Source organism: Candoia aspera, chromosome 12, assembly GCF_035149785.1.
Source record: "Candoia aspera isolate rCanAsp1 chromosome 12, rCanAsp1.hap2, whole genome shotgun sequence".
Classification (NCBI taxonomy): Eukaryota; Metazoa; Chordata; class Lepidosauria; order Squamata; family Boidae; genus Candoia; species Candoia aspera.
In genome coordinates, this window is record NC_086164.1 from 21,585,202 (window position 1) to 21,656,712 (window position 71,511).

Here is a 71,511-nt window from a genome sequence, read left to right on the forward strand (position 1 = left end):
CATTTGAAGTTCTTTTTTAAAGGACAATATGTCTGACCACCTCATTTCCTAAATCAAAGTCCCCCCATGCGGGGGACATGGGCAGTGATAAAGTTTGATAAATAAATAAATAAATAAATTTACGACACTACTTGACTAACCTGAAGAGGCTGTCTTAGTCTTTTCCTCTTTGTGAGTCTTCATTATTTCGAGGCATCTTTAAATGTTGTTGTTGTTTATTCATTCAGTTGCTTCTGACTCTTCGTGACTTCATGGACCAGCCCACGCCAGAGCTTCCTGTTGGTCATCAACACCCCCAGCTCCCCCAGGGATGAGTGTCACCTCTAGAATATCATCCATCCATCTTGCCCTTGGTCGGCCCCTCTTCCTTTTGCCTTCCACTCTCCCTAGCATCAGCATCTTCTCCAGGGTGTCCTGTCTTCTCATTATGTGGCCAAAGTATTTCAGTTTTGCCTTTAATACCATTCCCTCAAGTGAGCAGTCTGGCTCTATTTCCTGGAGGATGGACTGGTTTGATCTTCTTGCAGTCCAAGGCACTCTCAGAATTTTCCTCCAACACCACAGTTCAAAAGCATCGATCTTCCTTCGCTCAGCCTTCCTTATGGTCCAGCTCTCGCAGCCATATGTTACTACGGGGAACACCATTGCTTTAACTATGCAGACCTTTGTTGTCAGTGTGATGTCTCTGCTCTTAACTATTTTATCGAGATTTGTCATTGCTCTTCTTCCAAGGATTAAGCGTCGTCTGATTTCCTGACTGCAGTCAGCATCTGCAGTAATCTTCGCACCTAGGAATACAAAGTCTTTCACTGCTTCTACATTTTCTCCCTCTATTTGCCAGTTATCAATCAAGCTGGTTGCCATAATCTTGGTTTTTTTGAGGTTTAGCTGCAAACCAGCTTTTGCACTTTCTTCTTTCACCTTCATCATAAGGCTCCTCAGTTCCTCTTTGCTTTCAGCCATCAAAGTGGTATCATCTGCATATCTGAGATTGTTAATGTTTCTTCCAGAGATTTTAACTCCAGCCTTGGATTCCTCAAGCCCAGCTTGTCGCATGATGTGTTCTGCGTACAAGTTGAATAGGTAGGGTGAGAGTATACAGCCCTGCCGTACTCCTTTCCCAATCTTAAACCAGTCTGTTGTTCCGTGGTCTGTTCTTACTGTTGCTACTTGGTCGTTATACAGATTCCTCAGCAGGCAGACAAGATGGCTTGATAATCTTTAAATGAATTTTATACAATCCAGGTGACTTGGACTTTCAGTTTTAAAAATGAAAAAAAGTTTAAATATTTGGGAGTAATTTTGTCAGTTAAAAATAGTGAGTTGTTTAAAAACAATTATAATATTTGGAATGAAGTTAAAAAAAGATCTGATAAGATGGGGAAAAATTACATCTGTCTCTTCTGGCGAGGATTTCCGTAATTAATATGAATGTTTTTCCAAGGATTTTATCTGTTTCAAACAGTTCCAATTCTCTTAAAAGATAGATTATTTAAAGAATGGCAAAGGGATATTTCAAAGTTCATTTGGCAAGGGAGAAAACCAAGAATTAAATATAAATTATTACAGGGCACCAAGGAATGAGGAGGACTGGGGATGCCAGATTTAAAATTGTATTATGAAGCATGCTGTTTTATGTGGATGAAAGAATGGTTTACTTTAGAAGATAAAAAATTGTTAGAGCTTGAAGGACATGAGCTAAGATTTGGATGGCATGCTTATTTATGGTATAATAAGATAAATAAGTAATAATCATTATATTATGCTTTATTAAAGATTTGGGAGAAATATAAAGATAGACTGGTGTTCAATATACCTCTCTGGTTATCACAAGACGCATTTATAAGATGTGAAAGTGCTGGAGATTCAAAATGGTTAAAATACAAAGATCTATTAATTTTTGAAGAAGGTGAACCACATGTTAATGCACTGTTATGGGACTTGACTTCCCAAAATCTTTTGTAGCAGGTTCTCTACAGATGAAGGGTGTCAGGAGCACTGAGGTGAGCAGGAGGGGGCCCCTCTCCCGGCAGTAAAACGCAGGCATAGTAGTGAGGAGTTGAGCAGCCATTAAAAGAGACACAGAACACACCAGCCTTGACTTTTGGGGTTTATCTGTCTGGGTTTTCCCACGCTTCTTCAGTTTGTTAGGATTTTCTGTCTAACATAGCAGTAATAAAACACTAGAGATCTATTCCTTGTCTCAGCGTGTGTCCTAACAGTCAGAAATCACACTGACGAGGAGAAGGTCTCTAGTGTTTATTACTGCTACACAAGACATGAGTCCTATCTATGATGTTGCCCTAGTGGCATAGACTGCAGTTAGATGTCAATTCTGAACTCTCATGGGAATGCACTCCAGGATGCGCAATGGGGCAAATACTGATTCTTCTCATTTCTTCCATGGATTTCTTTTAAGACAGAGATAGATTCATGAAAAGACATGGTTTTCCTCATTCTCCCTACCACAAAGAACATGAATCACCAGCTGCTTATAAAATAGGGTCTTTCAATGAGTGGCAAACTTTAGTTCCAAAAGTTGAATTGTGCATTCGCTGCAGCTGGGCTGATAGGACTTGGTACCATGAGTCCTATCTATGATGTTGCCCTAGTGGCATCGACTGCATTTAGGTGTCAATTCTGAACTCTCCTGGGAATGCCCTCCAATTTGGGCAAGGAGGCAAATACCGAATGTTCTCATGTCCTCCATGGATTTCTTTTAAGACAGAGATAGATTCATGAAAAGACATGGTTTTCCTCATTCTCCCTACCACAAAGACATGAATCACCAGCTGCTTTTCAAATAGGGTCTTTGAGCAGCAAACTTTAGCTTCAGTAGTAGAATTCTGCATTCGCTGCAGCTGGGCTGAAGGGAATTGGTAACATGACAGAGATAGAGTCCTGAAACAGGTGGTTTTCCTGATTCCCAAATATGTCAATTCTGACTCTCATGGCTATGCGAAAAGAATGCTGTCGTTAACGTTCCCATTGTTTGTACCTTCGCAATGCACTCCGTTTTGGGCAGTGTGGCAAACAGCGCAAGTTCTCATTTTTCTTTTGATTCATGAGAACACATGACTTTCCTGATTCTCCTCTCCAGAGGGAACACAAATCACCAGCTGCATTGAAAGTATGCTGTTCGACTGAGCGGGAAATCTTGAGTTCGAAAAGTTGAAATCGTCATTCACTGCAGCTGGGCTGATAGCAACTAGCTGGCAGGTACAGATAAACCTCTGGTAACATAACAGTGTCACTTGAGAGTGGATTATCCTCTGCCATCTTTTTATGGGATGAAGGGAAGCAAACTGATGCTTAATTCTGATGAGAGAGAACTGCTACTGGTCAGTTAAAAGGTAGTTCCCAGATTTGCAGGCTGCTTTGAGCATTATTTTGAAGGAAAAGGCCTAATAAATAAACAATTCCCTAGTTTGGATTGACAGTGTAAGAGTACATGATCTAGTTAGAGGGAGTAGTACATGCTTAGATTCTGCTCTCTTAAGTAATATATCGGTTCCTTAGAAGACGAGAAAGCATTCTTTTCTATATTGCTCCGGTGGAGATGAGAAGCAAGAGGAAAGATGGGCAGGAACTAGATAAATATTCAAAACTACTCCACAAAGATCCTGTACTATTGATAGATACACTACAATTTAGTCACAACATACCAACATCCTGGATTTATGAAGTCACAATCATCTGTTATTTTAAAAAAGGAAAGAAAAGGAATAGGCATGTGGTGGAGGCCCTGGACCAGATTGCTCCTATGTGGCATCTCTCTGTGTACCGATCTCAGAGTGCTCCTTGGTTTTCCAAGGTGCTCCAAGAGATGAAACATGAGAAGTGACACCTAGAGTGCTGTTGGAGAAAGCCAAATAGTGAATCTGACTGAACACAAGTAAGAGCCCATATTTGGGCCTACACTGTAGCAATGAAACATCGCTATTTCTCCACCCTTATTATGCTTGCCGATAGCCACCCAGAGGCCCTGTTCAGGGTGACACACTCCCTATGGGGGAGGCCTGGGCGGCAGGATTATCTCCAGGGCCATTCTGAGTAATTTTCATGCTATCTGGCAGACAAAATTGCTCAGATTCGCTCGGGGTTGGACTCCGACTAGGAAAGTCCGAATGAGTTGCCCAGGGAACAGTCTTCTGATGATATCTGGACTTTGAGCCCAAGGAAGTGGACAAAGTCCTTTTGTCTGTCAGTCCAGCCACCTGTTTATTAGATCCTGGCCCCTCCTGGGTTATTAAAGCAGCCCGGGAGGTGACCATGGGATGGGTTCATGCAGTTTCAGTCTCTTTGAGAGGGGGTGGTCCCACCAGTCTTGAAGATGGTGGTATGCCTCATCCTCAAGAGGTCATCACTGGACCCTTCTCTGTTGGAGAATTATTGGCCAGTTTCCAATCTCCCCTTCTGGGGAAGGTTGTGGAAAAGTTGAATGACAGCTACAGAGGATCTTGGAGCAAACTGATTATCTAGACCTGTTTCAGTCTGTCTTCAGGCCAGGGTGCAGCACAGAGACAGCTTTGGTCATGCTTGCTGATGGCCTTTGGCGGAGATGGGTTGGGAGTGGTGCATCCATCCTGGTGCTCCTCGATCTCTCAGTGGCTTTTGATACAGTCAACAACAGTATCCTTCTGGACCAGCTATGGGGGTTAGGAGTGGGAGGCACTATGCTTCAGTGGTTCGCCTCCTTCCTCAGTCAGTCTTGATGGAGGAAAGAGATCACATCGCGGCCCCTCACATGTGGGTGCCTCAGAGCTCGACGGTCTCCCCTCTCTTGTTCAATATCTACGTATCTACTGGTGAGGTCATCTGCCAGTTCAGGTTACGGTATCATCAGTGTACTGATTGATACCCAACTTTACATCTCTGCCCCAAGTGACACAGCTGAAGCTGTCAGTGTATTGACCCAGTGTCTGGGAGCTGTTCGGGACTGGATGGGGCAGAACAGACTTCGGTTCAGTCCTAACAAGACTGAGTGGCTGTGGCTGTTTGGACCCCCTAGGTCGGGGATGTTACCGTCTTTCACCTTGGATGGGCTGCACTTCCCCAGTCAAGACTGGTGTACAACTTGGGGGTCCTTCTGGACTTGCAGCTACTTCTTGAAGAGCAGGTGGCAGCTGTGGCCAGGAGGGCCTTTGCACAGGCTCATCTCATGCACCACTTGCACCCTTTCCTCAATTGAGAGGCCCTTCAGACAGTCACTCATGCCCTGGTCACCTCACAATTGGATTATTGCAATGCACTCTACGTGGGGCTGCCCTTGAAGACCACCCGGAAGCTACAGCTGGTTCAAAATGCAGCAGCACAAGCAGTAATGGGCGCCTCTCGGTGTGCCCATGTGTCACCACTAGTATATGAGCTGCATTGGCTGCCAATTGGCTTCCGGGGGCAGTTCAAGGTGCTGGTTGTCACCTATCAAGCCCTGTGTGGCAGAGGGCCTGGATACCTGAGAGACCGCTTGTCTGTTTCTGCCCACCCAGTATGATCCAACAGAGTGGGTGCACTCCAGTCCCCTCCATTAAACATTGCCATCTTGTGGGACCAGGGGAGCATGCCTTCTGTGTCTCAGCCCGCACCCTCTGGGACAGCATCCCCCCAGAGATAAGGAGAGTGCCCTCTTGCCTGGGGTTCCGGAAAGTCTTGAAAACCTGGGTTTGATCCCAGACCTGGGATTGATATTTATTATTTGTTCAATGGCCCCTGTTCTGTGTTGTTGTTTTTGCTGTCTATTAGATTATATAGATGATTATTTGAGAGCCAGTTTGGTGTAGTGGTTAAGGCACCAGGCTAGAAACCGGGAGACTGTGAGTTCTAGTCCCTTGGGCATGAAGCCAGCTGAGTGACCTGGGGCCAATCACTTTCTCTAAGCCCTAGGAAGGAGGCAATGGCAAACCACTTCTGAAAAACCTTGCCAAGAAAACTGCAGGGACATGTCCAGGCAGTCTCCGAGAATCAGACGTGATTGAAAGGTTAAAAAAAAAAGAAAGTTTATTTTAGCCTGGGCTGTTTGTGTGATTCAATGTTTGTTGCTGTTTTTATTTTTTGCTAGCTTTGTATGCCACCCAGAGCCCACTGGAGTTGGGTGGCCAATGAATTTAAACAAACAAACTAGGAACTTTTCCAGTCTTTTCCAGTCTTTCCTAGGACTTCCTTCAGTGGCTAAAGTATATAAACACAAAATAGGCTTTTCTTACAAAACAAGCTGAAGAGAGATTTAATTTTTTCCTGTAGCTGGAGCAGGAGACTAGCTTTCTTAAAAAGATAGGAATCTGGGCATCACAGCTCGTTTGAGGAGGAGAGCTGCCCCCTTGCCACCCCTCAGCCTTTGAAGGTCCCCTGCACTTTTTTTCCTCTGAAGTAACCAATAGAAGATTTCATTTTTTAAGTTACTCGGTTAGTAATAAAGTGATGGTTTCTGTGCCGTTCTGCTCCAAAATGGCTCTGAGTGGCAGTCTTTTTCAGGTAATCATCACAGCATCAGAACAGCCAATGTAATGTAACTACCAAAAGGTACATTGTGGTCTTAGCCAATATAAAATATATCAAACAAAAAAAGCCATAAGGAATTCATATCAGAGCTTCACGATATACTGTCAACATTACTATGTGTTAAATAGCAGTGCTGTTAAAATATTTCAGTATTACAAATTCATATCTGAAACAGCAATGAAAGCAAACCAGACGTGAGAACTGAGCCTTCAGCAGCTGCCTCCAGGAAAGAAGCAAGAATCAATGCCAAGAGCAATCAGGGCCAGCAACAATCCATGGTTTGAGATAGGAGGAGGAATAAAATGAAAGCTCCAGCAGGCAGCTTCAGTGGGCACTGGGACTCTAGAGCTGGGGGTTAATCTGTGCCAAGATAGATGCTCCGACCTGCACTCTGTATCTGCATTATGAATCCCTGCTGCCTGAATATAACTGCACCAATTCAGTCCTGCACATTGAAACCGCAATTCATGAACACCATGAAAACGAACAGTGAAGCTGCTAATAGCAGTTAAAATAGCTCATCATAAGTTTCTGAGCAGATTCAACAGAAATTCAGCAGAAAGCACTGGTAGAGCCTCTCATCAAAAGATGCAAACTGAAGATCAGATTATCCTTAAATTAGGTTCCCGGTGCAGGCTAATCTAGCAGCTCTGTATATATGTTGCCTGGCAGCTACTTGGAACCAAAGAAGCTTATTTTTTCGTCTGGTCTCTTCCCTTGTACAAAGTGTACTTTGTATAGTACTGCATGTGCATGCACACACACATATACAAAAATGTAAGATATTTTCATGCCTGTCTGGATAAAAACAATTTTCTCAGAAATTCTTCAGGTATGTTGCTTTTAAATCTGCTAGATTCTTAACCCGTTAGGTACAATCTCTATTGCAGTCAATGACCATCACTTAATCACATGATGTTAACACAAATAATTGTTTAAAAAACTGTAGTAATTTCATCTTGCTCAGTCTCTTGTGTTGGGGAAGGGTTAGTTGGGAGATAATTGTCACACTCTCTTCCTGGTTGAGATGCTGTGCCATGCTGGCTCTTCTGATTCTTTTTTCTATCAGGCTCTTCTGTCACAATCTGTTGCAAACCCAGTGGAATGCCAGGATAGTGAATCATGGCAAATGCAGTGCCTGCAAGGAGTGTGGTCCTGGATTTGAACTTTCCAAGGTAATGTGAAGATGTGCCTGTTGCATCTTTTCAGACATTCACGCTCCAGTAGAGTTTGCAGAGGAAACTCTTTGATTCCACTGCAGGAATTTATTATCATAGTCTTCAACTTAAGAACCCATTTTATTTCAAGTTACACCAGTCAGGCATTTTACAAATTAAACTGTTGCTCTGGTTTGTTTTTTTTTGCAAATTGGCATGCATATTAGAATCAAAAGTTTTTCTCTGACATTTTTAGTTTGTGGGATGAGCCACAGGCTCATCTTTGCATGATAGCTCTCTCCAAAAGTACATATATTGTGTTTACTTGAAAGGAAGACTAGATTTTTCCCCAAAATTCTTTAGCTTTAAATGAGGTTTAGATGTTATATTTGGATGGGATGCGGTGGCGCTGCGGGTTAAACCGCTGAGCTGTCGATCGGAAGGTCGGCGGTTCGAAACCGCGCGGCGGGGTGAGCTCCCGTTGCTCGTCCCAGCTCCTGCTCACCAAGCAGTTCGAAAACATGCAAATGTGAGTAGATTAATTGGTACCGCTTCGGCGGGAAGGTAACGGCGTTCCGTGAGTCATGACCCGGAAGTGTCTATGACAACGCTGGCTCCAAGGCTTTGAAACGGAGATGAGCACCGCCCCCTAGAGTCGGATTCGACTGGACTTTACGTCAAGGGAAACCTTTACCTTTACCTAGATGTTATATTTGCTGAGAATACAGTGATAGGGGCAAATGGTTGTGGTGGTGGGTATTTTTAGCCAGAGGAAAAGACAACAGTGAACTGAGGTAGAAAAGAAAAACCTGGGTGTGCCACACAGTTTGGTAATGATGAACAGATTTTGTGAGATTTTTGGAGCTAAGTTACTTTCACCGGAATACGAGGAAAAGGTAGTTCATGGCATTTCATATATGAAAGCTCCTTCATATAAACCAGTTCTCTTTCTGCAGTGGTTTTTCTGTATGTGTAAACAGAACAACAGTCTTGGGTATGTGGCTCTCTTGCAGGAGTGTGGTTATGGGGAAGGGAGAAATGTTCAGTGCGCTCCATGCCCACCCAGGAGGTTTAAGGACAGCTGGGGACATCATGGCTGTAGATCCTGTCTCTCTTGCACACTTATCACCGGTCCCAGAAATCCAACTGCAGTGCAACCTCTGATGCCACCTGTGGAGAGTGCTTCCCTGGGTAAGGCTGTCCAGCTTCACAGGAGCCATAAGGAACCTTTTATCAAAATAAAACCTACAAAATTAAATGCAGAATTTGGTAGCTATTGCGAGTCCATTTGCGGTTGTGGCAGGGTATCAATCTGATCAGTAAGTAAGTTACCCTGTAGAATTGCTTTTAAGAACATCACCAAGAATAGCAGTTTAGTCATCAAGGATCATATGGGGGTGGGGGGGAATCCTTTGAGGTGCAAGTCTGCTCTCTATACCAGCATTTCACTGAAAGATATTACTGAGCAGAAGGTCATAGCAGCAATTCTGAGTCAGCGTCTGCCTCACCAGGTACACCAGAGCAGAAAATCAACTCCCAGGAAGGCTAAAACTACTTTGTTGAGATTGGCTACAATAACAGAATCTTAATTTTTAATTTTTTTTAAATTTTCTATTCCACCTTTATTATTTTTACAAATAACTCAAGGCGGCAAACATATCTAATACTCCTTCCTCCTCGTCTTTTCCCCACAACAACCACCCTGTGAGGTGGGTTGGGCTGAGAGAGAATGACTGGCCCAAGGTCACCCAGCTAGCTTTCATGCCTGAGGCGGGACTAGAACTCACTGTCTCCTGGATTCTAGCCTGGTGCCCTAACCCCTAGACCAAACTGGAATCTTCCCCATCTAGTTGGGCTATACCTCCTCAGCTGTCTTATACTCCAGTGAATCAGGGAGGCATCTGCCTTATTGGCATCCCAATGTTGTTTCATTGCTCTGGATTTAAAAAACGTTTCAGCCTCTTTTCCCTAGGCAACTCTCTTTCATCTCTCTCTTGCATCTCTACAGGTAGTCACTTTTTCAGGACCTTGTTTAGCACCCTAAAAAAAAAAAGAATTGCCTAATTTTCTGCTAAATCGGTTGCTATGAGGTGCCAAGGCTGCTTTCCAGGGGTGGTTCTCAATATAACTTGCATAAAATTTAATGATGGGCACATTCTTCACCACCCACAGAACACTGTGGTATGGCAAACTCTTAAAACTACAGCTGGACAGCTTTGTGGGCAAACCTATTTCCTACCCTTCTCAGCAACCTTCCCCAAATGGAAGGATTTTAAACAGGGTTCAGGACAACTCCCACCATCCCCAATCAACATAAGAAAAGTTTCTTGAAAGTGGTTGTAGTCCTCTGGCTGCTTCGGGTATTGGATGACCAGCAGCTTCAGCTGGGTATGGCTCCTGCCTCTTCACACTCTTTGGACTACCAGTGCTGAATGGGGTACAAGCACGGAGAAGTATGGAGATGGCTTTGAAGAAAATATTGGCAGCCATTAGGAAAATAGGAACTTAGCCTGAGAAAACAGGGAGGGGTGAGAAAGAAACTCACAACTGCCTTGCCTTGACTCTCTTTAGTATAAGAGGGACAGTAAGCAAAAAGCAATCAGGCTTTCAAAATTCCGCTGTTATAGCTTATATCAAGAGGACTAGTGTTTCTTGTGCTGTCTGTTTCCTGACTTGCTTACCTTGAAGAGCTGACAATGGGGGGGGGGGTGTTCTGTGGCAGGCCCTCCATTCACAGCAAGCACAGTGGCTACAGGCTAGCCCCAGCCTTGCATCAACTTACCTCAGAATCCTTTGCCACATGCCAAGCTGAAGAGCCATGAGACCTTCCTGAAATTAAAAATGTTGAAATCTCCATGGTGGCAAAGGCTTTCCTGTGTTTATCATCTCTGCACTTGGGGATGTGGTCATGGATTCTCTTACACCACAGTGTGATTATTATTCATTTAATAAATTTATACACCCCCTGATCTCACTATAAAAGTGACTCCGGGCAGCTTACAAATAAAAGTTATAAAAACCATTATCAAAAAATAGAAGATAAAACAGGGAAATGAAAAGGCAGAGAGAGCGTCTTAAGCCACAAACCACCCCTGGGGCTGCCCATCACTCCTGGATCCCCAAACTAGTTGGCAGAGTCAGGTCTTAACATTTTTCCTGAAGGCCAGAAGAGCGGAGGCCAACCTCACCTCAGGGGGCAAGGATGTTCCACAGGGTGGGGGGAATGGCAGAAAAGGTTCTCCTCCTCAACCCCACCAGTTGGAATTCTTTAGCCAATGGGGTCCGCAGCATGCCCTTCCTGCCAGACCAGGTGGGATGGGTTGATGTAAGTTGGTTCCTCAAGTAACCTGGGTCCATGCCATGAAGTGTTTAAAGGTTATAAGCAATACCTTGAATTGGACCCAGAAGCACACCGGCACCCAATGCAGCTTGCGCAGAAGAGGTGATACATGCACAGCCTTAGAGGCGCTCATAAATGCCCATGCTGCTGCATTCTGCACCAGCTACAGCTTTCAGATACTTTTCAAGGGTAGCCCCATGTAGAGCACATTGCGGTAGTCCATATGGGAAATGACCAGGGCGAGTGACTGAAAGAAGGGCTTTCTGATCAAGGAAAGGGCACAATTGGTGCACAACACAAAGTTGAGCAAAGGCCTCCTAACGACGACTGCCACCAGTTCCTTCAACATGAGTCGTGAGTCCAGGAGGACCCCCAAATTGTGCACTGGGTCTGTCTGGGGCAGTGTGTCATGAGTGCCGTTGAGCTGAAGACATCAGCACAATGGCACAAATGACAATAACGAGGAAACAGAGGAAGGGGCTCAAGATAAGCATAACACGCACAACAAAAACCACAGACCCTAGCTGGAGCAGGCAGCCATCAAAACACAAAAGAGAGAGAAGAAAGGACAAAGGATAGGCGGATCGCGAGGCACACCCAAGCTGTTAGCACAAGCGCAACGGAGATCGCCCAGCTGACAGCAATCACCAGCTGAATGAGGAAACCGATGATGGGCGATCCCGGGGCACCCGCTGGGGCCTCGCAACCCTTCACCTACCGGCAAGACAGCATGCAGGACAAAGGGGGGATGACGTAACCCAGGGTGAGGGGGCGCTGACCGGCGTGGGGTATTTAAACCCCGCACCGGCGCGCTCTCCTCACTCTCAGCTTTTTTTTCGCAACTGTTACTATGTAAGAAATAAACCTGAACCTGCTCTCGCATGAATCAGCGTCAGTGTTTTACTCTGCGGTAGGCAGTGCATGACATAAAGCTGAGAGTCACAAACTCAGCCTCGCCGAGCCCCACCGGACAACGAGCCGCGGGAGGAATAGATGGCGAGAAGACCACGAGCAATGAGGCCGACGCGTCGTGGCCAAAGCGGCCGAACCGCACGGCAAGAAGCGGAGGAGGACCGATCGAGGCCAGAGGCACCGCGGACCCCAGGAGCCACGGACACCCGCCCGGCCCACACCGAGCCTCAGCTCCAACCCCAGAGGGAGATGGCGGCGGAGGCGACCCGGCCACGGGAGGGAGCAACATACCTCCCGAGACCAGCAGAGACCCCCCCGCTCCACATCGCACCCCAGCCACAGGCGTGGAGCAACAGCCCAACTGCAGCAAGCACGGTGGAGGACGGAGAGGCAACCCAGCCGACGCACCCCCAAATGGAGGAAGTGGACCAGCGGACGGGACTGCCTGAACCCCACCAGCGGCTCAACCCGGCGGACACCCCGACAGACCCGACCCCAGCTGCGGCGCGGATTTCGGACGGGGAAACTCAAGCCAGACTCGCGGCCATGGAGGCCCAGCTACAGGACCTCAGGACCATGCTGCAATCGCTGATGTCCCCGGCGCCGCCCAATGACGTTCCTGTGCAGGCCCACACCCCGAGCGGGTCGTCGCTCCCCCATGGGCCGAATGCGAATCAACAAGCGGCCCAAGCGGACGAAGCCAGGAGTCGGGAAGCGAGAGGAGGGGACTCACAGAACGCCCGGGCCCCAAAGGACTTCCCCATTTTCTTCGACGGGAACCCCGCGAAACTGTCGTTCTTCATTACGAACGCCAGGGAGTTCATGGGGCGGCACGGACACTCCTTTAACTCCAAAGCGGACAAGATCGCAGCCGTGGCGATCAAACTACAAGACCGGGCGGCGGACTGGTACATCCAAATGTACGAGTCCAACTCCCCCGCCCTCTCTGACTTCCATGCTTTCATTACTGAGATGAGGCGCTACTTTGAGGACCCACTAGCCAAAGAGAGGGCTAAAAGCGCATTCCAAAGCCTCAAACAGGGTGCACGCACTGTCCCAGACTACGCCCTCGAATTTAAAGCTCTAGCAGGGAAGATCAACGACTGGTCCGAGACCACCCTGCTAGAAATGTTTAAAAGGGGGCTCAACCACGAAGTACTTCAATGGGCCCTCTACCGGGACGATCCGGAGACTCTGCACAGCTGGATCCACCTCGCGGGGAAAGCAGAACACGCGCACCACACCTTCCTAATGGCAACGACAGAAGACAAAACCAACACCTACCCAAAGGTATCCGCGCCACACGTGGGGACGGCCGGTCCCACATACCCAAGGAAGAAATTCACTCGCGGGCCCTGCAGGAGGTGTGGGAAAATGGGGCACAAAACGGCAGATTGCTTCTCCAACCGAACCCCAGCGAGCGCTCCTAAACCCGCACCGAAACCTAACCTTAAACCAACTAACCCGCCGGCACCCCCCCACCGCTGAATGACCGGAGCCACAGCGACACCGGACGAAGGCTGGGATGCTTACTGGGGGGGAGAGGATGCCGTAGACCCAGACCAGCCGGCGGGAAACGCTCCCCGCCTGCCCTGAAATGCGCCGCGAGGCAGGTGGTGGGACAGAGGCGCGGACCACTTCGACAGAGCGGTGAAAACGCCGTAATAATGGCGGCAATCAAGCTCTCTGGGAGCAACGGAGCCACCACGGCCGCGGCACTAGTGGACTCGGGGTGCTCGAAAAACCTGATCCACCCCGACATAGTCGCAAAACTCGCCCTACGCTGCCTCCCCCTCCCCACGCCGCTGGCATTTCACCAGCTGGACGGCTCAACAGCGGGAGGGACACCAGCCACGATGCAGACCGAGCCGGTTACCCTACAAATGGGTACCCACACCGAACGAACATCATTCGTGGTAACCCACATAGGACGGCCCATCGTAGTCTTGGGGATACCATGGCTCGCAACAAACAACCCGCGCATCGACTGGGCGACCCGCACCTTCCGATTCGATGACGGCGAGTACCGGGCGCCAGTTCCAGCGGGCAGGACCAACCCCACGGTAGGACAAGCAGAGGTGGCAACCCAGGACAACACAACCACACCAGAAGACCTACCGGAGCAATACACTGAATTCTCAGAGGTCTTCGGAGAGGCGGAAGCTGATCAACTACCCCCCCACCGCAAGACGGACTGCAGGATTGACCTGCTGCCCGATGTCCCCCTACCTAGGCCGAAGATTTACTCGATGACCCCGAAGGAGATGGCAACCCTCCGGGAGTTCATCGACAAAAACCTAGAGAGGGGATTCATAGAGCCGGCATGCTCACCGGTCGGAGCACCCGTCCTATTTCGAGAGAAAAAGGACAGCACCCTACGGCTCTGCACCGACTACCGGGGCCTCAATGCAGCTTCCCTATCCAATAAATACCCCTTACCCCTCGTAAAAGACATGCTCGCCCACCTGTCCACGGGCAGAGTATTCTCCAAGCTGGACCTGCGCGAGGCGTACTACCGAATCCGAATCAGGGAGGGGGACAAATGGAAAACGGCGTTCAACTGCCCCCTAGGCGCCTTTCAGTACAAAGTGCTGCCATTCGGACTAGCAGGGGCCCCAGGGGTATTCATGCAGCTCATTAATGAGGTTCTGCATGAGCACCTGTTCAAAGGGGTCCTGGTCTACATAGACGACATCCTTATCTACTCCAAAACGCACGAGGAACACGTGACCCTAGTCAGACAAGTCCTCAACAAGCTAAAACAGGCGAAACTCTATGCCAAACCCTCAAAGTGCGAATTCCACAAAGCACGCCTAGACTACCTGGGGTACCGAATCTCCAGGGAAGGCATAGGTATGGACCCCGCAAAAGTCGAGGTGGTGGTGAACTGGGAACACCCCCGTAACAGGCGCCAACTCCAGAGCTTCCTCGGCTTCGCGAATTTTTACAGGTCATTCGCCCGGGGGTTCGCGGAGATAGCCCTCCCCCTAACAGACCTCCTCAAGACTAAAGGGGTGGGGGACACACGACGCGCCAAGAACCCGGGCACAGTACTGAATTGGACTCCCACGTGCCAAACCGCATTCAACAGGCTGAAAGCGCTGTTCACCACGGAGCCAATCCTCGCACACCCGGACCCAGAACGGCCGTTCGTGGTCCAAGCCGACGCCTCAGACTTCTCCCTGGGGGCCATCCTACTCCAAAAAGACCCCACAGGAGTCCTAAAACCATGCGCCTACCTGTCGAAGAAATTCTCTGAGACAGAAAGGCGCTGGCACGTCTGGGAGAAGGAAGCCTTCACGGTGAAATCGGCGTTGGAAACATGGAGGCACCTACTGGAGGGAGCCACCCAACCATTCGAGGTCTGGACTGACCACCGGAACCTCGAGGCCCTCCGAACGCCCAGACGCCTCAGCCCAAAACAGGTCAGATGGGCCCAATTCTTCAGCCGCTTCAACTTTCAGCTGAAGTTTATGCCGGGCAAAAAGAACTTCCTAGCTGACGCCCTCTCCCGACTGCCCCAAGACGAGGAGCCCATCCCAGACATGATCGGGACGGTCCTATCCGCTTCCCAGCTGGGGATGGCGGTGACCACCCGGAGCGGCACTCGGAAGCAGCCCAACCCCACGGCACAACCGACGTGGGGCAACCAGTAACCAGACGGCGCCAACCACAACTGCCAGGGGGAATACGCGCAAACCTCACTGCCGCCCTCAAAACCGACCCTTGGCTCCTAGCAAACCCCGACAAGGTGACGATGGCACAGGACCTGGCATGGGGGGAAGGCAGAATATATGTCCCAGACTCGCAACGCCAGGCGATCTTGCGCAGATCCCACGACGCCAAGCAAGCGGGACACTTCGGGTTCCTGAAGACCCTGCACCTCACACGACGCCAATTCTGGTGGCCCGCGCTGAGATGGGACGTGAAAGCCTATGTAGCCTCCTGCCTGACATGCGCCAGGGCCAAACGGGCACCAGGTAAGCCCCCGGGACTTTTACAAAAGGTGGCGGAGCCCTCCCGCCCATGGGAGGAAATCTCCATGGATTTCATAGTAGATCTCCCACCCAGCCAGAAGAAAACGGCCATTTGGGTGGTGAAAGACTACTTTTCGAAACAAGCCCACTTCATCCCCTGCTCATCGGTCCCGTCCGCCCAACAACTACCCAAACTCTTCCTGATACACGTGTACAGGTTACACGGATGTCCCGCACGTGTGGTGACCGACAGGGGCACACAATTCACTTCTAAATTCTGGCGGGCCTTCCTAAAACTGACGGGGACCCAACAGGCCCTATCCACTGCCTGGCACCCCCAGACGGACGGAGCGACAGAGGTCCTCAATGCCACCCTAGAACAATTCATACGCTCATACACAAACTACCACCAAGACGACTGGGTTGAACTGCTCCCGTTCGCGGAAGTCGCATATAATAACGCCATCCACACGAGCACGGGGAAAACTCCGTTCGAAGTAGTCTCGGGGCGCGACTTTGTCCCCATACCGGAGCTACCACAACCCCCGGGACCCCAAGTGGATGCTAGTGACTGGGGACGGAAGATTGCGGAATCGTGGCCAATAATCATGGCAGCGCTGAAGGAAGCACAGGCGGCCTACAAAGAGCAGGCCGACAAGCACCGGCGCCAGCAACCGACGTTCCAGGCAGGGGATATGGTCTACCTATCCACCAAATTCCTGAAGTCACCTCAACCCTCGAAAAAACTGGGGCCTAAGTATATCGGGCCGCTTCGAGTAACCCAAATAGTGAACCCGGTGGCAATACGCCTGGACCTGCCGCACAATCTACGGAGACTCCACCCGGTATTTCACACCAGCCTCCTGAAACCTGCAACCACCTCTCGATGGCACCCGAGCACGCCACCGCCCTCCCCAGTGATGATCGACGGCCAACAAGATTTCGAAGTAAGAGACATACTCGACTCTCGCCGTCAACGGGGAATATTACACTATCTAGTAAGGTGGAAACACTTCCCCCACCCAGAATGGGTGGCGGCGCAACACTTCAAGGCGCCAGACCTGACCCGGGCATTCCACCAGACGTACCCCAACAAGCCAAAGGGGCGACAAGCCGAACCGGCCCCTGAACACCCTTTTCCCCACGGGCCCCCCCGCCAACCGCGCCCCCAGGGGAAAGGGCCCCCCAAGCCCGTGTCTTGGGTAGACCTCCCTCCCTCCGGGACTCACCCTTCCCCCGCCCCGGGCTCACGAGGGAGTGACATTGGTCACCTGTGCATGCCTGGGGGGAACGCCCAGGATGCACACATAACAAAGACGACGCACTGGGAAAAAAGATAAGGGCCCTACCTGGAGCTGAAAAGTACCCGACCAGCCACGCCTCTCTCCTCGCCAAACTGAGCCAAACAAGCAGGGTGTGGCCGGAGCATGCGCACGCCCAGGGTGTGGCCGGGGCATGCGCACTGGGAACACACCCTAGATGGACACGAGGTAGAAGGTGGAACAAAGGGAGGGGCGAAATCACTCTGGCGGTAAATTTAAAAAAAAAAAAAAACATTTTGACAGCTCGCCTGGCAAAAAACCGGAAGGCCGGGGGGGGGCACTATTCGGACAGGGGGCAGTATGTCATGAGTGCCGTTGAGCTGAAGACATCAGCACAACGGCACAAATGACAATAACGAGGAAACAGAGGAAGGGGCTCAAGATAAGCATAACACGCACAACAAAAACCACAGACCCTAGCTGGAGCAGGCAGCCATCAAAACACAAAAGAGAGAGAAGAAAGGACAAAGGATAGGCAGATCGCGAGGCACACCCAAGCTGTTAGCACAAGCGCAACGGAGATCGCCCAGCTGACAGCAATCACCGGCTGAATGAGGAAACCGATGATGGGCGATCCCGGGGCACCCGCTGGGGCCTCGCAACCCTTCACCTACCGGCAAGACAGCATGCAGGACAAAGGGGGGATGACGTAACCCAGGGTGAGGGGGCGCTGACCGGCGCGGGGTATTTAAACCCCGCACCGGCGCGCTCTCCTCACTCTCAGCTTTTTTTTCGCAACTGTTAAAGGTAAAGGTAAAGGTTTCCCTTGACGTAAAGTCCAGTCGTGTCCGACTCTAGGGGGCGGTGCTCATCTCCGTTTCAAAGCCTTGGAACCGGCGTTGTCCATAGGACACTTCCGGGTCATGTGGCCAGCATGACTCACGGAACGCCGTTACCTTCCCGCCGAAGCGGTACCAATTAATCTACTCACATTTGCATGTTTTCGAACTGCTTGGTGTGCAGAAGCTGGGACGAGCAACGGGAGCTCACCCCGCCGCGCGGTTTCGAACCGCCGACCTTCCGATCGACAGCTCAGCGATCGTATGGTGGTGAAGCTTTTAGACTGACTCGGGAGACTCAGGTTCTAGTCCACCCTCAGCCACAGAAACTTCCCAGGTGACTGAGCAGATCACTCAGCCCAACTGATATCACAAGGTGTTTTTTGTGAGAAAAAATAGGAGGAAAGGATTACTTTAAAAATTATGATTATGATAAATTACATCCTGGAAGAAAGGTGGGATGCAGATTTGATGAATGAATAAATAAAATTCCCAGGCTTGTGTGGCAGCAGTGTCAAATTAGGGAATCCAGGACCATGTTCAGAAGGTGGTTAGTTCACTGTGTAGGCTGCTCATAATCCTGTTTTTCCACATGGCAGAGGTCCTTCACCATGAGGAGTAACAGTTGCTTGCTGAGGACTGGTTGAGCTCAGGAAAAAGCAAATGAACATGGGAACAGAGATAAAGCCAATTATTCACTTATTTCCCATGCCTGTCCTCTGCACCTTGAACGTGGCACCTCACTGCTAATTCAGTCCACTTTGGGCTGCTCTTTGGTACGTTAAATATGAGCTGGATTTATTTATTTCACTGAATTTGTTACAGATTATGAACTATGCACATGATTAAGTATTCAGCACTAAAACCATACATTGGAAACAGTTTTAGTGTATGAATTGGTCCTCAGTGCAGCAGCATTAAAGGGAACAAGGAACCAGGGTACAGAATTATTTATCTAAGTGTAACGGATCTTACAGCCAATAAGCATTTGGGAAGCATCCTGTGCCTGCCCACTCCCATTCATTTGGTAGTAGCTCTCTGCAGCTCCTCATTAAATATTGGCCCATTTTTCTTCTTCTTGATAGCTTCTACAGTAAAACTCAGGTGGATTCCAGGACCTTGAATGTGTGCCCTGCACAAAGCAGACCCCATCCTCTGAACAACAGTGTACATACTCACTGGGACTTCTAGGAGCTTGACCTCATTGTTTCAAGCCACATACTTCTATATTGCAGCAAGAATGAGGCTTGCAGAATATTTGTGCTCTGTGCCTACAGATATGTAACTGCATATCAGGGAAGTTTGATTCTGCAAATGATGCACTGGCATGTGTGGGGGGAGAGCAAATGAGGTCGTGATTTTGACACCACTGATGTTTATTATGCATGCCTCTGGAGGCACAATGGGTAAATCACACATTCTATTTTATTTTCTCTAATACCCTGCTCTTGTTAGCCTCGTGAGATATGTAGCAGCTCTGCAGAGCCTATAAATGCTGACTTATGATCAGGAGGAAGGAAACCCAGCCAAAGCTGCCTGACTTCATTTCCTACGAGACCTTTGAGACTTGGTGGCATTTTGAGACGTTGTTCCAGTCAAGAGGGCTAGAAACACCTATTTATTAGAAGTTTTTGCAATGGTGATTTCAGTTTCCAAGCACACATTTTCTGCCTGTACAGAATCTTCATTGCCCTGCTTAAAATACTTCTATTTATTTTTAATTACAATATATTCCAATTGCAAGGCATGCTAAGTCTTGCTTACACTGTCCTCTAGTTAGAAAGACTTGAAGGTTTTTAGTAGCTGTGCACTCATAAGAGCAAAGCAGGCCTGCCTGGTTTGGAAGTTAGCAAGGGGTGCGGCAAAGGGAACATGTGCAGTTGCTAATTACTAGGAAACTGGAACATCTAGTTGCTTTTCCTTGAGAGACTAAGGCCTGCAGCAAATGTCACTTTCAACTTGGGAGATGGAAATGTTCTGTTCTGCATGATGGAGCACACATCCTATCCAGCCAAAGACAGATTCTTAACTGGGATTTGTTGCCCACCAAATAGAAGAAAAGTATCTATTCCTTCCTACTTTGAATGATTTTTCCCCCCTGATTATGTTGCTAGGCCTTTCTAGAATTCACTTAGAAGGTTCCACTGATTCTGCACAAGATCTGGCTCTGGTGGTGCTAACAAGCAGTGCCCTGGTGCTCCTGGTATTGGTCCTCCTGACTGTCTCCATTCTTCACTGCCAACAGTTCTGGAAGAGCCAGTGCCAGCATGGTGAGTTAGTCCTGGGTGCAGCTTGCCCCTCCTTTCCCTAGTCTTGCTAAGGGAAATGGGTGTCAGGCTCTGCCTGAGACCCAATAAAAACACAGACGCTAGAGTAGACTTTAGGTTCTGGTTTTATTTGGGAATAGAATGCATGCCCTTAGAAAAGCTGAGAGTGAGTGGAGTGCGCCGGAACGGGATTTAAATAGCCCGCGCCAGTCAGCGCTCCACCCCTTCTTACTTCAGGTGCGCCCCGAGCCCCGTCGGTTCCGTTGCCGGTAGGTGAGGGGTCATGGAGCCCCTCCTGTGCTCCGGGCGTTTCCTTGATTGCTTCCCTGCCCGGTGATGGTTCATTGCTGGGCGATCAGGTTCGTAATCTCTTTGACAGCTCAGGCGCGCCTCGTGGTCTGGTCTTGTCAATTACCTTCTTTGCAACATTGTATCTCTCTCATCCGCACCTCCAGCTAGAGTTGATACTTTGTTGCCAGCACCTGTTGCTCTCTTTTGTTAGCTAGTTGCCTTTTCCCTTAATCCGCCGAGTACCCATTTCTCTGCATTGTCATGCAAGCCGTTGCGATGTCACAAGCATCGCAACGGTGATCATGACATACTGTCCCCCTTTGAGAAGATTAAGCTGCGGGTTTGGAGAGGTAGCCGGTATGGAAGGTGCGGATCAGGTCGGGGGCCTGGACGTCACGGGCAGCGACCCACTCGGTGTGGAAAGTGTTTCCACTTTACGAGGTATTGGAGGGAGCCCCGCCGCTTGCGGGAGTCAAGTACCTCCTTCACTTCGAAGTGTTGCTGCCCGTCTATCATCACTGGTGGAGGGGGGGTGTGTGTGTGGGTGCCACCAGGAGGGATCACTTGCCGGCCTGAGTAAGCTGCAGTGAAATACTGGGTGCAGTCTCTTTAAATTATGGGGTAGGTCCAAGCGCACCGTGACTGGGTTCACGATTTGTGTCACCTGGAATGGTCCAATAAACTTGGGGGCCAGCTTCTTTGATGGTTGCGATTTTATGAATCTGGTGGATAGACAGACCATGTCTCCCACCTGAAATGTTGGTTGCTGGTGCCGGTGTTTGTCCGCTTGTAATTTGTACGCTGTTTGTGCCTCTTTAAGTGCGTCCTTGATGACCGGCCAGGAATTTGCGAGTTTCTCACCCCAATCACAGGCGGCCACTGTTGGGGACGGAGGCTGAGGTAGTTCAGGGATGGGGATGAACTCCTGACCTGACACTACCCCAAAGGGGGTTTTTCCCATGCTTTGGTGTATTACATTGTATGCGACCTCTGCAAATGGGAGGAGATCCACCCAGTCGTCTTGATGATAGTTTATGTAGGAGCGGAGGAATTGCTCCAGTGTGGCATTAAGGATCTCTGTGGATCCGTCCATCTGGGGATGCCAGGAGGTTGATAGGGCTTGCTGGGTACCTATCAGTTTCAAAAAAGCCCGCCAAAACCTCGAGGTAAATTGTGTGCCCCTATCGGTCACCAAACGGGAGGGGCATCCGTGTAGGCGGTAGAGGTGGACTAGGAACAGTTTCGCCAGTTGTTGGGCTGACGGAATTGAGGCGCAGGGGATGAAATGCGCTTGTTTTGAAAAGTAGTCTTTTACCACCCAAATGACCATTTTCTTTTGGCTGGGCGGTAAGTCGACTATGAAGTCCATTGAGATTTCATCCCAAGGGCGGGAGGGTTCAGCTACGGGTTGCAGCAGCCCCTGGGGTTTGCCAGCCGGTCACTTGGCCATAGCGCACACTGGGCAGGATGCCACATACGTCTTGACGTCCTTCCTCAGCGAGGGCCACCGAAACCGCCTCCGAGTCAGGTGTAGGGTTTTCAAGAACCCGAAATGACCAGCCTGTTTGCTGTCATGCGATCTGTTGAGGATCGCCTGCCATTGTGAGTCGGGTATATATAGACTTCCCTCCGCCCATGCGAGGTCCTGGTCCATGGTGACCTTGTTGGGGTTGGCGAGGAGCCAGGGGTCAGATTTCAATGCCGTTATGAAATCTGCCCATAGCCCACCTGGTATTTGAGGTTGCCTGCATCTGGGGGCGGGTTGCGTTGTAGTTGTTTGTGAGGGGGGGGCAGGCTGTCCCCGAGCGCGACCCCGGGTGACCACTGCCATACCCAGCTGGGAATCAGAAAGCACCGTCCCTACAATGTTGGAGATAGGCTCCGCATCCTGGGGCAGTAGGGAGAGTGCGTCTGCCAGGAAGTTCTTTTTGCTTGGTATGAACTTCAGCTGGAAGTTGAACCGGCTGAAGAACTGAACCCATCGTATTTGCTTGGGGCTGAGGCGTCGGGGTGTACGGAGCACCTCGAGGTTGCGGTGGTCTGTCCAGACCTCAAACGGGCAAGTTGTCCCTTCCAAAAGGTGACGCCAAACCTCCAGCGCTGCTTTAACCGCAAACGCCTCCTTTTCCCATACGTGCCATCGCCTCTCTGTCTCCGAGAATTTCCTCGAGAGGTAGGCGCATGGCTTAAGGATTCCTGCGGAATCCTTTTGCAGCAGGATGGTGCCTATTGAGAAGTCAGAGGCATCCACCTGCACCACAAAAGGTCGTTCGGGGTCCGAGTGAGCTAGGATTGGCTCCGCTGTGAACAGCGCTTTCAGCCTGCATTGTCATGCAAGCCATTGCGATGGAGTTGCAGGAGTCCAATTAAGTATGGCCCCCGGATTTTTTACCTTGCGCATATCCCCAACGCCCTGGGTCTTGAGCAAATCAGTTAAGGGTAGGGCTATTTCCGCGAACCCCCTCACAAAGGACCTATAGAAATTTGCGAACCCGAGGAAGCTTTGAAGCTGGCGCCTGGTGCGTGGGCGTTCCCAGCTCAAAACTGCCTGGACCTTCGTGAGGTCCACTTCTACGCCTTTGTCGGAGATTCTGTACCCTAGGTAGTCCAAGTGCGATTTGTGGAATTCGCACTTGGGACAGCTTAGCGTAGAGTTTGGCTTTTCGTAGCTTAGTGAGGACTTGCCTCACCAACCTCTCGTGTTCCCTCTGCGTCGTGTAGATGAGGACATCATCCAGGTAAACCAGTACGCCCTTGAATAGGTGTTCATGCAGCACCTCATTGATGAGTTGCATGAAGACCCCCGGAGCCCCCGCAAGGCCGAGTGGCAGTACCTTGTATTGGAAGGAGCCCAAGGGGCAGTTGAATGCCGTTTTCCACTCATCCCCCTCCCTGATGCGGATTCTGTAATATGCTTCGTGGAGGTCGAGTTTGGAAAACACCCTTCCCTTTGACAGGTGCGCTAGCATGTCCTTTACGAGGGGTAGTGGGTATTTGTTGGATAGGGAAGCAGAATTTAATCCGCGGTAATCGGTGCATAGTCTTAGGGTGCCGTCCTTCTTTTCCTGAAATAGGGCGGGTGCTCCAACCGGCGAGTTCGCTGGTTCTATGAAGCACCTGGAGAGGTTTTTATCCAAGAATTCCTGCAGCGCCGCTAATTCTCTCTGGGTCATGGGGTAGATCTTGGGCTTGGGTAATGGGACGTCTGGGAGCAGTTCAATTGTGCAGTCCGTCTTGCGGTGGGGGGCGGTAATTGGTCCACCTCTTCTCCGAAGACATCTGCAAAGTCTGCATATTGCTCCGGTAGTCCTTCTGGGGGGGGGGGGGGTCGTGGTTGTGGACTTCTGCCCTCCCCAACGTCAGAGCAGATGGTTTGTCCAGTGTCGGTGCCTGGTAGACCCCGTCTTTGAACTTGATGGAGCGTGTCCTCCAGTCTATGTGTGGGTTGTTGCGTGCTAGCCAGGGGATCCCCAGCACTATTATGGGTTTCCCTATCTGGGTCACCACAAAGTTTATTGATTCCTTGTGGGTGCCCATTGTCAGGGTGACCATTCCGGTCCTCTGGGTGGCCGGTCTCTCCCCCCACCCCCACCCCGCTGTAGAACTGTCTAGTTGATGGAATGCCAGCGGTTTAGGGAGGGGGGAACAGGGCAGTTTTAGTGCAGCGACAATGTCTGGGTGGATCAGATTTCTGGAGCACCCAGAATCCACCAGAGCTTCAACCGTAATGGCTCTAGGGCCGTAAGAGAGTTTAATTGTCCCTGCCAGGATGGAGCAATTGTCACTCACCCTGGGGTTGTTGCACCCCTTCTTCACCACCTGCCCAGCGGTGCTGCTTAGAGCAGGTGGGGAACGTTTCCCGCCGGCTGTTCTTGGGCGTCAATCGCGTCCCCTGCGAGGTAGGCGTCCTCGTCCTCGTCCGGGGTTGCTAACGCTCCTGTCAGGGAGTCTGGGGGGGTTGGATGGCTTGTGCGGCATCTTCGGTGTGGGTCTGGGCGGGCGATCCATTGTCCTGTTTTTGGAACAGTCCGCCGCTCGGTGGCCCGTCTTCCCACACCTGGTACACTGCCCACGGGCAAGCCTCCGTTGTTGGTCCATGTGCCAGGTCAGGTCCGACTGTGGGACTGGTCCTCTGGTGCTGGGAGGGATTTTGTCATCTGCGGTTGTGAGCAGGAACATGCGCTGAGTGTGTTCCGCTTTTCCGGCTAGACAAATCCACCCATGAAGGGAGGCTGGGTCGTCCCTGTAGAGTGCCCATTGTAGCACCTCCCGGTTGAGGCTATGCTTGAACATGTTGATCAGGGTGGCCTCCGACCATTCCGTGATTTTGCCCGCGAGGACCTTGAACTCCAGGGCATAGTCAGCCACCGTTTTTCTTCCCTGGCGCAGAGCTTGAAGTGTGCACTTGGCCCTTTCCTTCGCCAGGGGGTCCTCAAAGTAATGTTTCAGCTCGGCTAGGAAGTCTGGGAAATTGGCCAAGGCTGGGGCTCTGGACTCTGTACGTACCAGTCCGCAGCCCTGTCTTGGAGCTTGGTGGCCACTGCCGAGATTTTAGCAGCTTCTGTGCTGAAGCAATGGCTGTATTGGGCCATGTAGTCCCTCGCATTTGTTAGAAAGAAGGACAGTTTCGTAGGGTTCCCATCGAATTGTACGGGGAAGTCTTTGGCGAACCTCCCAATTTGCGGGACCCCTACCTGTGGGTGGTGAGGGATGGCTCCCACTGGCCTGGGGCCACGAAGCCCTGCGACAGAGTCTCGTGCTTGGCCCCTTCTGCTTGGGGTTGTTGGCGGGGTGGGTATGGTGCCTCGATCCCCTCTTGCCCCCTGTGCCGCCTCAGTCTTGGAGCGCTCGCCTACGATCGTTGCCAGGGACTGGAGCATATGTTCCAGATCTCGTACCTTGGCTTCCAGGCCATGTCCTTTTCTGGCGTGCCCTGGTCTGCCGATATCGGGGACAGGAGCAGGTGTTCAAGGTATCATACCCTGGCTTCCAGGGCCGTGACCCTGTCTGGCGTGCCCTGGTCGTCCAACGTAGGTGCTGCCAGATGCTGTCCGGTCTGTAGTCTTGTGCCTTCCTGCTCGGGCGTTTGGCGGTAGCAGAGCCTCCAGGTGGAGTAGGGTGTTCCCGTCCAGGGTCCTGCTCCGCCGGCCCAAGTGAGGAGTTGCTGGTCCCCGACTGCATCTTCCATTGGGGTTCTCTCGTCTGGGTTGGAGCTTCAGGTCTGGAACTGGGGTGCGGTGTGGGCAGGGAGCGTGTCCGTGTCCCCTTTCGGGTGCGCCGCCTCCAGCAGCTGTCGGGTCGCCTCTGCCTCTTGTGGGCCGTCCTTCACGCCTCTGGTCCCCGGTTCCGTTTTTTCGCTGGTTGGTCTCTCCCGCGGAAAAATTTTCGTCCGGTGGAGCTTGGTGACTTTGGTTTGGTGACTCTCAGCTTTATGTCAGGCTCTGCCTGAGACCCAATAAAAACACAGATGCTAGAGTAGACTTTAGGTTCTGGTTTTATTTGGGAATAGAATGCATGCCCTTAGAAAAGCTGAGAGTGAGTGGAGCGCGCCGGAACGGGATTTAAATAGCCCGCGCCGGTCAGCGCTCCACCCCTTCTTACTTCGGGTGTGCCCCGAGCCCTGTCGGTTCCGTTGCCAGCAGGTGAGGGGTCGTGGAGCTCCTCCTGTGCTCCGGGCGTTTCCTTGATTGCTTCCCTGGCCGGTGATGGTTCATTGCCGGGCGATCAGGTTCGTAATCTCTTTGACAGCTCGGGCGCGCCTCGTGGTCTGGTCTTGTCAGTTACCTTCTTTGCAACACTGTATCTCTCTCTTCCGCGCCTCTGGCTAGAGTTGATACTTTGTTGCCAGCACCTGTTGCTCTCTTTTGTTAGCTAGTTGCCTTTTCCCTTAATCCGCCCGGTACCCATTTCCCTGCATTGTCATGCGAGCTGTTGCGATGTCACAAGCATCGCAATGGTGATCATGACAATGGGTTTCCCTCTGACCAGGGTTTTCTCTGCCTGAACAATATGCCTTCTAATCTTGTATAATAAGGAAGATGATCTTGACCAAAATATGCAAGAATGTTACCTAGGCAAAAGGGGCTGAAACATTTTTAAGTCCCGAGAAATGAGATAATATTCAGAAGCAACTCAGGCAGATACCTCCCTGATTCACTGGAATATAAAAAGGGGGAAGAGATACTGGACAACCGGACTTGCAAGATTCTGTTACAGCCAGTCTCAATAAAAGTAGTTTCTGCTTTCCTGTGGAATTGATTTCCCGGTCTGGTCTACCTAGTGGGGCTGACACAAATTTTGCAAGTCTCATGCTGTCTTTCAAGGGAAGCTGAAAATCTCACATTTGTTGATAGAGATGGGCCTCCAATCCTCAGGGTTCACCTTGTCCACTGAGCACCTTGCTGCAGCTTTGTTGCAGCACCAACAGGCAGATTTACAAATAATAACTTGGAATATTCCATAATGCAACTAACACAACAGTTAGGACAGAATTTACCTCAGCCACAGCACAGCCAGTATTTCTGCATTCCCATGGGAGTTACCAGAAAGGTTTGGAGAAGTCCAGGACCAATTCTGAAACTTCATGACTCAGTGTGAACTATTTATGGTGGATTTCCTACAGATTGCACCAAAGTGACATTTGTGCAGAGTTTGCTGAAACAAGGGGCAGCCAAATGGGTCATACCTATTATTTAAGTCAGTGACCCTGTACTGAACAATTATCAAAACTTAATGCAAAGATTAAGTCCTTAAAGAGGTGCTTCAGCTATCCCATGAGATGGGAGACCACCAGCCATGAAATTTGCAAACTCATGCAAGGTTAGTGAAGAATATGGGTGCACCTATTGGATTTTAAATTATTGGCCAGAGATGTGGGATGGAATTATTTGGCTCTGATTGACCAGTTTAGAGAAGGACTTGCTGACAAACCGAGAGCTGAATTGACAAGGTACCCAGATAATTTGGAAGAGCTGTTCCAATGTTGCATGATAACAGATACTGACTGGAATAGTTGAGACAAGGCAGAAATGGCAAGGGGAAGAGGTTTTACAGCCTCTCTTCTCCCATAGTCCCCCTTTCTAATAGCTTCCTTGGAATCCAGTGCTGGAGAACCCATTTGGAGCAGTCAAAAGGTATCTGTCACCAGGAGAGAAGCAGAGAAAGAGGAACCTAAGCTTCTGTTTTTAATGTGGAGCTCTCAGGCATACAGCCAGATCCTGCATAGCAAAAATCCACACCCTTGACTCTGTTATGAAATGCCACAGCTGTGGATCTACAGGCCATGGAGCAACCAAGTGCATTACTCGTTTCAAGGATGTGGTGCCAGGAAACTTTCAGGCCCCTCTCCCAAGAGCTCTGAAATGGGGCCATCAGACAGCTGAGATCTCAAATGACTGACAGCAGGCAAGCACAATTTGTTTCTGTTGCACTTTGCTTAGACTCAGGCCAGTAAAGTACAGCTCTCTGCTCTTGTACACTTGAGAGCGACTGCCAATTTCATACAGTGGTGCTTAAAAGTTTGTGAACCCTTTTGAATTTTCAATATTTCTGTATAAACATGCAGAATAAATAATAAATATCAACATGCTACTGAGGAATTACTGAGGATCTTTCAGAGTACTAATGGTGCTTATGTGGCCTTTGAGATGTCTAGTTGCTGATGTTGCCATACAGGAAAAAAATATCTGAAGCTGCAAAAACAGAATTACCGTGGGAACATGAAACGTAAGAAACATAAACATGGGAAAGCTCAACACAGTGAAAGATGAAATGACTACAGATTGGCATCTTAGGGATCAGCAAATTGAGAAGGACTGGGATCAGATACTGTTGGTGGTTTCTGAGATGTTTCTGATGTATGACAGTGTTATCCTTTTCATAATTTCTATTGGTTGGCTTGTAGTGGATTGTTTACACATGAACATCACCAGATGGAGTATATAGAAATCAAAATGACTATATTATTGCTAATAGGAGGTGGAAGAGCAGAATTATAGTATCATGGACAGGGCCAGATTCTGACTGTGGAACAGATCAGGAAATGCTCATGTACAAATTCTAAGTTAAGCTAAAGAAGAAAGGCAGTTTCCATGATATGATCTTGAATGTATACCCACCATTTTCAAGGATAACATCAGAAATCATTTTGAAGTACTGAACTTCATTGATAGAGAACCAGAGGAATTATGGAATGAACTTAAAGAAGCTGTTAAGGATAAATGTGAAAAGAGACTGCCAAAAATGAATAAAAAGAAAGCAAACTGGGTGTCAGAAAATTGGAAATTGTCAAGAAGAGAAGAAAAGCCAGAGCCAAGAAAGACAAAAATCTCAGAAAGGAACTTAACAAAGAGTTTCAGAAAGCTGTTAGAAGAGACAAGAAGCAGTATTACAACAACATCTGTAAACACACAGAAGATAGAAACATGGAAAACCAGGAAAACATGAAAAAAAAGGGAAAGTCTTTCAAAAGATATCTGAACTCAGGAGGTTCCAACCTTGAATTGGTATGCTAAAGGATGCCAATGGACAGATGGTAACCCATTATAAGGAGATCAAAGATGGAAGGAGTATAGTGAATACTGTACAGTAGAGATGTCAACATCCAATATCCTTAGAAGATATTCCCTACTTACAAGAGCTTCTAGTATTAGAAGATGAAGTTAGATCAGCACTCTGATCATTACCAAGTCAGAAGGCTACATGAACTGATGGAATACCCACTGAAAAATGGCAAGCAACAGAAGAAGAATCACTCAAGGTTCTAACTAAGCTATGCCAGCAAATCTGCAGAATAACACAGTGGCCAACCAATTGGAAGAGTCAATCTACTTTCCAATACCAAAAAAACAAAGGAAACTTAACAGTGTGTGCAAACTATTGTACAATATCCTTAATTTCACATGCTAGCAAAATAATGCTAAGGATCATCCAACGTAGATTAGAGCCCTATATGGAAAAAGAGCTGCCAGATGTTCTAGCTGGCTTTAGAAAAGGCTGAGGAACATAAGACATTATTGCTGATGCACGCTGGATAATTGAGAAAGCCAAAGAATACCAAAAAGAAGTCAGTGTGTGCTTCACTGATTATAGAAAAGTGTTCAGTTGTGTTGATCACATCAAGCTGTGGAAAGTGCTCAGAAAAATGGGAATCCCAGAACATCTCATTGTCCTCATGGGAAACCTATATATAGGTAAGGAAGCCACAGTAAGGACAGAACACGGTAAAACAGACTGGCTCCAGGTTGGCAAAAGTGTGAGGTAAGACTGTATATTCTCCTCTTATTTATTCAGCCTATACGCTGAATATATTTTTTTAGGGAAACTGGATTGGAAGATGAGCGTGGTTTTAAAATTGGAGGAAGAAACATCAATAATTTGTGCTATGCTGATGACACTACCCAAATAGCTGAAAATGCAAAGGATCTGCAAGCCCTAGTACTAAAAGTCAAAGACCACAGTGAAAAAATGGGACTAAAATTAAATATAAAGAAGACTAAACTAATGACAAAAGGTAGAACAACCAGACTTAGAATTGACAATGAAGGTATGGAAGTGGTGGATTGCTTCTGCCTTTTAGGATCAACCATCAACAGTAAAGGAACCAGCAATCAGAGGATTCGAAGGGAGCAATGGTGGACTGAAAACATCTCTGTGAAAGCATGACCGAAAGTACAGAACATTCTTCCAATAGCCCTCTGGCTTATTCACACGGTTCTTTGCAAACTGTAGATGGGTAGCAATGTTCTTTTACGAGAGCAGTAGCTTTTTCCTTGGAACCCTGACCACACACATTGTTGTTCAGTGCTCTACTGATGGTGGTCTCATGAACACTGACAGTCACCAATGCAAGAAAGACCTTTAGTTCCTTAGATGTTACCCTGGGGTTCTTTGTGACCTGAAGCCATCAAAAACAGATGTGAGTGTTGTTGTTTCAGAGCCAATATAGGTTAGTCAACACCCACCTCAGGTGGAACTTTGATGCAGAACTGGGAAGGGGTTGCATATTTGCTGGCTGTGAAGGGGTCTAGCCAACCATATCTCTTAGGGGTTTTCTTGTTGGCAGATTGCTAGGAAAGCCTTTGGCCCAGGAGAGATCAGAAAAGTCACACATCAGGCATTTCTATAAAAATAATTTTATTTACAGAAAGCAACACATATTTAAAAGCTTCTGCATTCTTACAGGCTCTCAGTGAGAGCTGCTTAACTCTCTACATGCCTACACAGAAGGGAAACTGAAACTAAAACAAGTCCAGGCAAGTTCTTCCCCCCAGGTGCAAAAATTAACATCCGAAAAGGAGACAATTAAATTCAACCTCTTCACCCAGCCAAAATGATTAGTTACCATAGTAACCTTAATCTGTAGTAGAAAACATTAACATTTCTGACTGGCATAAAGGGCATAAAGTCTTTGTCTTACTGCATTCCTGAATATTCTTTGATTGTCTTGTGTTATGTTATTTTTATTTGATTTATAACGCTACCTACTTCATGTCACTCTGAGCAGCTTACAATAAAATAGATAAAAACAAATAAAATAATTTATTTTAGATAAGAGATGGGCTTTATCACACTTCCAGGGGCACAGGCCTGGCCACAAAACCCAGTTTTTAGGGCCTTGTAAAAGGCCAGCAGGGTCAAGGCTAACGAATCTCAGGTGGAATGATGTTCCACAGGGCAGGCACCACAACAGAAAAGGCCTTCCTCCTGGGTCTCACCAGGTGACACTCCTTAGCTGATGGTACCTGAAGCATGCCCCTCCTGCCAGACTAGGTGGGATGGGTAGGGGAGAGACAGTCCTGTAAGTAGCCTGGTTCCAAGTCATGAAGGGCTTTAAAGGTAACTACCAGCACCTTGAATTGAACCCAGAAGCACACTGGAAGCCAGTGTAGCTGGCGGAGCAGTGGTGTCACATGTGCTGAAAACTGATACCATTAACTGCCTGCATTGCCACATTCTGCACCATCTGAAGCTTCCAAATGCTGTTCAAGGGTAGCCCCATGTAGAGCATGTTGCAGAAGTCCAGTCTGGAGGTCACAAGGGCATGAGTGACTATGAGCAGGGTCCCCCAGTCCAGGAATGGGTGCAACTGATGCACAACCCAAAAAGCTGTGAAGCTGCAGTGCACCCACCTTCTCTACAATCTTTCCTAAAAAAGAGAGGTTGGAAATTGGATGGAAATTGTCCAGGATGGTGGGTCTAGTGATGGTCTCTTGAGGAGGGGGGGGACCAATGCCTCGTTGAGAGATGGTGGGACCATTCCCTCTTTCAAAAAGGAATTACCCATCACCAGAACCCAAGTACATGTCCCATCCTGGGTGGCCTTGACCAGCCAGGAGGGACATGGATCCGATAGGTGGCCGAGCTAACAGCCCCGAGGACTCTGTCCACTTCCTCAGGCCAAACAGGATCAAACTCTTCCCAGATAACCAAGCCCAGTAGCTCCAGACTCCCCTCTCCAGACCCAGCCAGGTTTCGGTAATACACGCCAGGTCGCCCCTCTCATCCATGATGAGGACAGGCTTGTTACAGACAGACCTGGCATTCAGCAGCAACAGTTGAAAGCCCAGGGCCTTGAAGGTCTGTCACCCGGGACCTCAAGTTGAGACCAAGAGGCTAGAATGCACCACTGGAACCACACACCTGTGGCGAGTACCCAAGAATGGCCCACCCCCCTTTCCTGTCATATCTCCCTCTACCTGTCAATATACAGTATTGTATTGTATATTATGTATATGTTATGACCTGCCCCTGAACTGCCTGAGACTTTCCCCAGCCCCTCCCATCTTGGCCCATGCCCAAACTCATATCAAAGTGTATACAACATCATACAGATATATGCATTCAATTGACAGATTAAAACAGTAAGCATGTTTATAAAACATAACTAAATTATGAATAAACCCAAAAAGCTCTGCAGGACATATCTTTGAATCCAAGTCACTGTAGAGCCTTCCTGCATGCTGGAGACTTTCTTGCAAAGCTGCTACTTGTATTATTCTGCTGCTCTCTCTGTATGTTTCTTTCCTCAAGTGTTCTTGAGAAGTCACAATGTCTCTGGTCAGAGATCAACATTTCAGACATCTGCTGTGCCAACTGGTTCCTTTGCCGTGAATTGCTGTCAGATCCTTGCTCCTTAGACTTCAAGAACTTTAGCTCTTCCGACAGACCAATAGAAGGTGACTTTTCCTAGCGGTTTTCATAGCATAACCAAGGTGGAGTCTGTGTCCATGTACACTTAGAGTCTGCTTCTTACGTGCTTGGCATGTGTTCTGAACTAGAGATGTACAAAATAGCCACAATGAACCTTGAGAAAATGTTATGTGTGACTACAATGACTCATTGAGCATTTTATATAGAAGCCCTATATTCCATTCACTAAAAGAAGGTTGTCAGAAAAGACATATGCATATTCCCATGTTTGGAATTCAAACGTCAATTCCATGGGGGGTGCTTTGATCTGCAAAACAGGTTCAAAGTGGTCATTTGCACAGACTTACTAATATGTTTCCCTTTAATACACTGCACAGGTCATTGCACACATGCTAGGATGGAAGGTAAACGAAACATTTTCATACCTTGCATGCAGAATATTTTGTATTCTATGATACACCTTAATTAGGTGTAAACATAATACACCCTTTTTAAAAATGATAATTACCTTTTAAATGAGGAACAACAACAAAAAAGAGTTGATAGCTGGTGGGGAATGATGGGTCTCTCCTGGTTGCTGAGCATGTTCCAGCCTCCTTGGATCTTTGGGGATTTCCCCTCCCATTTAAGATCTGTTTCCTAACCTTCTGGATTAAATATGGCGTTCTGAAAGCCTCTTGGGTGAAATTGTGTTAGTTGTGGCACATATAGAATAAGCTTCCCTCAGTGTAATTGGTTTGTCTGGCAGGATGCTGTTTAGGTGGACTTCTGGCCTGGTGCAGCAAGGCTCTACATTTTTGTCAGAGGAAAGGGGGGCTTTCTTACTCCTATTGGGTATTGACACATCAACAATGATGGCTGTGAAATAAAAATGGAGAAGTTGATTTCAAGCTGCTTTACAAACATTTTTATTTTGCTTGCCAATGCATTTTGATCCTTTTTCCCCATAATGGTTTGTTAAAGGTATAATAAATTGTAGTGATTTTAATCAATCATTGATTTTTAATGATTAATGATTAAAATTGATTTTTAATCAATAATTTTCAATTCTTTTGTAAGCACTCGGGCTGTGCAGCACTTTAAATTTGAAGGCAAAAAGTGCTTGGAGTGTGTGGGGCAGCTGCACCATCCCAGGAAAGATGCAGTTTCTTTTGTTGTTTATTCATTTAGTCGCTTCCGACACTTCGTGACTTCATGGACCAGCCCACGCCAGAGCTTCCTGTTGGTCGTCAACACCCCCAGCTCCCCCAGGGATGGGTCTGTCACCTCTAGAATATCATCCATCCACCTTGCCCTTGGTCGGCCCCTCTTCCTTTTGCCTTTCACTCTCCCTAGCATCAGCATCTTCTCCAGGGTGTCCTGTCTTCATTATGTGGCCAAAGTATTTCAGTTTTGCCTTGAATATCATTCCCTCCAGTGAGCAGTCTGGCTTTATTTCCTGGAGGATGGACTGGTTTGATCTTCTTGCGGTCCAAGGCACTCTCAGAATTTTCCTCCAACACCACAGTTCCAAAGCATCGATCTTCCTTCTCTCAGCCTTCCTTATGGTCCAGCTCTCGCAGCCATATGTTACTAGGGGGAACACCATTGCTTTAACTATGCGGGCCTTTGTTGTCAGTGTGATGTCTCTGCTCTTCACTATTTTATCGAGATTTGTCATTGCTCTTCTCCCAAGGATTAAGTGTCTTCTGATTTCCTGACTGCAGTCAGCATCTGCAGTAATCTTCGCACCTAGAAATACAAAGTCTTTCACTGCTTCTACATTTTCTCCCTCTATTTGCCAGTTATCAAGCAAGCTGGTTGCCATAATCTTGGTTTTTTTGAGGTTTAGCTGCAAGCCAGCTTTTGCACTTTCTTCTTTCACCTTCATCATAAGGCTCCTCAGTTCCTCTTCGCTTTCAGCCATCAAATTGGTATCATCTGCACAGTTTCTTTTAGGAATTGCAAATGGGCACCTTTTTGCCTTCAAATCCAAAGTGCTGCACAGCTGTATTAAGTAAGACATTTTATGTGTCTGTCAGCAGCCTTCCTTTTCTATGAGAAAGGCAAGCAGCTGTAGGACTTTTTGTGTTCATTTGAATTGGAAAAACTGGTAATCTTAAATGGATTTTCCTGATTTTAGGCCCTGTCAATGCTGTTCAGTTTATCGCAGGAGTAGATGTTTCTGGATTTCACCTCCCCCATCCACAGCCTGATATGGATTTGTCCAAGCTGATGATAGTCACTTCCAAGACCCCACCAGCCAGGAGCCTCTTGGAGACTCAGACTCTGATTTGGAATTCTGGCTTCAGCAACTGCTCCACTGGGGGCTCTTCTGTTACTGAGTTCAGACAGGACTGCTGCAGAGATACTGATGGCCCAGCCCAGTTCTCTTCCTGTGCTAGGGAGCTGCAGCATTACTGGCCTCATACCCCAGTGGAATGCACTGAACTGGATCTGCAGACATTTTCTACCTAGGCTGGGAAGGCAACAGTGGATATGGAGATCACAGGCAATCTGAAGTTCTGCCATCTGAAGTTCTTACATGGTCTGTCTATCCAGCAGCCCAGGCTGGATTCTCTTTGGAAGCTGCTTCAGTCTTGTGTTCATCCTTCCAAAACCCAACAACTGAAAGCGGGGAGCACTCAGTAAGTTCCTCAAGCAATGATTTTGTGGAGCAACCACCACTTGGAGTATTTCCAGCTTCACTCTCTCCTTTCTTTCATACACTTCAGCTACTGCCATTCTTCCCATCAGTGTTGCAGCACTGGCAACACTGGTCTTGAGTTAAAGAGACTCACCCCTCCACATGGATTCAGTGGCATTGTCAGACTGTCTTTTCTTTAATTTCATCCAGCCACACCCCAAAACTGAAGAGGTTGGCCCATATCCACTGATCCATCCAGAAAAACTTGGTCAGATGTTAAGGTTCCAAAAGCTTGTTGACTTCCTTGCCAGTTTTGGAAGAATCTGTCCTCCTATTGTCTTCTTGGCCTAAAGCTCTGCAGAAGGTTCAGTGTTTTGATGGTTTACTCTTGATTTATGACCAATTTATTGAGACTTCAGCCCAGAATGTCCAACTCTAGAATGTTGTCTACTTATCCATTGAAACACTTGTGCCAGCCAAACACCCCAGTCCATCCTATGGTTGCTGGGAGTCAAGTGGCTTCAGTTGAGCAAGGCTCTACCTTAGAATAAAATCTTAAACTGAGAGTAAAAAAGTTTATTGACAAGTGGTGGAGAAAAAAAAATCCAAGAGACATCAGGAATCACATATCTGCTTGAGATCTTTTCCATGAAATTCACCTCCTGGATCAGCTTTGCATGAAGACTGCAGAGTCAGGGGACAAGCCTTGATCTATCTATCTCCTGGTTTCTCCTGTTTGTTACCACCTGGCTGCTTGAAGTATGTAGCTCCATCTCATGAGATATTTATCTGTACTTGAAAACCCTGGAACTTAAATGGTTTTTTTTGGTTAAAAATGTGATTTATTTTCAGGGCATGAAGGGAAGTTACAATACTCATGTGACCCCTGAAAAAGAATTTTACTGCTGCTGTGGATTTGAGGTGTTTTTACTCTGGGTATTTATATAGCTGTTTTCAAAGTAAGCCTTGATCATTCTAGGCTTTGAGGTCCTCAGCAAATATAAAACACTGTCTTTTGCATCCTTATTGGATGCATTCAGGAGAGGGCTCCGACCATGCTTATTTATTTCCCCTTTGGGCAGAACTGTAGGAGAAAAGCTACTGTATGAAATTCATCTTTTAAATCACAAAAATGGTAACAGAGGAAGGGCTTGGCAGATCAGGTCCAGTTTTTTAAGCCTGGGAGCTCCGAGTATTGTGCATCTTTAATTATGTATCATTCATTGTTCCTCGGAAGCAGGAACCTGGCCAAGGCTTGTCTCTGATGCTAGTAAGGGCAGTTCATCAGGTGTTCCTTCCTTGCTTTTGCATGATAAAAAAGACCTTCTGAAATGCCTTCCTTCTCAGATATGCCTTGGTCATCTCAGGGATGTACCTGACATTCCACAATCATGTTGTCAACTCCAGAATTCGATCCCCTATATAAATACAGGTAGTCCTCACTTAACAACCCTAATCGGGACTGGCAACTCCACTGCCAAAAGAAGCAGTTGCTAAGTGGGAAATCACGTGACCGTAACTGTGCTTTCCAGCTGGAAAGGGACAAGACTACTCAGTTTCACACCTTCGGCTTTTGTTTGTCTCCTAACCACTCCCCTGCCCTTTGGAATGCTCGAGTGCCTGCTTACCGTCTTGTGCACCTCAAAAGCAATGCGATCGTGCCAGCAGCCCAGGACTGGGAGCCGTGGGCGTGGTACACAAACAGCGTAGTCTCTTGAAATTCCTTTGTCTCCAACTCCAGTCTGCGGAGTGGGAGGAGTGATTTCTGTAAGCGATCTCTCGTTTGCCTGACCCTTTCCACTGCTGGCACAATCATACTGCATTCCATGTGTAGAAGAGCAAACAGCTTACTCTCTTGAAATCCCTTCCTCTCCAATCTCTCCGCTCTGGGGTTGGGGGGGAAGGGTCAGGCAAAGGAGAGACTGCCTACAGAAATTGCTTGCTTCTTTTCCTCCCCTCCCCTCCCCTCCCCTCGCAGAGCAGAAAGAGATTTGCAGAGAGAAAGAGATTTCAAGAGAGTACTCTTAAGTTGTTTGAGTAGTTTGCCCGTGGCTCCTAGCCCTGGGCTGCTGGCCCTGCTTTCAATGTGTAGAAAAGCAAACAGCTTACTTTCTTGCAGTCCCTTTCTCTCCAATCTCTCTGCAAGAGTGGGGGGGAGGACACAGGTCAGGCACAGGACAACACGTACTGGCTGTAATAGTGATCACGTGACTGAGGGATGCTGCAAAAGTTGTAAATGGTCATAAATGGGCCACACAGTTATTTTTGCAGGACCATCATAACTTTGAACCATCGCTAAACAAATGGTCAGTAAGTGAGGACTCCCTGTAGTTATGAAAATAACAGAGGGAAGATAAACCAAGATCGTCTGGTTGAGTCAGGTTTAATCAGGCTTCAATTTGGTCTGGACATTTTATTCCTACATTGTTCATCAGTAATTCATTAACTGAGCCTGGAGGAATACCAGTGGCCCAACACGCTGGCTTGCTAATGACTGTATCAGGAATATAAGGATACCTGGGAATATCTTGCTGGTCAAAAGTGGAAAGGCCTATTTCTGGTATAATATGCTGACAGCACTAGAATGTAATGAGTGTGGGCGGTCACTGGGTGTTGAGACAGGAAGGATCAGGGTGGGCTTTGATTTGCAATAATTGTATTGTATTGTATTCTGGGACCAAATGCATTGAAATGTGGATGGAATCTCGCAGAGACTGAAAGTTAACACAAGCCACTATCATTTGGTTCCTTTGCTAGAAGAAAGTGGGGAGCAGAAAATGACTTTTATCTTATGAAGGGAGAGGAGAATTGCATTCACACACTCTGTCAGGGAATCGGACTAAGAACCACGCTGAGCCGATATTCCAACTCTAGTTCTTTATTGTTCCTACCATAAAACAGAATCTTTCCACACTGATCTACGGGTAAATGTGATGGCTCTAAGTGATGGCTCTAAGGCGGAGTTACCTTGAATCTCTTAACTTTCCCACCAGAGGAATCTAGACTGTGCAATCTTTTATCAGCCTGGAATGTGCCCCCTCCCTCTTGGGAAGGAGCAGCAGCTCTGGACTCCATCACAGACAGGGATGTTTGCAATGTGTGAATTCAAAAACTGGATTTGGGCATAGGAAAGTCAAGTTGTAGAGGGACAGCTGACCCATTCTTTTCTGTTGCAGGTCCAACCTCAGTATTGTTGTCCTGCTGTCTTGAAAAATAACTATGCTGAAAAGAGCCAAGCTACCCTGAAAGTGGGACCCAAATAAAAGATGTGATTTTAGCATCCTTCTCCTGCCAGTCCTGATTTTCCAAGTACAGGCCAGAGGCCATGTCCTGGAAATCTTAGCAGCTGTCCCTGCCTTTTGAAATTTACCTTCTTCTTGATCTTTTTCTGCTATCCTGAAGTTCAAGCAAAATGTTTTTACCTATGAATGTATCTGCTCCTCTCTCCACAGGATTTCTTCTTCAGGAAGGGGAGTTAAAATAAACAGGATAGTTCACTGCCCTCCTCATTCTCCTGTAGTACTACCAGAAGTTCCAGAGCAATGCTTTTCTTTGCAGTTTGACATACTACCTTATTACATGACATTTGGGGAGTTCACCTTTTTCCCCTTTGCAGATCTGATCCAAGAAACTGCATATGGATAGGAGCATTGGCTCTGTGCCTGGAGATGTCTGAAAAGGCTGAGCTTCTGCCCATCAGCTGTTTGAGATGCAGAGAGCAACAGCAGAGGCCAATGCACAACCCATCTGTGTGTGCGCCTGCGGGCACATTTTGAAGTGCTTTGCTACATTAATCCTGGATCTTGCCTCAAGCTGAAGAAGTACGTGGGACTCATTTGATTTGTCTCCTTATTGTCAAAATCACCTGCCTCTTCTGTTTCACCCATTCTTTTGAGGATGTTCTTTTTCCTTCAATTACTTCCTCTGGTTTAATATTTCAAGATACTTGAGCAACTTTTGAGGGTTGCTGAGGGTTGACTTCAACTGCCACATGGATTTGTTCTGTTGAATGCAATTTTACTCTATAATTAATGTTTCAGAGAGTCTCTGAATATAGAGTCTCTGGTATAGACTTTTTCTAATACTGTATAACTTCAGTATGGAGCTGTCTTTTTTTATCATCTCATTTAATAGATTGAAATGACTTTGGATTAGTTAAATTGTAGGTGCTGCTTCTTACATCATCAATGCCAAGCTTGCCTGAAATGTAGACAGAATTAATGAATTGGTTGACTGTTATTATAGCAGTGTAGATTATATGAGGCTGCAGCTGGTCACTAAAAAATCAGGCTACTCTGCAGCCATTAAAGCGATGCATCACTTTGTTGAAATTGAGCTATATTTGCATTGCTGAAATCTTGGTAGACACAAATATAACCCCATCGTTTCAGGGATTCTTATAGTAACTCACTTCACTGATCTTACATGATGTACAAATTATTTTCAATGATTATTCAGTAGGAATTTTTCTTGGAAAGTTGTGATTATTTTGTGGATAATGTCATTCTGTCGGCCAATACAAGTTTTAGATAAGTCCTCTATTTTAATTAGAAACTCTATTAATTATCCCTAATCATTAAATTAATAATCCTTAATGATTCACAGTAGCATCTTAAGTTGTATCTCATCTTAATAATAGGAGCCATATCATATGTTGATTATATGCTAATCCAGGGGAGAGGCTATTCGTTTTAGGGGTCACTAGATCTCCCCTCAAGGCATTATGTAGTCACTTAGTAGGTCAATTTATATAAGATCAGGGTGCAAAGTGGGCTCCTTTAGGAGCAGACTATCTTCCCACATTGTTAGTCCTGGTGTAAAATAATTGCTCCCAACTATGCAGGGTAACTCTCTGCAGGTCAAGGAGACTGATGCAGGGAAGGTGCCATCAGTTACCACTTGAAGTCTCTGAATTGTACAATGATTCCCCTGCCTTAAGATGTTTGTTGAACAAAGAACAAAGATCAGAGCTGGGTTTCAAATGCTAGATCAATGCTACACAAGCCTAATGAACTGAAATGAATCATTCAGACCTACATGCAAAAGGAATCTTTTTGCTGCTCTGTTACCACCAGTCCTTGGGTTTCTACTTGGCATCCTGTGTGCTGTAATGTAAATCATGAACATCTTACCTGCCAGCTGCCCTGTCTGAATAATGTGAAAGACAAGAACTACATTTCAACATCTCTTCCTGTAGTTTATTTTTTATTGTATGTAAATGACTAGTGGTCATAAATACATACTCCATAAGAAATTAACTTTTTGTTTAAGCAATGAGAAGGTACTGTTCTGCAGCTGTATAGTGGAAGAAACACTTTGCTGAAATCTGTTTCCTGGTTTCACAGAATCTCCTTCTGTAAAGAGGTCTTTGTTTTTCTACCTCGTTCTCAATGATCCAGAATTTCTTTACTATTTCTTTTGGAGGTATTTGAGATTGTCATCCCTGCCCAACTTCTTTCACCAGAACCTCCCCCACCCACTAAGTGAACTTTTGGGGAGCTGGAGGCGGCTGATAATAGGGGAAGGCCAGCTACTGGCATCACTTTGCACCTCAGGTAAGAATTTTGTATAGAGGATTTCCTCTGGCATTTCTCCTTCTCCTTTCAGAACACTCTTGAAAACAATTTCTTTGGCATGAAACTGATTGACAAGAGTTGAAAACATGCAGATGACATGTGAAACAGTTCTCTTTTGTGGAAATGTCTTCTCAGTTGTTACCCCAGCTTCAACCAATGGCTGATTCTCAAATACAGCTCATGAAACTAGTATGACTTCAGTCAGTAGGTGTCAATTTTCTGTTTTGGTTTCCTTTTGAATGCCATCACTTGGTTGTATCTTCAACCAAGATTTGTTTTCATATGCTATGAAAAAGTAGTGTATTATTTGAGACTAAATTCCATTCATATTTCCAGAGTGGCATTATGTGACAGCTATAACCTTCATGTGTTATGAGCAAAATCTTGGTAACTTTTGTGTGCTAGAAACAAAGACTGTGAAATATTAAATACCCAACAGTCAACTAGAAGTAACTAATTTTCAGAAATCTTAAAAGCAAAGTAGCTTCTAACAATTTATCTTTGTTCCACAATTCTGTTGTTCATATTGTTGATTCTGAAAGTTTGCAATTCATGCATAAGGGTGATAAAAGGGAGTGGACTCAATATTACTGATTTCAGTGAAACGGAAGTGCATTTCTTGTCACTTCCCTGATGTGCGTTTAAGAACAATGTATTCTTTTTAATCCTCAACATGGTTTTGCCAACATTATAAGCTCTCCTATAATTCTTGTTCTCCATAACACAAAATAAAATATTAATAGTTGATTTATAGGCTTGAAATAAATGGATCTTTGAAAATTCAGTTGTAGCACAGCATGGAAACTTTTGTAAGATCTTTGCTTTTCCCAGTCAACAGCACTGGAGAACTGAAGGCACACAAAGGATACTTCAGCTCAGGTTTATAAAGGTTCATTTATTTTCAATGAACACTCAGCAATTGATACTCTTTACAGGGTGGAAATAGAAGCATTGAGATTTGTTCTTAGCTTAGTTTTAATTTTTAATAAACTTCAACTGATGGGAACTTTTATTATTTTTAAAAGGAAGTTATTTCCAAAACACACAAAAAAGTAGGAATGTCTTTTGGAAACTCAAACAGTTTGTGCTGTTGCCTTAGTGCTTCTTTGCTCTTACTTTGGAGGAAAATATCTCATGCGTTTTTGGTATGTGAAACTCTACACTTCTTTCCTGTAATTTCAAATGCAACTATTTTAATAACCATAATACTTTATTTTGAATGGAAAAACTGTCCATGCTGAATATTTTATACTTGCCATGAGAAGAAACAAAAGTATGTCTTCTGTGGAACTCATTACCTGCGGCGTCTCGACGTTACGTAAAAGTACCTAACAGGCGGAGGGAGGTAATTTCTAAGCCTCGTCCGCGGCCGTGAAGAGAATCGAGAACAATCGGGTCGTCCCGGGAGCGGCCGCCCGACTCGCAGCCTGGGGCTCTGGGCCGCTCCTCCCTCCGGGGTGCTTTTCGGGGCCGGCGGGGCAGCGCGGGAGGCCGGGGAAGCGGCGCTGAAACGCTCGGAGGCGCGGCGGGAAGGAGCGAGTCTCCCGAAGCTCCCCGGATTCCTCTCCAGGCTGGCCTCGCGGGGCCCTTTCCTCTCGCCCGAAGAGCCCGAGCGCGGCCGGGACGCGAAGGCCCCCGCGAAAAAAGCGCCGAGGTTCTCCGGGACGCCAAAGGCGCCCGCAGGCACGTCATGACGCCCGGGGCCCCGCCCCGAAAGCCTTGCGTGACGCCCCGCCCCCTGGACCTCCTCGCGGCCTCGGTTTGGCGGCAGCGAGAATGCGCCAGCCCTGCCCCGGGGCGGGATCCTCGGCGGACAACGTCATCTCGCCGCCGTCGCGCGGCGATGACGCCATCTCCACGTCGCCGGTCAAGATGGCGGCGGCGGCGGCGGCGGCGGGCAGCGGAGCCACGAAGCCGCTGGTAGGAGCGGTGGGGGGAGGGGCGGCGGCGGTCGCGGCCCTGCAGGCCGTCCCGAGGGCGAGCCGGGGCTCCGCGTTGCCCGGGACCCGCCTCCGGCCGACGAGAAACAGAGCGGCGGCGATGCAGAGGCCGGGCGGAGATCCGGGCCTGCGGCTCCTTCGCTGCCAGTCAGTGCCCGCCGCGCGGCTCCGTCCAAGCAGGAGAAGGTGTCCTCTGCTCATAGAAGAGCCTCCGGGCGTGCAGCTCCGCTTTTGATACCGCTCTTCTTGGGCTTGAAGCGACTAGTTTAGCCTGTGGGAGGTTGAGGCGCCAGTCTCCTCTTTCTCTTAGAGGCTTGTCTTTTTTCCCTTACGAGGTTTTATTATATTTCAAGTTTTGTTTTGAATACTGTAGTGTTGAAACGGTAGTTTTCTTATATCTTTGGAAATCAGTTGGAGAACAGCCCAGTGCACCTACCTTCCTAAATAGGAAGTTAAGATTCAACATATTAATCTTTAATTCTGAGAGAATTCGGTCATCTCCCCTGTATCCTACAATTATTTTGCTGAAGGTTCTGGTTAGACTGGTCCAGCAGTGTTAATTGTGCGAACATAAAAGAAGAATATACCACAATTACACGTTGAAAGAACATTGCTTGCAAAGTTACACACTCTTTGCTGTTCTCCAACACATTTCCAAAGGCGGAAGTTAATCAGTTCTTCAGTAGTATGGTTTTCAAAATAGGATTAAAGAAGTACAACAAAAATGATTGCTTAGACCTATGGACTTATAGTTAGTAGTAGAACTAAATTCAGCCCCTGCATAACAAAATCCAATAATCTCTAACTATTTTGTCGCAGCTATGTATCTAGTCCCACTGCCCTTATATGAAGGGTGAATATTAATAGGGAGTCTGCTTAAGCATGTTTGGCATAGGCATATTCCTCTCTCTGATATGTGGGAGAGAGTGAATATCTGAATTGGGCTATGAAAGTAGGTTATGGTTAGGTTAGAAATAACCTATTTATGGAAAACCATTGAGAAATCAAAGCATTCTGATCCCAGAATGGCTTCCAACCTTACCATCAGGATTCAGACTTTAAAACAGATCCATTCCAACTGTAAAATGAAGGTTACTTCACAACACTTCGTGGTCGGGACATTTAAACCTCAAAATGTTCTGCATCTCTCTGGTTATATTTCCAGTTGTCTGGGGCTGATCAGGTACAAAATATTCTGAAGTGCAAACACTCCTGCTGTACTCCTGCTGTAATTGATTTGTAGATATAGTTGAGAATAGTGCTTTATTTAAACCTTGTGTTAACAGTTTGCAGGCCTTGCAGATGTGTCAATATCAGAAGATATCCCTGTAGAAGGAGAAATTACTGTTCCTGTGGGGCCTAATTCCCCAGATGAAGACTACTCCACATTGGATGAACCAGTTAAGGAGACAGTTGTAAGTGTCTTGGTGAGGGGAAGAGGTAAACTTATCAGATTTCTCTTAGTGGTCTAGGCAAGAAACTGCAAAATAGACATCCAAGGATGACAACATCTGGTGATGTTTGATAAATCAATTTATTGTGGCAATGTTAATGAAGCCATTACAAAAGAATTTCACCTGCTATGTATCAAATCTAAGCCCTGGTTACAGTGAAAACAGAGTTCATTTTTGTACCTGTTTCTGCTACCTGCATTAATTTGCTCTCTCATAAGCAATATTTATGTAATAAATTTTTCTCTGGAAGTTTCCAGATAGGCTTGGGATTTCTTGGAATATTGTATTGAGTTTGGAGATGTATTCCATTATTGTTAATTACAACATTTTAGAAGTAATTTCTTTGAGGTATCAGCCCTAGTTTTAATGAGTCACTTTGTTAGCAAAATTGTATAAGAAGCTGGGTAGCGAAATCCCTCTTTGATCAAAACTAGAATCTGTACATTTGAAATAATTTTTTCCTAGCACTAAGAGCAAGAAAAGAGAAATTCATCACGTTCAGTCATTTCAATTAGCATAACTGCTACTGACTGATGTAAGTGTACCTAATCTTAATTTGCTTTTGACTGAACATTCATTGAATTTTTCAGATGCGAGATTTAAAGGCAGTTGGAAAGAAATTTGTCCATGTCATGTATCCCAAAAAGAGCAGCACCCTCCTCAGAGACTGTAGGTACCAGAGTCTGAATGTTGCAGAAGTAATGTTGAAAACCTTTAACACTAAATTCTTTGAACGCATACTCAAGAGAGAGTATAACGCAAGAGGGAGGGAGAACTTTGAAATAACTTTTGGAGTTTTAAATTAAACTTCCTTGTAACTGGGGAAAGAAGGCCTTCTGCTGTTGCATTCCATTGTAGAAGTCATCTGTATGATTTGTTTCTTTGCAGGGGATTTATGGGGTCCATTAATCCTGTGTGTTTTACTTGCTCTGTAAGTACTTATATTATTTCCCCTCCCCCCACCTTAATGCTCTAAAATGATGTTGTTCACTGGCAAAACTATAAATGCAGTGTAGCAGTTCTACCTATTACAAATTTTAAGGGAGCGCTATTACAAGAACAATATGCATAGGCCTGGTTTAATAAATGTGCATATGAGCATTCAGATCTCTGCAATAGATAAGAAAGAGCCTGCACTTCACTCTTCCTGTGCATAACTTATTAATTACAGATCTTTACTACCTGCCTTTCCAGATAACCACCTTACCCAAACAAGTTTTAGGATCCTTACCATGCTAATGGCCTTAGGCCAGGGGATGGGGCAGTCAAGCGGAGCAGGTTTGTGCCACAGTTTTTATTTAATACTGCTGCCCGCTATTTCCTGTCTGAGAATGGTACTCAGACCATCATAAACAGTGGCACAATAGTAAATAAAATAAAAATTATTTCCTTCAAAAGGTTCTAATGTTGTCCATACAGATCACTAAAACATTATTCTGTTCTTAGGTGTCTAGATTCTTACATCAGTCTAGCTGCAGTGGGTTGTCGCAATCCCAGCCTACAGGCACAGACACATTTTGAAAGAGGAAAGAGAAACCCTCATAAATAAAACAGAAGAGGTGTCTGCTGCTTTGTCATAATCAGTTTCTCTTCTCCAGAATGCTTCAGGGAGGAGCAGCAGATAGTACAGAAGACAGAGGGCCTCAGTTTGCAGAAGTGTTCGTTATCATCTGGTTTGGAGCAGTTGTCATAACACTAAATTCCAAGCTACTGGGAGGAACCATGTAAGAGACCAGTACAGCCACCTTTTGGGATGGGGAAAGAGTTTGGCTTCCTTGGTGATTCCCCAGATGTTCTGCTGCTTTTATTCAGGGGCAGACAACTTTTGGGCCAGGACCACAATTTTTGCCTTGGGGAGCGGTAATGGCATAACTGACTGGGGCAAAGATGAAATTTCTGGTCTTGGGAGGTAGACTGTTTTTATTTAGAATTGGCGTGTTAGCCCTACTGAAGGCTTAAAGTACCTATTTGGAGCTTATTCAAAGCAAATGACACCGCTATTATGTAAAAGAGCAACAATAAATCAGGAGCAGGGGCTCTGGTGGCCGAAAAGATGCAGCTGGGGTATGCGTGTGGCCCAAGGAGCCCAGCCCTTTTAACCAGATTGCAGAGTGCTTTTAAACAGCCTAGAATTGCTGGGAGTTGGGCAGCATATAATTGTTATCAGTTATTATTAAATCAGTGTAACATTTTATTCCTGACAGCAAAGGCTGATAACAAATGTAGTCCCTTGATACAAGGAAGCCACCTTTGTGGGGAAGATACGTTATTACTTGAAAATTGTCTTAATTTTAAAAAATGTTATCTTATTACTAGCTTGCTCATCAAGCTAAAACAACTGGCTTTGTGAAGCTTTCCAAAATCTTTTAGAATAAGCATGACAGGCAAGCGGATGGCAGATCGGTTCTTATAAGCCATTTTGTCTGGCCCTAGTTCTCAACCTCTTTAGCTAACAGCTTCTGGATAATTAATTCAGTTTTAAGAAATAGTGGCTGTCTGTAGTTCAGTTTGACAGCTCCCATTTCAGTGGTGTTTGCAGTGTCCAAGATACTCAGTTGCACGTACTTTTACTTTGGAATTAACAATCCTATCCTTTAGTAATCAGAATTCCAGACTTTAATGCTAGATGGTATCTTTCTTACGAAGTGTAATTGTATGTAGGGGATCGCTTGCAGAGAAAATATATTTACCTCTGGACAACTAAGTGGCTTCCTAAGAATCCTGGGATTGCCTAGACCTATTCCAGACCAAATACCATACAACACCATCTTTTCTTTTCTCTCTCCTATCTCTGCACATTATCATTTACCAAGATATCTCTATTTTTCTATCCAGATCTTTCTTTCAGAGCCTTTGTGTCCTGGGCTATTGTATTCTGCCACTGACCGTGGCTCTTTTGGTCTGCAGGCTTGTACTGATAGCAAACAGTGGGACTGCTGGCTTCATTGTGCGCCTTTTAGTCGTAGTAGCTATGTTTGGCTGGTCAACTCTAGGTAAGTTGGAAATGGAGAGCAGCAAGAACTCTACATGGAAGTGAACATCACTAGGTCCTCCCTGAGTTCATCTGTGTGCCATATTCCCAGCACCTTTGTTGATCAGAATTTTGTAGTTTATGTTGTAAGATCTTTAGTGTAAATTTTGTTTTAAAAACAGGAGTAGCAGAAAATGAGTTCACTAACACTATAGTACGTTCTTTGTACAGGGAGAGCCGTGTTAGTTTATGGTAGCTAAAAATTGGAAAAAATCCGGTAGCACCTTTCCTGACTAACAGATGTTATAATTAAAAGGCATAAACTTAATGGGAGCTACAACTCACTTCACCAAATGCATGGAGTGGATGAACTGACTAGGATTTACATTGGGGTGAAGCAGGGGGTAGGGGAAGGAGGGGAAGAAGGTTGGTTATGCAGATTACAGACAAACAGGCAGAAAATAATCAAAGAACCACAAGGAGGAAACCACCACCCCCCAAAAAAAATTGGCAGAGCAAGCTGCTATATATATTCAGGCAGAAAATCCCACACTTATTCATACTGATGGTGTTACTTAGTTGGGTAATGAAATGTCTGCAAGGAGACAGCCAAGCTCAGAGAACACCAGGAACTCCAGGGGAAGCTTTGCACAAAAGAATTAATGGACATAAGTTTGGCATCAGGACTCAAAACAAGGACAAAGTAATGTGAGAGCATTTCTGCCTCTCAAGATGCTCTTGCAGATCTCAAAGCATCCATTTTGGGAAAGAAAGACTTAAACAACATGATTGAGCAAGAGGTGAGGATATATCAAAGGGTTTTGGAAGCTTTCCTTAGTTCTTAAATTTTTGAAGGAAGCAAAGATACTTATTTTACATAATCCTACCATTGCTCCATGAGCTCAGGGTGGTTTCTACAGGAATCTCATTTTATTCCTACAGCCACCCTGTGAGGTAGGCTGGGCTGAGAGAGGGACTGGCCTAAGGACACCCTTCCAGTTTTCTAAGGCTGAAGGGGGACTTGAACCTGGATCTCCCCAGTACTAGTCCACTTTTAATCACTGCATCACACTGGTTTTCAAAATTAATTAAAATTACACAAGAATTAATATTCCATTGAAAGCTGCACAGCTACCCAGCTTCATTATTTACAGCCTTTTTATTTGGCTTTTGTGATGATAATTGTTTCCCAAAGTGGCTGATGCCATTTCCAAGAGGGAGACAGGCTTAGATTTTGAGAAGATAGGAATGCTAGTGGTGAGTGATAAACTGGTGTGTCTGTACTTCATACGGGCTGATCTTCCCTTCCTGGAGCTTCAGCTTGAGACCAGTCTTCAGTCCTCACTCATGTGGCCAGTGGATGTGCTGCCTTTCTGCTTGCCACTCCGAGGCCGACTCTGGGCAAGGGGAGCACAGCAAGCTCCTTAAAGTGCGGGTCTCTCCTTGGCAAGCTACGCTTCGCAAGAAGCAAGCATTACAACTTTGTACTCTTCCTTGATCTACCTAGTGAGAGAAGAGACGAGGGCTGCCAAAGAGAAATGTTTCGGGTGGGTATGGATGTGAGGCTGGTTTTATCTGATGTTTTATATTCATGGTGCCTGTTTTTCCAACATACATTCTGTTGTTTTTGTTTTCCCAGCATCTACAGCCTTCTTGGCAGACAGCCAACCCCCAAACCGCAAAGCTCTTGTTGTCTATCCCATTTTCCTTTTCTATTTTGTTATCAGCTGGATGATCCTCACCTTTACGCCATAGTGAATATGCTCTCAGCAAAGACCTCAAAACTGGATGAAGATGTTTTGGGTTGCCTTTCTGTGAAAGCCTCTCTGGTTGACTTGCCACCTATTTGTCTGTTTCTGCCTGTGTTTATGATGAATGTGGTGAAAAGGCTGGCAGGTTCCTTGGCCAAAACCACAAAAGGCCTCAAACTGTTCTTACTATGTTTCTTTGAAGAGCACTACGAATGTCTCCCTGCTGAGTTTTGTTTTCTACTGATTTTGTTGTAAGCATCCAGCAAGGAGAATGGCTGAATATAGTCATACCTTGGGCCATCAAGATTGCTAACAAAAGAAAATATTGGCTAGCTGGAGTTAACCAATTTATCAGAACTCCACAGTTCTTTATGAGAATGCTGGCTTACATGTTTCCAAACATTTGCTTACTTGGGATAAGAAATGCTATCTGATTTGATTTATTGTCCAAAAACTAAAAGGAGAAATCTGCAAAAAAGAGGCATTGTCTTTTTTAGTTTTTTCATCCTCTTTCAGTTGTTCAAATTAATGCAGTTCTTTCATTCCCAGTGGATTGCTTCAAAAGAGCTTGTGGAAGAAGGCAAGAATGGCCCTTGATCACCTGCAAGGTGTTAATCCAGGAGAAAAAATAATTTGCACCAAACTAGTCAGCTGTTAAGTATAGAGTCAGTTCAGGTGAAATGCAGAGTGACTTAAAGGTGAGCTTTGGCACAGGACATCCTGATTCTGAAGATGTGCAACACAAAGTTCAAATTCTTACCCTCTGAGTGGAACCTTGTCATATAAAAGGATTTCAGCTGCTTAAGATTGGCATCCAGCAAGTCTTTGGGGGGGGGGTGTCTTTCTAAGAAAAACTTTTGCTGTCCTCTGTCCTTGGGATTTGCTTGTGAAAAGGACAGTGGGCCTTCTCTGTGAGTTCTGTTTGTTGTTAATTATAAAATTAGGAAAATATTTATGTAGCAAGGTATGATATAAGCTGCGTTTTCTGAGTTCTGTGCATTCACATCCATTGTGAAGGCTTTGGAAGAAGCTGGTTCTCAAAATGAAGTTCTTTATTGTCTAGGTAGATGCAGCCAGTAGCTGAATGTTTAGTGATACATAGTTTAATTCATACAGTGTAATACCTTATTTTGTAGAATTACATTACCTATTAATTTTATTTTGTTGCATACCTGCTGGGGTCTTATTTTTAAAGAGTAAAAACTGTTCTATATAGGTTGCTTCTTTGTATTTCTCACTGCTAGTATCTACAGTTTTTTCTTTACTATGACTTTTACAGATCCTTTTTTATTTTCTCTTCTAGAATCCCAGCTGTTTTTATTTCTCTCCATTAAAAAGGCTAAGAGAAATTGCTTTGTTCTCCTTGCTCTGTTTGCCATCAAATGTAGAAAAGAGCAAGTTGATGTGGAACATTATTTATATGCAGAATGTAAATACACTGGGTTAAGATTTGTGTGGGAACTTAAAAGAACCTCTTTAAGATAATTTCTATTTATAGCAACCTGAACTTAAATAATTTCCTCTGCCTAAGGAAAGTTCTTTTTAAAATACTTGCTGTGTTTTCTAGAGGAATTTAAGAAAGAAATCCATAAAGATCCTTTAAAATTAATCTGCCCTGTGAAATTTTACTTCATATATCATCCTAATTAGGTACAAATGTCAACTTTGCCCTTCTCACCTTGTCTTGACCTGTATTCATTGTCACTTCCAGTTTTATTCCTGGAAATAAAACTGTACGTGATAATTTTCTTTTCAACCCAACTTACTCAGTTACCATGTACAGTATGTGTATATACGTGGTGATTGAATAAGTTTGGTTCAAAAGAACATCTCTTATTGGTCAGAAGCAGAGGTAATGATACTGCTGTCTTTTGACAACAGCAGCTTAGGCCAAATTGGTTGCTTGAAAATGTCCCCACTCTATTCCTCAATATTAGGACAGCTGGTTTTAGAACGGGAAGAATGGTGTCAGTTTTCTGACTTCAGTCTTAGCATCAAGGAGTTGCATAGCAGAAGAATCTTGTTCTGTAGGCTCTGGATAAGAAATTTGTTTATAGGTGATAGTCCCATCCCTTTTGATACATGATATTGCCTTTTGTAAGTCAAGTAATGAGGTGTAATTTTTATGTGCTTATTACACCAGTTGTAATTTTTTAAAAAAATTTCCTAATGTTTCACTAAGAAATTTGAGATGTGATATTAGCTAGTGCTTATTCCCAATGTGTTTCAGTTTCTGTAATGAGACTTAAGAGCTTCTTATTTACTTTATGCTGGTTAGATAGTAATCTGTCCTTTCTCCACTAATACAAATGCTTTTTTACAAATAGGAAATTCTCTGCTCTGGTGACTGACCTTGTAATAAGTTTTTTTTCCACTAATATCAGTGGAAATTAGAAAAAGAACAGGTAACGTTGTGCTCTTTTTTACTGTGACCAACAGAAAACTTGACTGGAAGGTGTTAGTAAAATGACTTGACACCATTCTAGAGTGAAGCACCTGCAGCTGCTCTATGTTCCTTTCCCCATTCCTAGGAGAGCGGCAGCCATGTGGTGGTGATGCAGAGAGAGGTGGAAGTCAAGAACTCTTTCCCTTGTGTGTATCCTTGTATATGAGAAAATTTATTCAGCTGAAGTCCCATAAACACAGGATATATATGATATAATTACTGAAATTTATAAGACCCCTCAACTCTGATGACTCAGGGCACTGTAAAGTAAAAACAATCATACAGTACAATTTTAAAAAGTTACAGAATGCTAGTTGATCGGTTTGGAAGTGATTACTGTGGAAAGAAAAATAAAGTTTGGGAGTTCTGTACATTTTACTGATGTTCTTACCCAAAAGTAGCACAATCTATTGTGTCTACAAATTTCTATTCCATCATGTGCTGCAGACAAAACAGGTTGGCTGATAAGATTAATATTGGTTTTGTACACAATATAATAGCTAGTGTTTGTGTTGAGTTGGGGAATAACACATGTAAATTATTTAATTGTAGAGTTTTACAAATTAAAACACTGAAAGGGAAATATGGTACAGATCTGTATTATGTAGCTCACAAAGTCAGCTGCCACTTCCAGTCTTTAAAATAACAAGTTTTAAAATTTTATACAAGTATCTAAAATTAGGGTGTGAGTTGCACCTTTTACTGACTTACAGCTTGGAATTAAAAAGTTACTGGCATTTGCAGACTACTTTTTAAGTAAAATAATCTCTACAGATAGAAATACATTTCTAATACATTTTGAAATTGCAGAACGCTCTATTTTAGCGGGGAGATGCAAGGACAGATTTTGGCTGGAATAGACATATATTTAATACATTTTCAAACCTAAGCTGCTTTCATCACCTTAATATAAAATGCATCATTTTATAGATTTATATATAATATTATACTAGAGGAATATTTATATAGTGTAAGAATAACTTACTTTTTTTTAACTAGGCTATAAGCATGCATATATTGTAAAAATGCTTTGAAAGCCCTTCGCATAAGCTGCATAGTAAAATATTTCAGGTGTTTATCTGAAATCATTAAGTATGAAACTAAGGCTTAATGCCAAGTTTTACAAGTCCATGCTAAACCTCCATTGGGTATAGAGACAAACTGAGATTGCACATGGTATAATATGGCCCTTGGAAAGTAATTCCAAGGCATTAGATTGCCCTATCTTGGCTTAAAAAGTGTTAATTTGTCAGTTTTTTTTAATACATGCTGTGAAATGAGTTTTGATTTATTTGCATGCTGTTAATAAAAGTATGTCTTTTTTTTTAAGGCAGGATCTTTTAATTACATTACCAAGTGGCCAGTCTTGATTAATGGAAGCATGGAACTAGATTCCAGATGAAAACAAATTTCTGGAACATATAAATTGTCAAACAGTGAGACTGTAGTTTTGCTTTGCCAATTGGATTAGCCTTGGCTGTCGAGAGAGAACAAACTATCCCCAACACTTCCCCAACCCAGAGAAACATGACTATGTAGTTTTTCATTGGGGTTGTTCTGGATTATAATGCCTTTGATTTATGTGATGATGTACTTCTTCCATAATGCATAAACCAGCCCTGTTATGTGTTGAGGCCTTCCCCCACATAGTTGTGTGTGTGTGTAACATTTTAATTGGTCTTCCATTAATTACCCAATTTGGAGACGTACAGAGTAAATTAAAACAATTCACAATAAACCATTTTAGAATTAAAATCTAAAAGTATTAAATATTTGTTTGTGTGCAAGCGCATATATGTATTTGCATATAACCTTAACACGTAAGAAGTGATGTGTGGTCAGATCATGATCCTTAGAAAATAAGTAGAGGAAGATGACCAGGGGGATGGAGTGCTGGAATAATCGATTACATTAAATATCACTACCTGGAGTTGCCCTCAGGAGTCCCCTGCACTAACTGTCAGCAGATAAAAAGCTTTAGCTACCCCGTCCCTCCTTTCTCAGATGCCTCTGTCCTTCTCTCATCACTTCCTGAGGTAGGACTGCTGGAATTTTAATAAGCAGCGAGAGAAGCCTCCACAGTATTGATTTACCTGAGAGTTTGGATGAATCAGTATAACTTTTAGTGCCAAGTTCTTGGAATGAAACAGGAAAGGGGCCAAGCGGGGCAAGGGAAAGCACTTTACCCAGAGAGAAAAAAGGACATTGAAGCACTGGCTCTTTGAGGAATGTGTTATTAAGTTTTCTACCATGCTCAGGGCAAAAGCACTGCATGATGGGTGATATTTAGGATTGCAGAGTTCCTTTTCCCAGTTGATGGACCTTCCAGAGCAGTGAAGAATAGAATAGAACCCCAAACCACCAGAAGAGGCTGCTCAGGCAAGGTATTCACCCTGATGCAATGGAAGAACAGCAAGGTTTGAGAGGAGAAGGAAATGATTAGTCTCTCCATCTGTTGGCTGCAGCTATAACTGGTGGTTGATGCAGAGAGCTCTTGGGGGCAAATGATTTATTTAATTTTTATCCCGCCTTTTATTTTTTTATAAACTCAAGGCAGCAAACATACCTAATACTCCCTCCTCCTCCTATTTTCCTCACAACAACCACCCTGTGATGTGGGTTGGGCTGAGAGGGAGGGACTGGCCCAAGGTCACCCAGCCGGCTTTCATGCCTAAGGCGGGACTAGAACTCACGGCCTCCTGCTTTCTAGCCCAGCACCTTAACCACTAGACCAAACTGGCTCTATTCCTCCTCTCCCCGTTCCCCCCCCCCCCGACTATTACATTTGATGTAGCAGAGTCTCCTATTCCAGCTATAGCTATAAGTGGACCAAAAGAATGAATCACCTCTTCAGGTAGCATTTAAAACATCAAAAATCTATATAAAGACAATCTGACTGTAGTAACTGCAGAAGTCCTCTATACAAAACCACAGAACGGGTTTCCACATTTTCCTCCGCTTTATTTGGCTGGTGAATTGCACTGAGATCACTTGCAGGCTTCAAAGAGTTTGGCTATCAGAAGTCCCCTTCTTTGAAAGAGGAAGAAAAAGCACCACAAAGATTTAGCTTCCAATACCGAGCCCTTTTGGAAGAGGCCTGTTCTCCAGTCCCAGCCTGAGCTGATGTCCCTGGGAACCTTCCCCATCTGGGAGAGCCCAGGGTCCATCCTTGGCCGTTAAGGCAGGCCTGCCACTGTTTCTCACATTCTTGGAAGTCAACTTCAACTGGTAAGAGTTCTAGACTTCCTACTCAACCGAAAGAATCAGAAACCCATTCATAATCCATCATTCATAATGCCAAGAAATGTCTTGACATAGTTTGGTGGTTGGGCGCAGTCCTGCTATGCCTTTAATGTATTTGGACCATTGTCCCTTGTATTTTGGAAATGCCAGGGCTTGTTGCTGAATTATGGGGTGAAGACACCAGGCCATGCTGGCTCCAGATACAAAATATCAAATACCCAGCTTCTCTTTGGGTTGGCTTTACTGACTTCATTTCTGAGAGTGCTCTGCTTTTTTCTCTTAATTTTTCCTTTGGCTGCTTAGGAGATTCAGCCTTTCCCTCTCTTGTGGAACGTTTCTGTACATTTACTTCAGTCACTGGAGCTCATAGCACTGTTGGAGACTGAAGCATTCTGTCTGTGCATGTAAATATTCCTGAGAGCGGGAATCTCAGCTGAGCAACGATTAGCGAAGCAGGTTTCATAGAATCATAGGACTGGAAGGGACCTTGGAGGAACCAACACCACCAAAACAACCAATCAGGAATGGGCACCAACAAAACTAATCAGAGACCATCCCTCACCAACCTGCACCAATCAGAAACCAGCTTGGATAAAGACCAGTCAGTAATCAGGACACTTGGGTATAAGGATGGGAACCCAGTCAGTCCCTGCTCAGTTGCCTGTGGTCTGTGTAGCAGGTCAACTTGCCTCTGAAGGTGTTAGCCACAGTTGCCAGTGAAATGTCAGGAAATCTGTTATCCAGACCACGGTCACTAAACCCGTAAGCTCAACACTGCCCAACAGATACTGGCCATGAAAGCCTATACCAGAATACCCCCAGCAAGAGTAAAACAATAGAACACACCTATTCCCTCATCTAAGTTGTTTTTGAAGATATTGAAGAGTACTGCGCCCAGAACAACCTGAGGTACCCTGCCCCATTTGATATAGAACCATTAAGGACCACACATCGGCTACAATTGTTCAGCCAACTGCAAATCCATCTGGTACTAAGTCTGTTCTTCCCACATTGTTCCAGTTTATCAAGGTGGCGGCTATGGTCTACTTGTAATTAGAAATATACTTACAAATGCCTTACTAAAGTCTAAGTACTACATCTGCAGTGTTCTCTTGATCCACTAAACTAGTCACATTGTCAAAGAAAGCAATAAGGTTTGTTTGGCATGATCTCTTTTTAATGAATCCAGGCTGTTCACTGTTTAATGAACCAAAACCTGTTCACTGCTGAAATGGCAGAGACTATACTGCACCCTGTTCAAAGACATTCTAAAAATAGGTGATCTTGCAATGGAGTCGGGGTGAAATTGATTGTTCAATTGCACAGTTTTGAAAGGACAATTCAGACTGGGTGATTGAGAGAGGACAAATAGGGAGCAGCACTTAATCCCCCACCATGCTTATTTCTTGGGGGGCAGGGAGTGTTTATTCAGCCTTCCATCACCTGTTGCTACTTGATTCCAAATAGTTTTCAGCCATCAGATAAAGATTGAGAATGCCAGAAGAGTGGGATGGATTGTTGTTGTTTATTCGTTTAGTCGCTTCCGACTCTTCGTGACTTCATGGACCAGCCCACGCCAGAGCTTCCTGTCGGTCGTCAACACCCCCAGCTCCCCCAGGGACGAGTCCGTCACCTCTAGAATATCATCCATCCATCTTGCCCTTGGTCGGCCCCTCTTCCTTTTGCCTTCCACTCTCCCTAGCATCAGCATCTTCTCCAGGGTGTCCTGTCTTCTCATGATGTGGCCAAAGTATTTCAGTTTTGCCTTTAAATCATTCCCTCAAGTGAGCAGTCTGGCTTTATTTCCTGGAGGATGGACTGGTTGGATCTTCTTGCAGTCCAAGGCACTCTCAGAATTTTCCTCCAACACCACAGTTCAAAAGCATCGATCTTCCTTCGCTCAGCCTTCCTTATGGTCCAGCTCTCGCAGCCATATGTTACTACAGGGAACACCATTGCTTTAACTATGCGGGCCTTTGTTGTCAGTGTGATGTCTCTGCTCTTAACTATTTTATCGAGATTTGTCATTGCTCTTCTCCCAAGGATTAAGCGTCTTCTGATTTCCTGACTGCAGTCAGCATCTGCAGTCATCTTTGCACCTAGGAATACAAAGTCTTTCACTGCTTCTACATTTTCTCCCTCTATTTGCCAGTTATCAATCAAGCTGGTTGCCATAATCTTGGTTTTTTTGAGGTTTAGCTGCAAGCCAGCTTTTGCACTTTCTTCTTTCACCTTCATCATAAGGCTCCTCAGTTCCTCTTCACTTTCAGCCATCAAAGTGGTATCATCTGCATATCTGAGATTGTTAATGTTTCTTCCAGAGATTTTAACTCCAGCCTTGGATTCCTCAAGACCAGCTTGTCGCATGATGTGTTCTGCATACAAGTTGAATAGGTAGGGTGAGAGTATACAGCCCTGCCGTACTCCTTTCCCAATCTTAAACCAGTCCGTTGTTCCGTGGTCTGTTTTTACTGTTGCTACTTGGTCGTTATGCAGATTCTTCAGGAGGCATACAAGATGACTTGGTATCCCCATACCACTAAGAACTTGCCACAATTTGTTATGGTCCACACAGTCAAAGGCTTTAGAATAGTCAATAAAACAGAAATAGATGTTTTTCTGAAACTCCCTGGCTTTTTCCATTATCCAGCGGATATTGGCAATTTGGTCTCTAGTTCCTCTGCCTTTTCTAAACCCAGCCTGTACGTCTGGCAATTCTCGCTCCATGAACTGCTGAAGTCTACCTTGCAGGATCTTGAGCATTACCTTACTGGCATGTGAAATGAGTGCCACTGTTCGATAGTTTGAACATTCTTTAGTGTTTCCCTTTTTTGGTATGGGGATATAAGTTGATTTTTTCCAATCTGATGGCCATTCTTGTGTTTTCCAAATTTGCTGGCATATAGCATGCATTACCTTGACAGCATCATCTTGCAAGATTTTGAACAGTTCAGCTGGGATGCCGTCTTCTCCTGCTGCCTTGTTATTAGCAATGCTTCTTAAGGCCCACTCAACCTCACTCTTCAGGATGTCTGGCTCTAGCTCACTGACCACACCGTCAAAGCTATCCCCGATATTGTTATCCTTCCTATACAGGTCTTCTGTATATTCTTGCCACCTTTTCTTGATCTCTTCTTCTTCTGTTAGGTCCTTGCCATCTTTGTTTTTGATCATACCCATTTTTGCCTGGAATTTACCTCCAATGTTTCTAATTTTCTGGAAGAGGTCTCTTGTCCTTCCTATTCTATTGTCTTCTTCCACTTCCGCGCATTGCTTGTTTAAAAATAATTCCTTATCTCTTCTGGCTAACCTCTGGAATTTTGCATTTAATTGGGCATATCTCCCCCTATCGCTGTTGCCTTTTGCTTTCCTTCTTTCTTGGGCTACTTCTAGTGTCTCAGCAGACAGCCATTTTGCCTTCTTGGTTTTCTCTTTCTTTGGGATGTATTTTGTTGCCGCCTCCTGAACAATGCTGCCAACTTCTGTCCAGAGTTCTTCCGGGACCCTATCTACTAAGTCCAGTCCCTTAAATCTATTCTTCACCTCCACTGCATATTCCTGAGGAATATTCATGAGCTCATATCTAGCTGATCTGTGGGTCTTCCCTAATCTCTTTAGTCTGATCCTAAATTGTGCAAGAAGAAGTTCATGGTCTGAACTACAGTCAGCTCCAGGCCTAGTTTTTACCGACTGTACAGATGTCCGCCACCTTTGGCTGCAAAGGATGTAATCAATCTGATTTCGGTGTTGTCCATCTGGTGAAGTCCATGTGTAAAGCCGTCTCTTAGGTTGTTGGAAGAGAGTGTTTGTTATGCAGAGTGAATTGTCTTGGCAAAATTCTATCAGCCTATGTCCTGCTTCGTTTTGTTCTCCCAGGCCATACTTACCTGTAATTCGAGGTGTCATTTGACTGCCCACCTTAGCATTCCAGTCTCCTGTGATGAAAATAACATCTCTTTTAGGCGTGTTGTCCAGTAGGTGCTGCAGATCTTCATAGAACTGCTCTACTTCAGCTTCTTCAGCATTTGTGGTTGGGGCGTATATTTGGATCACTGTGATGTTAGATGGCTTGCCCTGAATTCGAATTGAGATCATTCTGTCGTTTTTGGGGTTGTATCCAAGCACTGCTTTAGCCACTTTACTATTAATTATGAAGGCTACTCCATTTCTTCTGTGGTCCTCTTGTCCACAGTAGTAGATCTGATGGTCATTTGATGTGAAGTGGCCCATTCCAGTCCATTTCAGTTCACTGACGCCCAGAATGTCTATCTTTAATCTTGACATCTCACCAATAACTACATCCAATTTGCCCTGGCTCATAGATCTTACATTCCAGGTTCCAATGGTGTGTTGATCCTTAGAACATCGGATTCGCCGTTCACCACCAGCACCGTCGGCCGCTAACCGTCCTTTCGGCTTTGAGCTAGCTGCGTCATCACGACTGGGGCTAGTTGAGCTCATCCTCTGTTCCTCCCCAGTAGCATTTTGACCATCTTCCGACCTGGGGGTCTCATCTTCCGATGGTATACCGACATATCTCTGGTTGTACTGATCCATTTAGTTTTCACGGCAAGAATACTGGGGTGGGTTGCCATTACCTTCCCCAGGGATCGCATTTAGTCTGACCTCTCTGTCATGACCTTCCCATCTTGGGTGGCCCTTCACGGTTTAGCTCATGGCATCATTGAGGTGCTCAAGCTCCAGCACCACGACAAGGTAACGATCCTTTGCGGAGGTGGGATGGATGGACTTGGAAAAATGGTTGGAAAGGAAATGGTTGCTAAGCACCCCCACTACCCACTTTTTACTGAAGCTCTAGGAAGCATAAAACAAGAGGGATGCACCTCTGAAACAGCAGAAGGATCTCTTTAAAATTATTTCCGTATGTACTTAATGCTCTTGCATCCTTATTATAAAAAAATGCTTATTTTATAATGAAATTAAGGAACCCAAATTATCTCCTACTTCTCCAAGTGTTCCTCATTTCAGCCTTGGTACTCAGGTGGTGCAATTCTGAGGTGCTCTTGGGTGATGGGATAATATTTGGCACTCAGATACATTTATGAGATGGGTGTAAGAAAGCTCTTGTGCAGTTGGCTCATTCCCTGCAAAGCAGCAACGGGAGAGCCCCTTGCATCTGACAGGCATGAGAGAGGTGGCAGGGGGAAAAAGGGTCCCCCTGCCCAACGTCTCTGACACTGTGCTTTAACTTGTGGGGTTCTAGGCATGACTTTATATATCCTTCAGATATATTCTGTACCTGTCACCCACCTCCTCAACACCATCAATTCATAAATTGCCTCCTCCTCTTTAAAACTTTCCATGGAGTTGTCTAGATGGTCTTCTGTAGAGGAGGCTTGGTTTCAGTGGTGATAGCATGGGGAGCAGGAGGGTGTCATGCCTGGAAGGTCATGTCTGGCAGCAAGCGGTATAGCGCTGCTACAAGCCCTGCAGCCAAGGCCGCAGCTAGGGGGCGCCGCACTGGAGGGGGCACCAAAATGAGTGCTGGGGGGGGAGCCAAAATGGGTGTGGAATCCATGTTTGCCCCGGGTGACACAGACCCTAGTTGCGGCCCTGCATGCAGCTACCCTCATTGGGATTGTTGGCTGTTGCTGCTACCATTTTGCCTCTTTTGGGGTCCCGCTTGAGAGAGAGTAGTGGATTTCTCTGTGTTGTGATGCTTGCCACACAATAGCTTTTGTCATATGTTGGCTGCTGGAGACCACATTGGACAAAATTGAAGATCTTTGAGGACGGCTAGGTTGGGACACTTGGTGGGTCATTGGACTGTTTGGTAGTTGGAGGAAGAATGGCTAGGTTTCTTCTCTGAGGGAGAAATGGAATAGACTAAGCATACTCTGCCATAGAAGTAAGATCTAGTCTCCTGTTTGGCCTGGGCAAGAACAGGGTCAATAGGTGGTTGGAGGGGAGTATGTTATTGTCTTTGATGCATGGGTTCTGAGAGTGAGTAATCAGTTTGTTGGTTGAATGATTGGAGATAGAGTGCAGTCATGCTGGATGGTCAATGGGGAGAAGCATTCCACAATTGCCATAGTGGAGGCTGATGTGGGGTTGAGGGCAATATTTTGGTAGTTTTAGGCAGAGGGAGATATGAGAGGAGGCAGAGGGTGGGCCACTCTTGAGGAAAGAGGTTTTGGATTCTTAGACTGATTCCCCCTTCTAGTCCCCTGTGCTGATCCTGGGCTCCAGGTCATTGGATTTACAGTGGCCCTGGTCTCTACTGCTGTGGCTTAATGCCAGATCAGTCTATAATAAGCTTCCCCTCATCCATGATCTTGTCATGAATGGGAGGGTTGATCTGGCATGCATTACCAAAACCTGGCTGGATGTAGAGGGAGGAGTTCCTCTCTCAGAAATGTTTTTTTTTGTTTATTCGTTCAGTCACTTCCGACTCTTCGTGACTTCATGGACCAGCCCACGACAGAGCTTCCTGTCGGTTGTCAGCACCCCCAGCTCCCCCAGGGACGGGTCCGTCACCTCTAGAATATCATCCATCCACCTTGCCCTTGTCGGCTCCTCTTCCTTTTGCCCTCCGCTCTCCCTAGCATCAGCATCTTCTCCAGGGTGTCCTGTCTTCTCATTATGTGGCCATTTCTCAGTCTCTTTATTAGAAATGTACCCATCTAATTTTCCAGTTTGGCATTAGCCATGACCCAGGTAGGGGTGGGTGGAGGAGTTTCTGATGTGTGTCAGTGGCACTTTGCCACAGAGAACAGGATGCATTTTGTGAGGCTGGGCACTAGAGGGTAGTTGGGACAACTGTTGCTGTAACAGTCTCCCTGCTGGGTAGTGGAACACTTGCCTGAGCTACTTGATGCCGTTGGCAGGAAGGGAGTTGCATTTCTAGGCTGATGATCCTGGGGAACTTCGGTCTGTCTTCTCTTGGAGATGGGTCTGAAGTGGCTTGGGAGTTCACAGACACCACGACAATCATAGACAGGTCTCAGATGCTCAAAGGCCCAACTTGGGCAGGGTAGGTATTTGTGTGTGTCACACTCTTTATCTGTTTTTTGTTCCAGGGCAGATGCAACATGATCTCAGGATGGGAAACATGAACATCTGTCCCTTGCCATGGCCTGACCACATTCCAGTTGTACTGGAGCTTTCCGGTGCTGCTCCCTGCTGCAAGGAGATGGGACCTATTAGATTAGTCTGAACCGGGCAGCTGATGATTTTCAGATGGCACTTGGGGAGCTTACTGAGTCCTGGGGGAGCCGTTCATCTGAGGCCTTGGTTGCTTCAACAAGGAGTGTCAGCAGGGGATGGGACTGCTCCTGAGTGGCCTCTCTCTGGGCCTTGGTTTGCTGAGGGCAAAGAGGGAGCTGTGGCACTCGCGAAGTTTCTCTCCTGCAAGAGCAACTCATTCAGCGAGGTAGAAGGAAGCTCCATGCAGTCCTTTGAGGAGTCCTGCAGATGATTTGGGGATTCCTTTTTGTCTAACATTTCCTTTCCGTATGTTAATGTACAAACTTCGCATTTGAAGACGCCATGAGCATTTCATTCGTCATTCAGAAAACTAGCCAAAACATACTGTTTTAAGCAGTCTGTTGCTTGGATGGTCACAGTCAGATATGTTGCAGGGCTGGGGGATGAATGGGAACCCACAGCTAGACTGCCTTGCCCTCACATGGCCGTCAGCCAGTTCCCATCCCTGAACCCTACCGCCATCAGAGGTTGATGCAGTCATGCACTGCCCCCCTCCCCCAGGAAAACAAGAAGGGTGACAATTCTGTTGCCTTTTAGGAGCCAGGCCAAACTTTTTGAAAAGATTTTTTTAAAAAGCATTCTATCTATTCATTCAATCAATTTCTATAGTTGCCCATCTCAGCAAGTGACTCTGGGCTGCTTATTCTTGCTATCTTATTTTAAATTCCTGTGCTACTGAAGTTTTAATCCACTGTCTGCTTACATTTGCAGGGACAGCATCCTGCACACAGGCTCCTTCACGCCAGTCTTGCTCAGAGCGACACTGAGGTTAAGCACGTGCTTTATGGAACCAGCTGGGAAGGAGTTGGCTCCTGGTCCCTGGGATGGCATTTTCTTTCCAAACACCACCAACATGCCTGGCATTTATTTCATATGGGCAGTCTTTCCCTTTTTTTGGCTTGTGGTCTCCCAGTCTTTTTTCTGCCACCAAGGCATCAGTTCAGCAAGAGGTCAAGAAGAGGGCTTCTGTTCCCTTAGTGCCATAGCCTGAATGCCCCACAAGGAGGAAGATCCCCCCGGCCTGAACTCTGAGAAAGGGCCACGTCAAGCCCAAAGTGGCAGATGCTGCCTTACTGTTCACCCTCCATTTTAACCAGAGGTTGAAGACATGTTCTCGGGACAGACCACAGAGGAGCGAGGGGTGTGCTTGTTGAAAAGACTTGTATTCTCAAACACAGAGTGAGCAAAAGGTCTTGAGCCGTTATGTATTATCAGGGCAAAATGAGGCCCGAGACTGCTGAAGTCTGCACAAATAAAATGCTAAAGTATCTTTTGAGGGAGGCCATGAAAGTTATCCAGTCCTCAAACAGGCGTGAGCTGACAAAGGCATAATAATATGATGATGAATATGATGATTTATGTGCAAATCCCTAAAGGAGGACCCATTTAGGCACTTTGCAGCCACTTCCACGTTCTGGCCCGCAGTCAACCCATTGAGAAAAACCCTCTTCATGTTTCACTAGTTTCCCATAGTTTGCAAAAGGATTTCACCCAGAAAAAGATCAATTGCTGCCCATTGGGTTGGAGAATCATCAATTGCTTCACAGCCTGAGAAATGCTATTAATAAGTTGCTCTTGATCCTGCCAGTGCAAGGACAGCAGTGATCCCAGCAGGTTGTCTGCAAAGAGAGGAATAATTTCCTGGCCAAAGATCCTGCACTCCAGCACCTGCCTCTCGAAACTGCTGAGCACCGTAAACAAACGGGGAATCTAACCCAACACTTGGCACTAGTTGGATTGCAGGTCTATAACGTGCTGGGGGTGGGGGCTGTATAAGATATATTTGAACGCTCTCCCTTCAAGCCACTCCTTACACATGCCTGCATGCCTTCTGTTAGAGTGCAGTTTACACCAACAGTTTTTGGAAGCATTCTGATGTAAATCCCATTCTGTACCAAATATCAGTTGAGCAAGTATACTTCCACTTGCAGAACACAGATTATGGACCCTAAAGTAGTAATTAGTAGAGCATTTCTCCCAGGCTTTGGGGACAGTATAACTGTGGAGATGGCCTTTTGTTCTGTTGGTCCGATCTGTTCTGGTTTTGTTCTGGTATTTTGCTCTTCCAGCCAGTTGTATTTTTTATACAGTATGTTGGTTTTTTTAGCTGTAAGCTGCCCAGAGTCCTTTGGGAGCCAGGCAACCTATAAAATAAATGAATTATTACATAAATAAATAAAATTTAACCAGAAAAGAGCAATAGAATAAAGGACTTTGGTTTTCAGTCCGTTCTAAGATACCGTACAGCCTGCAATAATGAAGTTGGGTAATTTTAACACTGGACTTAGCAACTTTAACCTCCCTGCTCTCCTTCATTTGGCAACATTTATTCCTTCCCTTACTCCAACATATGGAAAGGCTGCTTTACTCCATTTCTGCCCGCCCCCCCTTCTGCAGAGGGAAGAGCTGCCATATCTGGGCTACAAAAGTCCTGGGGAGCACTAGAGGGCAGCAAAGAGTGAATGTTTATTATACTGTTGCTGCCAGCTGAAGGTTGTCCAAATATACAGAACCAGTCCTATCTGGGTGAGATCCTACCATGATAGCCCCACTTACAAGTCTGTTTCATAGCATCACAGAATCCAAGGGGCGGAAAGGACTTTTGAGGTCTTCTAGTCCAACCTCTGCCCAGTGCAGGAATCCTCAGGCCATCCCAGACAAACGGCTGTCCAACCTTTGCTTGAAAACCTCCAGGGATGGAGCCCCCACGACTCCAGGAGGCAGGCCGTCCCACGGCTTCATAGTTCCTAATGTTGCACTTGGATGTTCCTCTGTAAAGCTTCCACCGCTGGTTCTTGTCCTACCTTCAGGTGCTCTGGAGAAAAATCCCGATCTTTTGCCCGTTGATAGCAGTCCGCCAATACACGAAAGGACATCATGTCTCCCTTCGCCTTCTCAGCCTGGTTTTACGTTTGCCGTTTTGCACTGTAAGGAGAGAACGCCCCCACCCCCCGCCGTCAGGCTCTAAAGGAAGGAGAGAGTTCCCTAAAGGGTCACTAGTGGCAAAAAGGGTGCGTGGCATGGGGGAGAGGTCGGTTCTATGACCTGGACGGGGGGCGGGGTGGCCACCTGCCCCCTCTCAAGAAACCCTTTGCAAAGGCATCTCCAGGACATTCTGCCAGGGCGTTGCTGGGCCGGCTCCCTCCTCTTCCAGCTGGATGCGCTGCTGCGCCCCCTTGGATGCTGGGCGAGGGGTCCACGGCTCGCTGTCTAGGCAGCCCCCCTCTGGGCAAGCGTTTGGAAGGCTGGGTGGGGTCTTCGAAGCCATTCTGTGCTCCCTTTGGGGCTCCAGGCCAGACAGTGCCTTTCGAAGAGGAGGGAAGGGAAGCCCCGTTCAGGGACTCTCCTTGGGCACCGGCCTTCGGCGGGCTGAGCGAGTAACGGCGTACCATTTGAATCGCAGACCCGCCGCCGCCGCCGCCGCCGCCCTCCACTTTCCCCAGGCAGAAAGCGAAGGCATCATTCTGCGCCTGTGATACGGTGTTCTCCTCGCCGCTCAGTCCCGGGCGGAGGAAAGGGAAGAAGATGCCACGCAGGAGAGGCCTTAGGGCGCGGGCGCGGGCGCTGCGGGAACCCGGAGACTTGCCCCCGCCATGCCCGGACTGGGTGTCTTGTGGGCGGGCTTCCAGCGAGCAAAGCCAAGGTGCTGCTTCTCAGCGCCGTGCGCGCTCAGCCTGTTGGTTGTGCGGAGATCCCCGTGAATCTGCAACCCCGCTTCCCGGGGAGCAGCAGCCCCGGCCCGCAGCCTCCTCCAGTTCTAACGCTGTACGTGGTATCGGCGGCAGGTCTGTAGTGAACTAACCAGAGGTCGGTTAACTATCCTTCTTAAACATGTGTAAGAATACTTAAAAACACAGCTATTTGATTTGAAAATTTTGATTTGAAATGTGACCGTATTATTCAATGTAAATAAGGATTGAACACCTGGTCTCTGTAAGTTTTATAATGTACTCTGGCGTACTTTTTCTCCAGAGCATCTGTTGCTACGTTCATTTCCGCAGCTGGCTGGGGAAGCGGCTTTGGGCTCACATCCGCCTCCCGAGGGCCACATTTGAGGTCTCCACACCAGAGCCCTGCATCTCTGTTACCCTGTGCCATGGGGCTTGGCACCAAAACAGCCATCTGCAGTGCCCTTTTTTTTAAAGCTCCCCAAAGATGTCTCCCAAAGGTGAAACAGGCCACCTAAATCCAGAATGAGGATCCTCTAGTGAACAGACCTGGAGTAGCCGTTCAACATGCACGCTGTTAACGGCAAGAGAGAGCAGCCAGAGACCCTGAGTTGCTTTAAGGGAAGGGAGGGGGCAGGCAGGCATTCGGATCATGCCCCCCTGTGACTTGGAACACTGCTTGGTTCACATCACATGCTTAATCCTAAACTGTGGGTAACAAAGAACAGTTGCTGTGCATAAACAAATAACCATGTTAGGGCTTAGTATGATGGTTAGTATACATTGTGTTCATTCCCACAATGCACCTAACCTCATTTTAGCCTATCTTAGTATGTTGTGGGAATTCAGCCTCTTTTTCTGGGAGATGTTTCCAAGCACAGTGCATGGCTCATCATGGATACTTTGCCAGATCAAAAATATCTGAATAAAATTCACATGAATGTATGCAGAAAATCTTTCCTGCCTGCTGAGTAGCCAGCTCACCACTGCACATCTGGAACAAGGGAGTTGGAGTTCATGTACTGGAGGGGGCCTCTAGGCAGAAGAGAGCAGAAGCACAGATTTGGGAATGAGGCTGAGGTTTCAAGCACTGCCCTTCCAGCTTCTTCCTATGTTCTCCCGTCACAGAAAGTGATGCCCTTGCTAGAGATACCTCCAGCACAGACTGTACTGCTGTCATGAAAGAGCCTACTGACCACCCTTACAACAGCAGTTTGGGGCTGGAAGTAGCACTTGGGGAAAAAAACCCCAAAGCTATTACTGAAAAGGGCAGTTCTGCCTTGGTGGCAGCGATCTGAAGGGAACGCCTGTGCTGCTGTGCATGAGTCTCATGCCCAGCGGTGATCCCTGCACTTGCAGCTGTGCAAATGGCATGCCTCCATGCTCTTTTGTGTACAAGGCAAGAACTAGAGGTTTCCAGACTAGAGAGAACCATTATATAAACAGTTCAGCTGCCTCCTGGGGCCATTAATGGAACAGTAAGCATCTGTTAACTCAGAAAGTTGAGAGAAAATCCGAGTTTAAATCCTGGAGCATATACCATTTTTGCAGCTCAGTGGGCAAATTTTCTGTTGTATATAAGGCAACATTCTTGAATGCAAAAAAGATGACAATCTAACTGAATTGCATTTAGCTGAACTAGAGTTGTCAGCCAAGTCAAGGCTAGTGTGGAATAAAGTGTTAAGTGTCAGAAAGCTGAGATTTACTGCCAAAACTAGTCTGACATCTTGTGCTTATACTTTTGTGAACGTGTTAGGATTGTTTTGATCACACGGAAGACAATGGCTGAGGTGCCTAATTTAATGGAGGGGGGAGTTTTGGGGATGTGTGAACAGCCACATTGAGTTCAGTGTGACTAGTTTTTTCTAATAATTGTGCATTTCTGTGCATGAAATGTAAGCAAATACGCAATATGTCTGCCTTGTCCCTGGTATGTGTGCATCTGGGCACATTTACTCATACGCAAACTTCACTGATGTTAAGTGGACTTAAGGTAGAACAGGGCAGCAAATGACACATTCATGCAATACTTCTTTAACCACCATAGGACTGAGAACATTCATTTTCTGTGTTCTTTCCTGCAGGCTGAGTTTGCAAACCCACTAAGGTAAAGTGGGGTTGGCTAATTCGTGGTTCAGGGTATTGGGTGAATCAAACCAGTGTGATCAAATGTCTTGTGCTAACCCATGGAATTGACACCATGATTCAGTTAACCACAGGTTAGCACTTTGTGCAAATATAGCTGTGATGTTCTGTTTAGGATGTTCTGTTTCCAAACATGCTTGTAATCTGTGGAAGACAGTGGCAAAACATGGGGCTGTTGGCCTGGGTGTATCTGCTTCTTCCTGCAGCCAGGCACAATTCTTCCTCTTTCTGAGGGACATAATGACAGATTTTTGAACAGCTCCTAGATATTGGGAAGCTGCTTCTGACTCTTCTAGCCTTTTGGAAATGGTCCAATGAGAAGAAGACACCTCTGGCTGATGTCTGTTGTGCTTGAGAAGGTTAAGATAAACATTCCCTTTGCAGACACTTCAATGTCTAAATCTGTTTCTTTAATGAACTTTGTCTTGCTCTCGGAATGATAACCAGTAATGCTTCAAGAGAAGGGATGTAATTTCACATTTGTGAAGTAGAAATGGGATGCAGAGGCAAGCTTTGCCAAAGTTGTAGCCCTTGTACAAATTGAAAGAGAAAATAGACGTTCGTAATTACTAAGCCATATCCTGTTCGACAAGCTCTGTATCCTCCCACAGCTGGGAAAGAGGGGTTGAATATTTTGTGAGAAAAAATGTTTAATCCAAGGAGATCCTTTGCCATTCATTACAATGAAAACTGTATTTGCATGTTGCACCATTCCAGCCAGTACAAATGAAAGCTTCATGTATGACCACACCATATTCCTGCTGGTATTTGGTTGTTTGCAAGCAGCAAGCCACTAAGTTACTATGATAACACATCACTTTGGCAGGGTGAACAGGTCAAACTTAATTGTCCTCAGGTTGGGGTGTGAAAAGGATGACCATGTAAGCTAAAGCTGCTGATTTGCCTGGGGGGGAAGCTTGCCACCAGAAAGGTTTTAGTTTCCTTTTAGCCCAGCAGCAGCAGCAGCAGCAGCTCGTTCTCCCAGCTCTGCGTGTGAATATATGAGCTTGTAAATATGTTGTAAATATGTTTATGTAAGAAGCTTTTTGAGCCTATCCACCTATGGATATGGAAACTGCTTATGTTTTATGCTTTCTGTAAATCCATTTATTTTTATAGAAATGCCTGGTGTGTGTTTTTTCTGATCGCTTGGGCCAAACGCTTTCCAGCACTCTGCCACAATTCCCATATCCTAAAACCTACTTGATCGTGATTTCTTTGGATAAATTGTAGATAAGAAATTGTTTTAGTTTTAATGGGATTTTTGTTGTTGTTTATTCGTTTAGTCGCTTTCGACTCTTCGTGACTTCATGGACCAGCCCACCCCAGAACTTCCTGCCGGTTGTCAACACCCCCAGCTCCCCCAGGGACGAATCCGTCACCTCTAGAATATCATCCATCCATCTTGCCCTTGGTCGGCCCCTCTTCCCTTTGCCCTCCACTCTCCCTAGCATCAGCATCTTCTCCAGGGTGTCCTGTCTTCTCATTATGTGGCCAAAGTACCTCAGTTTTGCCTTTAATATCATTCCCTCAAGTGAGCAGTCTGGCTTTATTTCCTGGAGGATGGCTGGTTGGATCTTCTTGCAGTCCAAGGCACTCTCAGAATTTTCCTCCAACACCACAGTTCAAAAGCATCGATCTTCCTTCTCTCAGCCTTCCTTATGGTCCAGCTCTCGCAGCCATATGTTACTACGGGGAACACCATTGCTTTAACTATGTGGACCTTTGTTGTCAGCATGATGTCTCTGCTCTTAACTATTTTATCGAGATTGGTCATTGCTCTTCTCCCAAGGATTAAGCGTCTTCTGATTTCCTGACTGCAGTCAGCATCTGCAGTAATCTTTGCATCTAGGAATACAAAGTCTTTCACTGCTTCTCCATTTTCTCCCTCTATTTGCCAGTTATCAATCAAGCTGGTTGCCATAATCTTGGCTTTTTTGAGGTTTAGCTGCAAACCAGCTTTTGCACTTTCTTCTTTCACCTTCATCATAAGGCTCCTCAGTTCCTCTTCACTTTCAGCCATCAAAGTGGTATCATCTGCATATCTGAGATTGTTAATGTTTCCTCCAGCGATTTTAACTCCAGCCTTGGATTCCTCAAGCCCAGCATGTCGCATGATGTGTTCTGCATACAAGTTGAATAGGTAGGGTGAGAGTATACAGCCCTGCCATACTCCTCTCCCAATCTTAAACCAGTCCGCTGTTCCGTAGTCTGTTCTTACTGTTGCTACTTGGTCGTTATACAGATTCTTCAGGAGGCATACATGACTTGGTATCCCCATACCGCTAAGAACTTGCCACAATTTGTTATGGTCCACACAGTCAAAGGCTTTAGAATAGTCAATAAAACGGAAATAGATGTTTTTCTGAAACTCCCTGGCTTTTTCCATTATCCATCGGATATTGGCAATTTGGTCCCTAGTTCCTCTGCCTTTTCTAAACCCAGCTTGTACATCTGGCAATTCTCGCTCGCTCCATGAATTGCTGAAGTCTACCTTGCAGGATCTTGAGCATTACCTTACTGGCATGTGAAATGAGTGCCACTGTTCGATAGTTTGAACATTCTTTAGTGTTTCCCTTTTTTGGTATGGGGATATAAGTTGATTTTTTCCAGTCTGATGGCCATTCTTGTGTTTTCCAAATTTGCTGGCATATGGCATGCATCACCTTTACGCATCATCTCGCAAGATTTTGAACAGTTCAGCTGAGATATCCTCTCCTGCTGCCTTGTTATTAGCAATGCTTCTTAAGGCCCAATCAATCTCACTCTTCAGGATGTCTGGCTCTAATTCACTGACCACACCGTCAAAGCTATCCCCAATACTATTATTCTTCCTATACAGATCTTGCATATATTCTTGCCACCTTTTCTTGATCTCTTCTCCTTCTGTTAGGTCCTTGCCATCTTTGTTTTTGATCATGACCATTTTTGCCTGGAATTTACCTCCAATGTTTCTAATTTTCTGGAAGAGGTCTCTTGTCCTTCCTATTCTATTGTCTTCTTCCACTTCCGTGCATTGCTTGTTTAAAAATAATTCCTTATCTCTTCTGGCTAACCTCTGGAATTTTGCATTTAATTGGGCCTATCTCCCCCTATCACCGTTGCTTTTTACTTTTCTTCTTTCTTGGACTACTTCTAGTATCTCAGCAGACAGCCATTTTGCCTTCTTGGTTTTCTCTTTCTTTGGGATGTATTTTGTTGCTGCCTCCTGAACAATGTTGCAAAGTTCTTCCAGAACCCTATGTACTAAGTCCAATCCCTTAAATCTATTCTTCACCTCCACTGCATATTCCTTAGGAATATTAGTGAGCTCATATCTAGCTGATCTGTGGGTTTTTCCTAATCTCTTTAGTCTGATCCTAAATTGTGCAAGAAGTTCGTGATCTGAACTACAGTCAGCTCCAGGTCTTGTTTTTACTAACTGTATAGATGTCCGCCACCTTTGGCTGCAAAGGATGTAGTCTATCTGATTTCGGTGTTGTCCATCTGGTGAAGTCCATGTATAAAGCCATCTCTTAGGCTGTTGGAAGAGAGTGTTTGTTATGCAGAGTGAGCTGTCTTGGCAAAATTCTATCAGCCTATGTCCTGCTTCATTTTGTTCTCCCAGGCCATGCTTACCTGTAATTTCAGGTGTCATTTGACTGCCCACCTTAGCATTACAGTCTCCTGTGATGAAAATAACATCTCTTTTAGGCTTGTTGTCCAGTAGGTGCTGCAGATCCTCATAGAGCTGCTCTACTTCAGCTTCTTCAGCATCTGTGGTTCGGGCGT

The 71,511-nt window shown here is 45.9% G+C and overlaps 2 protein-coding genes across 4 annotated transcripts; both read left to right on the forward strand.

Moving 5' to 3' along the window:
* Positions 1-4,714: 4,714 nt before the first annotated feature.
* On the forward strand, positions 4,715-35,150 carry EDA2R (ectodysplasin A2 receptor). The gene is given in 11 exon segments (XM_063313775.1): positions 4,715-4,808; positions 5,361-5,488; positions 7,599-7,673; positions 8,669-8,780; positions 8,783-8,854; positions 18,924-18,944; positions 19,090-19,152; positions 20,100-20,255; positions 32,574-32,636; positions 32,639-32,719; positions 34,816-35,150. Coding segments are annotated over 11 exon segments (1,200 nt in total).
* A 7,585-nt stretch (positions 35,151-42,735) lies between these two features.
* On the forward strand, positions 42,736-52,346 carry YIPF6 (Yip1 domain family member 6). Of its 3 annotated transcripts, XM_063313324.1 has the most exons (8): positions 42,736-42,815; positions 44,122-44,250; positions 44,880-44,958; positions 45,178-45,220; positions 45,888-46,013; positions 47,125-47,282; positions 48,900-49,788; positions 50,085-52,346. In XM_063313324.1, the coding sequence occupies exons 1-7, from the start codon at positions 42,768-42,770 to the stop codon at positions 49,013-49,015; spliced, it is 699 nt and encodes a 232-aa protein (XP_063169394.1). In that variant the 5' UTR covers positions 42,736-42,767; the 3' UTR covers positions 49,016-49,788; positions 50,085-52,346. The 3 variants fall into 3 exon arrangements, with proteins under 3 accessions (XP_063169394.1, XP_063169393.1, XP_063169395.1); XM_063313323.1 differs by lacking the exon at positions 47,125-47,282; XM_063313325.1 differs by lacking the exon at positions 45,888-46,013.
* Positions 52,347-71,511: the final 19,165 nt, after the last annotated feature.

Excerpts from the sequence above, each read along its gene's own strand:
- YIPF6 (XM_063313323.1), top strand. The coding sequence starts at position 42,768 with ATGGCGGCGGCGGCGGCGGCGGCGGGCAGCGGAGCCACGAAGCCGCTG. Across the intron at positions 42,816-44,121 it reads GCGGAGCCACGAAGCCGCTG|TTTGCAGGCCTTGCAGATGT; the intron begins GTAGGAGCGGTG and ends TTGTGTTAACAG. Across the intron at positions 44,251-44,879 it reads AACCAGTTAAGGAGACAGTT|ATGCGAGATTTAAAGGCAGT; the intron begins GTAAGTGTCTTG and ends TGAATTTTTCAG.